The sequence below is a fragment of the Triticum urartu genome, chromosome 2A, assembly GCF_056163025.1.
Source record: "Triticum urartu cultivar PI428250 chromosome 2A, HENAU_Tu73, whole genome shotgun sequence".
NCBI classification, from domain to species: Eukaryota; Viridiplantae; Streptophyta; class Magnoliopsida; order Poales; family Poaceae; genus Triticum; species Triticum urartu.
Genome location: NC_141874.1, coordinates 303936466 through 304008554, shown reverse-complemented (window position 1 = coordinate 304008554; position 72089 = coordinate 303936466). Strand labels below are relative to the sequence as shown.

The following is a 72089-nucleotide window of genomic DNA, read 5'->3' as shown; positions in this document are numbered from 1 at the left end:
GACAGGTGGCTGGCTGGTGTCTATTTCTCCAACTTTAGTTGAATCGAGTTTGACTATGGCCGGTCCTTGTTGAAGGTTAAAACAACACACTTAACGAAAAATCATTGTGGTTTTGATGCGTAGGTAAGAACGGTTCTTGCTAGAAGCCTGTAGTAGCCACGTAAAACTTGCAACAACAAAGAAGAGGACATCTAACTTGTTTCTGCATGGCATGGTGTGATGTGATATGGTCAAGACGTGATGAGATATAAATTGTTGTATGAAATGATCATGTTTTGTTAAAATTATCGGCAACTGGCAGGAGCCTTATGGTTGTCTCTTTATTGCATAAGATGCAACCGCCATATAATTGCTCTACTTTATCGCTATGGGATAGCAATAGTTGCAAAATAAATAGTTGGCGAGACAACCATGTGACGACATGTTGATAGAGATCAAGATGATGGAGATCATGGTGTCATGCCGGTGACGATGGAGATCATGACGGTGCTTTGGAGATGGAGATCAAAGGCACAAGATGATGATGGCCATATCATGTCACATATTTTGATTGCATGTGATTTTTATCCTTTATGCATCTTATTTTGCTTAGTACGGCGGTAGCATTATAAGATGATCCCTCACTAAATTTCAAGGTATAAGTGTTCTCCCTAAGTATGCATTGTTGCTATAGTTCGTCGTGCCGAGACACCACGTGATGATCGGGTGTGATAAGCTCTACGTTCACATACAGCGGGTACAAGCCAGTTTTGCACGTGCAGAATACTCGGGTTAAACTTGACGAGCCTAGGATATGCAGATATAGCCTAGGAACACTAAGATCGAAAGGTCGAACGTGAATCATATAGTAGATATGATCAACATAGAGATGTTGACCATTGAAAACTACTCCATCTCACGTGATGATCAGACATGGTTTAGTTGATATGGATCACGTGATCATTTGAATGACTAGAGGGATGTCTATCTAAGTTGTAGTTTTTAAGTAATATGATTAACTGAACATTAATTTATCATGAACTTAGTCCTGATAGTTTTTGCATAGCTATGTTGTAGATCAATAGCTCGTGTTGTAGCTTCCCTATGTTTTTGATATGTTCCTAGAGAAAACTAAGTTGAGATGATAGTAGCAATGATGCGGATTAGGTCCGTGATCTGAGGATTATCATCATTGCTGCACAGAAGAATTATGTCCTTGATCACCTCTAGGTGACGGACCTATTGCAGAGCAAATGTAGTTGTTATGAACGTTTGACAAGCTCGGTATGATGACTACTTGACAGTTTAGTGCGCCATGCTTTATGTCTTAGAACCGGGACTTCAAAAACGTTTTGAACACCACGGAGCATATAAGATGTTCGAAGAGCTGAAATTGGTATGTCAGACTCATGCCCGAGTCGACAGGTATGAGACCTTTGACAAGTACTTTGCCTACAAGATGGAGGAGAATAGCTCAACCAGTGAGCATGTGGTCAGAATGTCTGAGTACTACAATCACTTGAATCAAGTGGGAGTTAATCTTCCAGATAAACTAGTGATTAACGGAGTTCTCTAGTCACTATCACCAAGTTACTGGAACTTCGTGATGAACTATAATATGCAAGGGATGACGAATATGATTCCCGAGCTCTTCGCGACGCTAAAATAGGCGAAGGTAGAAATCAAGAAAGAGCATCAAGTGTTGATGCTTAACAAGACCACTAGTTTCAAGAAAAGGGGCAAAGGAAAAGAAAGGGAACTTCATGAAAGAATGGCAAGAAAATTGCCACTCCCGTGAAGAAACCCAAAGCTAGACCTAAGCCTGAAACTGAGTGCTTCTACTACAAAGGGAATGGTCACTGGAAGTGGAACTAACCCAAATACTTGGCGGATAAGAAGGATGGCAAAGTGAACAAAAGTATATTTGGTATACATGTTATTAATGTGTACTTTACTAGTGTTCATAGTAACCCCAGGGTATTTGGTACCAATTCAGTTGCTAGGATTAGTAACTGGAAACATGAGTTGCAAAATGAACAGAGAATAGTTAAGGGCAAGGTGACGATGTGTGTTGGAAATGATTCCATGGTTGATATGATCACCATCACACACTCCTTTTACCTTCAGGATTAGTGTTGAACCTAAAATAAATGTTATTTGATGTGCATTGAGCATGAATATGATTGGATCATGTTTATTGCAGTACGATTATTCATTTAAGTCAAAGAATAATTGTTGTTCTATTTACATGAATAAAACCTTCTATGGTCATACACTTAATATAAATGGTTTATTGAATCTCGATCGTAGTGATACACGTATTCATAATATTGATGCCAAAAGATGCAAAGTTGATAATGATAGTGCAACATACTTGTGGCACTGCCGTTTAGGTCATATTGGTGTAAAGCGCATGAAGAAACTTCATGCAGATGGACTTTTGGAATCACTTGATTATGAATCACTTGATGCTTGCGAGCCGTGCCTCATGGGAAAGACGAGTAATAGTCCGTTCTCCGGAACAATGGAGCGAGCAACGGACTTATTGTAAATAATACATAGCGATGTATGCGGTCCGATGAGTGTTGAGGCTCGTGGCGGGTATCGTTATTTTCTAACCTTCACAGTTGATTTGAGCAGATATAGGTATATCTACTTAATGAAACACAAGTCTGAATCATTTTGAAAAGTTCAAAGAATTTCAGAGTGAAGTGGAGAATCATCGTAACAAGAAAATAAAGTTTCTATGAACTGAGCACAGAGGCGAATACATGAGTTACGAGTTTTGGCCTTCATTTAAAACAATGTGGAATAGTTTCAAAACTCACACCACCTGGAACACCACATCATAATGGTGTGTCCGAACGTCATAACCATACTTTATTAGATATGGTGTGATCTATGATGTCTCTTACCAATTTACCACTATCGTTTTGGGGTTATGGATTAGAGATAGTTGCATTTACATTTAAAAGGGCACCATCTAAATCCGTTGAGATGACACCGTATGAACTATGGTTTGGCAAGAAACCAAAGCTGTCGTTTCTTAAAGTTTGGGGTTACGATGCTTATGTGAAAAAGTTTCAGCCTGGTAAGCTCGAACCCAAATTGGAGAAATGCGTCTTCATAGGATACACAAAAGAAACTGTTGGGTACACCTTCTATCACAGCTCCGAAGGCAAGATATTTGTTGCTAAGAATGGATCCTTTCTAGAGAAGGAGTTTCTATCGAAAGATGTGAGTGGGAGGAAAGTAGAACTTGATGAGGTAATTGTACCTTCTCCCAAATTGAAAAGTAGTTCATCTCATAAATCAGTTCAAGTGATTCCTACACCAATTAGTGAGGAAGCTAATGATGATGATCATGAAACTTCAGATCAAGTTATTACCGAACCTCGTAGGTCAACCACAGTACGGTCCACGCCAGAGTGGTACGGTAATCCTGTTCTGGAAGTCATGTTACTAGACCATGACGAACCAACGGACTATGAGGAAGCGATGATGAGCCCAGATTCCGCGAAATGGCTTGAGGCCATGAAATCTGAGATGGGAGCCATATATGAGAACAAAGTTTGGACTTTGATTGACTTTCCCGATGATCGGCGAGCCATTGAGAATAAATGGATCTTCAAGAGGAATACGGACGCTGATAGTAGTGTTACTATCTACAAAGCTTGGATTGTAGCAAAAGGTTCTCGACAAGTTCAAGTTGTTGACTACGATGAGATTTTCTCACTTGTATCGATGCTTAAAAGTCCGTCTGAATCATGTTAGCAGTTGCCGCATTTTATGAAATCTGGCAAATGGATAAACAAAATTGCATTCCTTAATGGATTTATTAAAGAAGAGTTATATATGATACAACCAGAAGGTTTTGTCAATCCTAAAGGTGCTAACAAAATTAGCAAGCTCTAGAGATCCATCTATGGACTGGTGCAAGCATCTTGGAGTTGGAATATACGCTTTGATAAGTTTATCAAAGCATATAGTTTTATACAGACTTGCGGTGAAGCCTGTATTTACAAGAAAGTGAGTGGGAGCACTACAACATTTCTGATAAGTATATGTGAAAGACATATTGTTGATCGGAGATAATGTAGAATTATTCTGCAAAGCATAAAGGAATGTTTGAAAGGAGTTTTTCAAAGAAAGACCTCGGTGAAGCTGCTTACATATTGAGCATCAAGATCTATAGAGATAGATCAAGACGCTTGATAAGTTTTTCAATGAGTACATACCTTAACAAGATTTTGAAGTAGTTCGAAATGGAACAGTCAAAGAAGGAGTTCTTGCCTGTGTTACAAAGGTGTGAAGTTGAGTAAGACTCAAAACCCAACCACGGCAGAAGATAGAGAGAGAATGAAAGTCATTCCCTATGCCTCAGCCATAGGTTCTATAAAGTATGCCATGCTGTGTACCAGACCTATTATATACCCTGCCCTGAGTTTGGCAAGGGAGTACAATAGTGATCTAGGAGTAGATCATTGGACATTGGTCAAAATTATCCTTAGTGGAATAATGATATGTTTCTCGATTATGGAGGTGACAAAAGGTTCGTCGTAAAGGGTTACGTCGATGCAAGTTTTTACACTGATCCAGATGACTCTAAGTCTCAATCTGGATACATATTGAAAGTGGGAGCAATTAGCTAGAGTAGCTCCATGCAGAGCATTCTTGACATAGAAATTTGCAAAATACTTACGGATCTGAATGTGGCAGACCCGTTAACTAAACTTCTCTCACAAGCAAAACATGATCACACCTTAGTACTCTTTGGGTGCTAATCACATAGCGATGTGAACTAGATTATTGACTCTAGTAAACCCTTTGAGTGTGGATAACATAACGATGTGAACTATGGGTGTTAATCACATGATGATGTGAACTATTGGTGTTAAATCACATGGCAATGTGAACTAGATTATTGACTCTAGTGCAAGTGGGAGACTGAAGGAAATTTATTTCCTTATTTCCTTATTTCATGATAAATGTTTATTATTCATGCTAGAATTGTATTAACCGGAAACATAATACATGTGTGAATACATAAACAAACAGAGTGTCACTAATATGCCTCTACTTGACTAGCTCGTTAATCAAAGATGGTTATGTTTCCTAACCATAGACAAAAAGTTGTTATTTGATTAACGGGATCACATCATTAGGAGAATGATGTGATTGACTTGACCCATTCCGTTAGCTTAGCACTCGATCGTTTAGTATGTTGCTATTGCTTTCTTCATGACTTATACATGTTCCTATGACTATGAGATTATGCAACTCCCGTTTACCGGAGGAACACCTTGTGTGCTACCAAATGTCACAAGCTCGGGCAAGTAAAGAGACTTGCAAGTAAAGAAAAGTTAGTTGCGAGATGATGTATTACGGAACGAGTAAAGAGACTTGCCGGTAACGAGATTGAACTAGGTATTGAGATACCGACGATCGAATCTCGGGCAAGTAACATACCGATGACAAAGGGAACAACGTATTTTGTTATGCGGTCTGACCGATAAAGATCTTCGTAGAATATGTAGGAGCCAATATGAGCATCCAGGTTCCGCTATTGGTTATTGACCGGAGACGTGTCTCGGTCATGTATACATTGTTCTCGAACCCGTAGGGTCCGCACGCTTAAGGTTTCGATGATAGTTATATTATGAGTTTATGAGTTTTGATGTACCGAAGGAGTTCGGAGTCCCGAATGAGATCGGGGACATGACGAGGAGTCTCGAAATGGTCGAGATGTAAAGATCGATATATTGGACGACTATATTCGGACACCGGAAAGGTTCCGAGTGGTTCGGGTATTTTTCGGAGTACCGGGGAGTTACGGAAATACGGGGGAAGAAGTATATGGGCCTTATTGGGCTTTAGGGGAGAGGGAGAGGCAGGCCGCGCGCCCCCCATTGACTAGTCTGAATTGGACTAGGGGGAGGGGCGGCGCCCCCTCCCTCCTTCCTTCTCTTCCCTCTTCCCCTTCCTTGTCTCCTACTCCTACTACATGGAAGGACTCCTAGTTGGACTAGGAAAGGGGGAATCCTACTCCCGGTGGGAGTAGGACTCCCCTAGGGCGCGCCATAGAGAGGGCCGGCCCTCCCCTCCTCCACTCCTTTATATACGGGGGCAGGGGGCACCCCATAGACACAGAAGTTGATCTTCGTGATCGTTCTCTTAGCTGTGTGCGGTGTCCCCCTCCACCATACTCCTCGATAATATTGTAGCGGTGCTTAGGCGAAGCCCTGCGACGGTAGAACATCAAGATCGTCACCACGCCGTCGTGCTGACGGAACTCTTCCCCGACACTTTGCTGGATCGGAGTCCGGGGATCGTCATCGAGCTGAACATGTGCTAGAACCCGGAGGTGCCGCAGTTTCGGTGCTTGATCCGTCGGGCCATGAAGACGTACGACTACATCAACCGCGTTGTCATAACGCTTCCGCTGTCGATCTACAAGGGTACGTAGACTACACTCTCCCCTCTCATTGATATGCATCACCATGATCTTGCGTGTGCGTAGGAAATTTTTTGAAATTACTACGTTCCCCAACAGTTCTTCCTTAACTCCGGCGAGCCCCCCCCCCACCCCCTAAAAATCGACTGACCCAAAAGTAGATTCAGTCGACTGAAATGTAGCTAAATTGGAGTAGAGCAGCAACACGAGCAAAGGGGAGAGCAGCAGCACGAGCGAGCAAGTGAGAGACGAAGCAGCAACAGATCCGGCTGGTATGGACGCCGCCAATGAAGGGCCTCACACTGGGGGAGAGCCGCCGTGGAGATGTCGCCCGCAGCGCTGGCTTCAACGTAGCCGCGCCATGGGGTGTGGGATGGAGCACCGTCGGCGCCGGGAGGTCGAGTTAAGGAGAAGGTGCAATGCGGTGAGTGTACAACCTCTTTCGTGGCGCTGAGTTGGTCTCGGCTTCGTCCGAGGAGTCAGTGAGGATGTTGCGGTTCTGGTGGAGCAGGTTAAGGCGGCGCCGTGGGGAAGGAGGAGCCGCGATAGACGAGGTGATCGTCATAGCAGCTCCTTGGAGGTGGAGGACGGGGCGACTGAACCGACGGGACGACGAGATGGACGACGGATCCTCATCAGGGGAGGTGGATGAGGGATGTCGAGCTATTGCGGTGGCCAATGTCGTCGGTGAAGACGCTCCAGCTGGGCAGTGGTGAGGTGGCGGACGGAGCAGGGTGGGGTTTCGTGGCTGGAGCAGAGAGGTTATGGCGTCCTGGGATTTCGAATGGCGAAAAGGAAGGGATGGGAGGGGGAACCATGACTTTGGGACGCGCTTGTCAAAAATGTTGGGTGTGTTACAAAAGTACCCCCACCGATTTGAACTAGCGGCCCTTTCGGTTCAGGGTTAGAAGGCGGATTTCGTGTGTCGGGATTTGGCAGCTAGAGGGAGTTTCCGCGCGTTGTAATTTTGGGATAGCAAGGCATGGGTTGTGAAGGCGCGAGTTTTGGGAGCACAATATCTGAATTTTCGGGATATAACAAGGCACAGGTTGAATTTTAGGGACAAGCCTAACGTGTAATGTTGTACTTGTATGTACCAAATCAATTAGCACTTCCCTCAATGAAAAAAAACGAAAAAAATAAAAATATTCACACCACACAAAGAGAGAGTCTTGTCCCGTTTTACTATACAAATGCTATTCAAAGCTATGAATCCATGTTATGTCCAATTAATTTTGTTCACCAGCTGTATAATGCATGTAACCTACTCATACCAACATTTTAGTGCATTCCAAATGTCTATAATACCACTGCAATTCGAACTAAATTTGAATTCGTTTCTCTATTTGAATAAGAATCTACAATCATGATAATTTCCAACTTAAACCATCATTCGTGTATTACCTAATAACACACCACATGATTACTATAGAGATAGGTATGAACTATGTGTACTATATGAACTCGAATTCAATCTTTTTGAATACACTTAATGTTGATTCCAAATAATAGTACATTTGATGTACTAACTAGATATTCACAATTTAAACCATGTTCCATACGTACACCGTGTTTATCACACGAAGTATAGTGCCGGCCACCTACATTATGACAAGTATTTCTCCCTGAGCTGCAAATGCCACACATTATCCCAAATTATAATCAATGTTCTACATTGTGATATCTTCTTCAAATATCTGAATCCACTTTTTATAATGAATTACGATCTCTGTTTGACTTTTACACCTTCACGATCCTCTTCTCTTTGTAGCTAGCCAGAGCTAACTTTCTATCGTGCATGCACACGCCCGCCCCCCTCTCACCCTCCCGCATCGTCCCCTCCATCGCGCACATTCATTATTTCTCTTTAGATCGTTCACCCATAGTGTGTGTAGGCCCCCCGGCTCCTTCTTTCCGGCACACACCGGTCGATATACCTCTCTAGCCAAGTGTGCCTACCACAAACATACACTTCCCCTCTTCTCTTCTCACCGTCCGTGCCCCACTATGTCCAATACGGTTCCACGCAGGTGCACACTCCCGCCCCTCTTTTCATTGATCTCATACTCGCACACTCCTCCCCCTCGACATAGTAGGCCTCTTGCGCCACCACCTAGCCGCACCCCTCTCCCCCTTGTCCATCTCCCCGGACCTTATTTGCTTCTAACACATGCATGCATGTATATGTATCGATCTCCCTACATATAGCTAGGTCGACTAAAATTATTTTTCCCCATGCACCGATCGACTTACCTCGCTAGTTATGTCTCTCCCTTTCTCGCACACACGACGATTGATCTTCCTGTGTAGTTATGTCTGCTTACCACAACCATATCACACCAATCATCATCCTTGCATACCTCCCAACCCGTCTCTCACACGCAGGTGCATAGACAGGCAGACATCCCCTCTCTTATTGATATTGCACTCCTACCCTCCGTTTTTCTAGTAGGCCTCTCCCACCATTTGTGAGAAGAAGCTCCACCACCAACCCTCCAACACTCTACCTTTGTATTTCTCCCAACCTTATTCCTCTGCTACACATATGCATGGATGTTGACCGATCTCCCTCAATACATAGCTAGGTCTCTCTCCTTCTCCACACATATACTAGTCGATCTACCTCTCTATAGTCAGGTCTCTGCCCCCTCCCCCCCCACACACCGATTGTCGAACGTTGTAGGTAGGTATCCCATGCCACAGAGAAAAATTGCACCTCTGCCCTCTCATATTCCAGTGGGCCAGCCGCCTAGTATCTTTGATGTGGGCAAACACAAATTCGGTGGCACTCTTTATCAATCGCTCACCCACATACTTCATCCCTGTTTTTGATTCTATTGATATCTCATGCTGATTATCCCTCCACTCCCGTCTCGTGGATTGCTCCCTCTATATATGATATATCCATGACTCTGTTTGACACACATTGCATATGTTACATTTTTTGTCTGAGATATCATCGACACATTGCCTTTGTTTCACACAAACCATCTCTCTCACACCCACCCACGTACATACCTACACCTAAAGAAGAGGTGCACACACGACACATGTACTCACATCTCGTTCTCGGCCACACTTGTGCGGGTACACGGTGGAGTTCATTTCTGTACGAAAAGGCAGCCCATGTGATAATTTGACACGTGTACTCGAAAGAGGGCCATGTACCATGCGTAGATGGAACAAAGTTCGACTGGACGCGTTAGTATTAAATAAAGTTATATTCCTCAGAGCAAGTACAATAGTGGGCTATAAGCCTGCTTACATGGCACTTTTTCCTATGTGGAGGAGAGAGACAAGAAAAAAGTGAAGCAGTGAGCTCTCATGCAAGAGCCTGCCTCTACGCGTGCTCCTAGGTAAAAGCATTTAATGGGAGGAAAGAGATAGAGAGAAACTTGGAAAAAGTTATGAACTTATAGCCAGCTCTATTGTGTGAGTAGTTAATAATGCTAACTTCAGATGACATGGCATGTGCATATAGCCAGCAACTGGCCATACTATTAACCATGCTATCAATGGCGCGTACAATGGAGCCTGCCTGTCGGGGTTTGTCTCTAGTCACACTATCTCACACAAGGCGGCGGTGGCCTCTCTCTCTCTCACCGTTGGTCACTGAACCGGCCGCATCTTGTCCACCAGCGGAAAGGGAGGATGTGCATCGTTTCTCCGTTCGACGGTGTTGACGCAGCACGTCCCGATCTATGGTATCTGTCGTTCTCTCTGACCAAGCTCCGGTGCGGTAGGGCCTTCCCCACATGCTCGCTGCCATAGTATGGGCAGATCCCGTCCGCTGGTGCCCTCCTAGTTACATCTCGACGACCCTCAGGTACAACATCCTCTGGCCTTGCTCCATTGCCCATCTTCCCACGTTGCTGCATGTGGAAAATCCTACATGTGGATCTTCTTTAGTTGTTTTCTTAAAATGCATCTCAACCGGCGTACTTTCCATCTTGCAATCTTGTCCTCAAACCATTTTTGATAAACCACCATGCTGCTATCTTTCCCTTATTACATGGAATATTCTTCTTTTTTGTCGGCGTATCTGTCTTCAACTCGTGTTATTTGGAAGTAATTGTTTCCTTTCTACCTCCTTTTGCAAATAGGGCTATCCATTTCACCTCTTTGCTATTGCGACCTTTTGGTGAACTGCACAAATCACTTTTTTCTTAAGAGTGTTTTGTGCAGTTCCTCCAAAATGCCACATGCGAAATGTTTTTACATTTCCGTGGGACTACAGAAAGGGAGATTGGTTTTGCTATCCTCCTCATCCTACTCCGTGCCTAATCTTCTCCAATAGGTAGTTTGTACTAAAGAGAGATCGCAGAGGTGACCGGCTTCTATTTGTGTGTGTTATGTTACATCATTTAGTTCCACTATTATTGTAATCACACTGACTAAATATCTTTGCAAACAGGGATGATCAACTCGATTTTAGTGGAGCTGCACAAAATGATCGGAGTGATGTCCTCCATACACTTCTTTTTTGGCTACAAACTTGGGTGAAACTAGCTGCCAACCAATGAACATTGTGCCTAGGAAATGGAGCCATGCCCACAAACATTATCGATCAATTATATATTTTTCTTTATTTGTACACCTTCTCACAACTTTTTCTTCAGTGGTGAAGTGAATATTCGCTTTGATCTGTGAACCATTGAGATGGATTAGCAGCCATGGTAGTTTCATTTGTATTTGATGGAATGTTGTAACGAGACAATCTTGAGGCAAGAGGACACATGAATCCTAAGTTGAAACCTTTTCTTTCCTGCTGGAACCAAAGTTGAAACCTTCATAGCATGACATTACAATTTCATTATGCTGGAAAATTATGTGTACATATAAACAAATCCTTAAGGATTGATGGCAATGCCAGAAAAATTCAACTTCGTTTCACCGACATGTGGGACATCCTTCATCCGACTCCACCCGCCATGCAGTAATATTGAGTGCACAACTGCAGGGAAAGATTCACCCTGGTCGTTGCGCCGTAGTAATAATGACTAGTGAGCAGTCAAATCACATAGCCCCATCTTCGCCACAGTAAGTTGCTCGGACGAAGAAGCCATCATTTCTCTCTACGATGAATCCGCTAGTACTTCCATATGCCCAGAGTAATAAGTTGCTCGGAGGAAGCAACCATCACTTCACCTTTCCCACAGTAAGTACTACCTCCTCTTTTTATTCTAGAAACAACCACACGGGAATATTGGACGGTAGCAGCACAACAACTGAATAAAAAATTGAAACCAACCAATGAACTACTACTAATGGTGAGCATTTGCTAGTATCATGTACTCCGCCTGTCCATGTATATAGGGCTCAATGCGTTTTTCGAGACTAGCTTTGGCCCTGTTTGGATCCATGGGTTAGAGTTAGTTTGAGATAGTTGGGACTCACCAAGAAAACTATCCCACCCAAGAGGTGCTAATTGGAGATAGTTCTCATTGGGCCCACTAAAAAACCACTGTTCTCTTTCTATCCCGCCATCCAAGTGGTGCTAATTAGAGCTAGTTCTCGTGGGGCCCACTGAAAAATCACTTTTATCTCTCCATTAAGTGCATTTATTGTCAATCTAACTATGTCATCCAAACACCTCTTTGGCTAGAGTTAGTTCAGGGTTAGTCATGAGTTAGTCTAACCTCTAGCAAAGTTAAAGTATCCAAACGGGAGTAGTATAGGACATACAAGTTGCTCAAAGCATACCGTCAAATTCGTACGTGAAAGGATCTTTTTTTGAAATGGAACGTGAAAGGACCTTCGAATGATATAATTTTCAAATTATACAAAATCTTATCAATAGTTAAAGGCAACCTTGAAGAATACATTAGGCCCTATATAAAATCTTATCAATAGTCAAAACAAAGTGTTACTACTACACCAAACAAGTTCAAAACGATAAACTGGACCCACTCACGGCATGACCCGCATGTCTCGTTTGGTCCATCGGTCAAAGCGCTTTGTCTTCTTGGCATAACAATAGAGTACAGTAAAAAAATTAGAATACTCTTGGCATGTCGCTAACATGTGGTGAGTTAACTGGCCTCAATAGACGGCAAAATCTCTAGCCCGCCGCACTTTGAGAGAGACGAGGAGCAAGAAGCGATACAGGCTGGTGGATTACTAGAGCTAGGTGTCGCACGGAGGCCAAGGAATATGGTGATAGTGTGGGTTGGCCATGTATGATGCAATTACACTGGGCCGTCGTGTTTCGGACTCTTCCGGTCTACTATGGAGAAGATTTGGTAGATTTATATCAACGAATAAAAATATTAAAAAGTCCAGACGCTCCACCGCGAGGTTTCTTGCTCCCTCATGGTCGTCGGAAAGCATACTTCTAAATTTTGCCGACACGTGGGACATCCAACATCTAGGTCCACGTGTCATGCAAGAAATGGAGTTAAGTATAGTAGGAGAGACCACCAACGGTCACGAACGTAGGTGGAGTACGTGCATGAATCACCCGAAAAAATGGAATACGAGCACGAAGAGAAGAGGTGGAGGCACTGGCGCAGGTACTCTGTGCCTCTTTCCCTAATCCTCATGTGCAGGTACAGGGTGAGCTCATTTCTGTACGAAGAGGCAGCTCACCAGATAATTTGGCGAGTGTAGTATTTGTTCATGGGAACCACGCAAGGAAGAATCAAAGTTCGATCATGACACGGTGGCACATTTTTTATAAATTAAGTTATTCTATTTGATGGCACGTATGCAACATTATTTTCTCAATGGAACATGAATCATGCACACACTGAATGACGGAGCACGGGATGGTAGCCATGGACAGGGTCATCCCTTTTTGGAGACTAATACACTACTTTTGATCTTTCCCGTCAACTCGCAAACAAGGAGAAGCTTTTCTTGCTACTAGTACGACCTCTCCCTCGCTCACGCGTGCGCGTGGTGGCTCGCAATAGGAGGAAAAGCTTTTGCTTTATGACAGTGCGCTTAATATAGTCGATCGACATGTAGTAGTTCATTCCGTGTCAGATTTCCAGAAGTATCTATACTGTAGTACCATGATCATTGTTTGACTTCTGGAAGCGGCAAAGTGCCAAGCGCACATTCACCTACTCACAGTATAACCGACCGTGTTTGCACGAATTTTTTAACGCACTAGCAAGATTCCCATGCATTGCATGTAACATCAAGATGCAATTGTATGAGTAGTTTATCTTGTGACAGAAAAGATTGAAGGAGGGAAGGCCTTATTTGCAAATGTGGAGAGGGGCGTGGCTATCTTTTTGCAAAATTTCCATAGTTTCCTTCCTATCCGTCAGATATAAATCGGACGGCCTATATTGCAGGATGGCAGGCACACCATCATCACCAACTCTGTGTTTTATAAGAGTAGTAGAAGTACTAAGTGGATTGCTCCAGTGGTCATCACACGTGAGCCAATCGATTCGCACCCTTCCACGCTCCATTTTGTCTTCCTCCGTCCAGCATGCTGACAAGTGGGCCCCATGCTCATGTATGCCAACGTGGTAGACAATTATTTTGCCAGAGTCACCTATCACACCCTTTCGATGCCAAGTCAATGTACCCTCTAAAAACAAGTTAGACTTGTTCGGTTCAACCGCCTCCCTAGGTGTTTGCAGAGGAATTAGCCGTGGCGAGGCGGTTCTATAGGTGGGCAGGCAGCAAAAAACAGGGGAAAACGCGCGAACCAGCTAGACGAGGGAGGAAGCTGCTACATTCGCGAGGGACGTGGCTTTGGCCATTGGGAGGCAACGGGCGGTCATCCTGGTACACCATAAATGATACGAAGAGGCATCCTATATCAGTAAGGACCAGCTTCCCTACCGATAGCTCATCTAACAAAACTCCTAAGTTAGTTGTGCTGAGGCTGGAGTAGTCATGAGATGGGTGACCAGATGGGAAGTGTACTCGATATTAACTAGACTGATGGGTCACTGCAAAGGTCTATTATAAACCTTTGTAGTGACCCATCTATCTAGTTAATATCGAGGTCTTTGTTTTGTAATTTTTGACATTTTTTGTTTTTTGAACACATGTTAATCGAAGATCTATCGCGTTACTTTTTAATAATTTTTGTTTTTTGAACACATGTGGATTCACTTGAAAGAAGGTCTATCAAGTTACTTTATGACATGTTTCCAAAAAAGGTGATATGACCTCTGTCAACTTATAAGTCATGTCTGTCAGATTAACCTTGAGGTAATTGTTCTCAAATTAATTTCTGGGCTTTGCCGGAGTGCTGCAATGTGTCTGTGTCAATTGCAAGATGAGCCAGCAAGCTAGCAGTGCAGTTTCCAACATGCCCAAAGTGCACGCACCATTGCGTAGAAAGAAGTATGCCTAGGAAATTAATGCGTGCTTAGGGAGGCCCTTTCCTCAAAGAGCAAGTACTCTTTCCGTTATCTACTCCACTCTTACAAAAAAACAGAGTTGGTGATGATGGTGTGCCTGCCATCTTACAATATAGGCCGTCCGAATTATATCTGACGGATAGGAAGGAAACTATGGCAATTTTGCAAAAAGGTACCCACACTCCTCTCAACATTTGCAAATAAGGACTTCCCTCGTTCATCCTTTTCTCTCACAAGATAAAAAACTCATACAAATGCATCTTGATGTTACGTGCAACATACGGGCATCTTGCTAGTACTATAAGACTAGCGAAAGTCGGAGTAACTTCATCAATAACATCGAGTCCAACTCAACAAATTTGCTTATGTGGCAATGAGTTAATTAGGAGGGAGGTAGTTTGAGAAACTTAACTAGTTATTGTAACATCACATGTCCCAATGCAATATGAGTATAACCTAATAAATAAAGATTTGCATGTTACTACCACTATGCGAAGAGGCTTCCTATATCGGCAAGGACCAGCTTCCCTACCGATTTCTCATCCAATAGAACTCCCAAGTTAACTGTGCTGAGGCTGGAGCAGTCATCAGATGGGTGACCGAATGGGAAGTGGACTCGATGTTAAACTAATGGGATGGTTTACTATAAATGTTTAACTGGCTTAAATGTATATAGTGCTCCATCCTATTAGTTGAACCTCGAGGTCTTTGTTTTGTAATTTTTGACATTTTTTGTTTTTTAAACACATGTTAATCGAAGGTCTATCGCGTTACTTTTTCATAATTTTTGTTTTTAGAACACACACTACACAAATCAGGCAGACGGCAAAGTATTTGTATAGCCCCTGTTTTTTTGATTTTTCTTAAATTTATTCAATTTGACAGAATTTCGCAGATATATATTATGCACATTTGAAAATAATTTCAACAAGCATACCAGCAATAAGTTTCCAACAACATATCCAACATACATGTTTCCAACAACATATCGAACATACAATGGTTTCCAGCAAGAAGTTTCCAACAACATATCCATACATACATATCCAAAACAAGTTTCCAACAAGTTTCCATAAACAAAAAGGAAGCACAAGGAGAAGAGTACACTTCACCAATGCAAGCTTACTCATCTAAAGCAAATATGCAAATTGGAAAGATGAAAGTTAGAATAATAATAAGAAGAAGACTAGCTAGAAGAAAAAGAAGAAGAAGAATTTATCATCTCTTTCTTTTTCTCTTCTCCTCTTCTTTATCTTCTTCTTCTTCTAACTAAGGTAGGTAAAATGCCATTTTTAGCTAAGCTAGGTAAAAATGCTAAGTGTGTAGGACGTTTTAGAGCTAAGCTATGTAAGTAGGTCATTTTGGAGCTAACCTAGGTAAAATGGACTATATTGGAGCTAACCTAGGTAAACTTGGTCATTTTGGAGCTAACCTAGGTTAAATGGATCATATTGGAGCTAACCTAGGTAAAATTGGTCATTTTGGACCTAACCTAGCTAATTATGCCATTTTTGAGTTAACTAAGCATATTATGCCATTTTTGACATAAGTAAGCTAAGTATAGGTCTTTATTGAGTTAACCCAGGTAACTAAGCATATTAGAGCTAATTTAGCATTTTAGAGCTAACTTAGATCTAACTTAGGAAATAATGCTAATTCTAGGTCTTTATGCATTTCCTAAGCAAAACACTAGAGAAAACTTACTGTCATCACAGAGGTGAAGGACCGGTCGGGTTTGCGCCAGTGCCAGACGGAGAAGGACCGATCGGGGTCGGGGTTGTGCCAGTGTGAGACGGAGAAGGATCAGTCGATGCTTGTCGGGAGGCATGCTGGACCAAAGATCATTTGCAATGTCTCATTAGCAAGACGCAACTGAAATGTGAATACTAGAACTAATGACCATTCAAATGAAACTCACCATGTCCTCTATACCAATCTGGGGCATTGGCGAAGGGGTCTGACCATTTTTCTCGCACATGGACTGCACATTTTGTTTTCATGAGTCAGTCATATTAGTTAGTAATGAAACGAATATTACGTGCATGATTTGGCTAATGTGACGCCCGGATAGTTAGCTACAGTAGTCCCACGTTAACAATGCTGAGTCACCATGATTACTGTTGTTAATCTCGCGTTAGTTTGAAACTGATTCAAATTCAAAATTCAAAATCAGACAAACAACAAAAGTTTTCAAACTTTAAAACTAAAATGTTCAGAGTGAGCCAAATAATGCATATGTAATTATGGTGGAGAAACCACACTTTTATAAAATGTTTAAATACTCTAAAATGAATAAAACAGTAGCAAATACAATTATTTAAATGCTTTAAAAATAATAAACATTTTCAAAACTAAATTGTTATAAGTATTAAACTATTGTGGTAGTGGCATAATTTGTAAAATCTATTTAGGTGCCACTTTGGTAATTTACTAAAACTAAAATAAAAGGAATTAAAATAAACAAAAGGAAAGGAAAATACAAAAGTAAAAACAAAACAAAACAAAAAAAAGGAAAGAAAGGAAACCCCGCTGCTGGGCCGTGGCCCAGCTAGCCACCGGGCCAACCAGGCTGGCCCAGCCACGCCCCCCTACTATCCATATCCTCTCCCCCACTCCCTCGAATCCTATCCACTACCGCACACCACCCACTCCCCCCCGATCCCCTCCTGGATCGGGATCAAGACCAACCTCCCCACTCCCCTCGCTCCTCGCCTCCTCTGCTCGATCCAGATCAGGGCAACGGCGCCCCGACCCCACCCCCGACGACCCCGTCGCCGCTCGGATCGCCGCTCCGCTGCTCGTCCTCATCTCCTCCCTCGCCGGACTGCATCCTCTCCGTCCTCGTCGTCTCCGTCCTCCTCCTCGCCCCCCGTTGCCCCGTACCCTACGCCCCACGGTGAGGCCCTCGGCCTCCTCTTCCCCTCGCCCGCACGCCCGACGACGTGCTCCTTGCTCCGCGTCCCGCAGACGCCACTCCCTGACTGCGCCTGATGCGTGCATGCCTCGTTCCCCCGCGCCCGTGGCTCGCTCGCTCCGCCGCTGCGCTCGGCGTCGTGCTGCCCCGATGGCCGTGCCCGTCGCCCGAACTCCTCTACCGCGCACGCGCGCTTACCGCGGCTGACGGCTGACGCGCGCGCCGTCCCGCACCCCTAGCGCCCGCTGCCGAACCCCGCTGCTAGCTGCACCCGCGCCCACCTCTTGCGCCCCGGCCCCGCGCTCACCGTGGTTGGGCTGCCCTAGTCGTGCGCTGCTCGCTCGCCGTGCGCCGCGCCCGGCCTCTTCTCCTCTCTCGCCCGCTGCCACTCGAGCTCGCTAGAGCTCGTAACCCGCCACGGCACTGCACGCACTCCGCCGCGCCACCGCGCGCTGCCCCCCTGCCCGACGTGCCTGCGTCGTCCTCTGCTCCCGCCGCCGATGGCCGCTCGCCTCCGCCGGCCTTTGTCGTGCGAGCGCTCGTGCCCCCTACGCCTCGTCCACTCGCCGCCGGCCCCGCAATCATCGCCTCGCGCCCGCGCTCGCATCGCCCGCTTGCCTTCCGCGCCCTCGCACGCTGCCGTTGCTGCTTCCCTGCCGCTGGCCCGGCCCCGCACTGGCCGCGCCACCCCACTCGCTTCACCCCTCACCACCGGCCCCAGGCCACCGGCCTTCACCTGCTCCGGTGCCTTGCCGGGTTCGGACGCCCGCAGTGTCACACCGCCCCGCAACCGCCCCGGTTGACCTATGGGCCAATGACACGAGGGCCCCACCCTAGAACAAAAAAAAGATAATTGAAAATAAATAAATCACATTTAAATAATAATAATAATTAATAATTAATTAATTAATTAAGCTTAATTAATTAACCTAATCACTTAATTAAATTAACTAATCCTGTTTACTTAACCTAAGTCAATGACAACTGGGACCCACGCGTCAGTTTGACCAAGTCAACTGACTGTTGACTGCTGACATCACCCTGATGTCATGCTGACATCATAATGGCATTTTCTAATTAAATTAATTCTGATAATTCTAAAAATGAATTAAATCTTTTAAAATTAATATAAAATAATCCACAGCTCAGATGAAAATACTTTGTACATGAAAGTTGCTCAAAACAACGAGACGAATCCGGTTACGCAGCCTGTTTGTCCGCCACACATCCCTAACCTATCGAACTCGCAACTTTCCCCCTCCGGTTCATCTGTCCGAAAACGCGAAACACCGGGGATATTTTCCCGGATGTTTCCCCCCTTCACCGGTATCACCTCGTACCGCGTCAGGTCACCCCCTAGCACAAAATGCCGCATCTTGCTTTTTTTGTTACATTGATTGCTCTGTTATTTATTGTGTTCCCCCTCCGTTACTTCTTTCCGGTAGACACCGAGACCGACGCCGCTGCTACCCAGTACGACTACGGAGTTGACGACCCCTCTCTCTTGCCAGAGCAACTAGGCAAGCCCCCCCCCCCTTCATCACCAGATATCGCCTACTCTTCTCTATACTGCTTGCATTAGAGTAGTGTAGCATGTTACTGCTTTCCGTTAATCCTATCCTGATGCATAGCCTGTCCTTGCTACTACTGTTGTTACCTTACCTGCAATCCTAATGCTTAGTATAGGATGCTAGTTTTATCATCAGTGGCCCTACACTCTTGTCCGTCTTCCATGCTATACTACTGGGCTGTGATCATTTCGGGAGGTGATCACGGGCATATACTATATACTTTACACTGTTACATTACCTGTGGTACTGTTCGGAGATGGGGGCTGAAGGGGCAGGTGGCTCCATCCAGGTAGTGGTGGGCCTGAGTTCCCGACGGCCCCCGACTGTTACTTTGTGGCGGAGGGACAGGGCAGGTTGATACCACCTAGGAGAGAGGTGGGCCTAGCCCTGGTCGGCGTTCGCGAATACTTAACACGCTTAACGAGATCTTGGTATTTGATCTGAGTCTGGCTACTGGCTTATACGCACTAACCATCTACGCGGGGACAGTTATGGGCACTTGACGTCGTGGTATCAGCCGAAGCCTTCATGACGTCAGCGACTGAGCAGCACGCGCCGGATTGGAACGTAAGCCTGCTCTTGTATTAAGGGGGGCTAGTTCTGCTTCTGGCCGCCCTCGCAACGTGCAGGTGTGCAATGGGCGATGGGCCCAGACCCCTGCACCATAGGATTTAGACCGACGTGCTGACCTCTCTGTTGTGCCTAGGTAGGGCTGCGACGTGTTGATCTTCCGAGGCCGGGCATGACCCAGGAAAGTGTGTCCGGCCAAATGGGATCGAGCGTGTTGGGTTATGTGGTGCACCCCTGCAGGTAAGTTAATCTATTCGAATAGCCGTGATCTTCGGTAACAGGACGACTTGGAGTTGTACCTTGACCTTATGACAACTAGAACCGGATACTTAATAAAACACACCCTTCCAAGTACCAGATACAACCGGTGGTCGCTCTCTCACAGGGGGACAAGGGGAGGATCATTGGTTAGGATTATGCTATGCGATGCTACTTGGTGAACTTACCATCTACTCTCTTCTCCTGCTGCAAGATGGAGGTTACCAGAAGCGTAGTCTTCGATAGGACTAGCTATCACCCTCTTATTCCGGCATTCTGCAGTTCAGTCCACATATGATAGCCTTTTCCATTTGATACCAACGCATACATATGTAGTGTAGCTCCTTGCTTGCGAGTACTTTGGATGAGTACTCACGGTTGCTTTGCTCCCCCTTTTCCCCCTTTCTATACTCGATTGTTGCGACCAGACGTTGGAGCCCAGGAGCCAGACGCCACCGTCGATGACGACTACTACTACTCGGGAGGTGCCTACTACTACGTGCAGCCCGCTGACGACGACCGGGAGTAGTTTAGGAGGATCCCAGGCAGGAGGCATGCGCCTCTTTCGATCTGTATCCCAGTTTATGCTAGCCTTCTTAAGGCAAACTTGTTTAACTTATGTCTGTACTCAGATATTGTTGCTTCCGCTGACTCGTCTATGATCGAGCTCTTGTATTCGAGCCCTCGAGGCCCCTGGCTTGTAATATGATGCTTGTATGACTTAATTTTTTTTGTAGAGTTGTGTTGTGATATCTTCCCGTGAGTCCCTGATCTTGATCGTACATGTTTGCGTGTATGATTAGTGTACGATTGAATCGGTGGCGTCACAAGTTGGTATCAGAGTCGACTGCCTATAGGAATCCCCCTTCCACACTCCTTGGCCGAAATCGAGTCTAGACATTACAAAACTTTTTACTAACATGGATGTGTGTCTTACGGACCCACGTCGCCATTTGGGTTGTATTAGGATCTTTTACTCCTCGATCCTTACTCTGGGACTCTGAACTCTCTTCTACTCAGGTTAAAATGGTTTTACTAACTCTAACATTAGGATCTCGTGATCACCTCCACCTGGAGAGCCCCTTATTACAGATGATCGCCTGCTACACCAGAAGGTTCTGAGATACTCCACGATGTTCTCTTGCAACTTTGTGCCATCGCTTTTGCAATTCCCTTCCATCGATAGACCCCTATGGATAGCGATGTACACTTGCCAGCCATTCATACAACCATCCCCTGTTGATCTTGTTATTACAAGATACCCTGAAATCCTCTCTACTGTTCTGAGAATATTTTGTGCCACTGCCCTTGTAGTCCTTTGCAACCTGAAGACCCCTACGAATACTTTCTCGCACTTATCAAGTATCCGCCCATTCCCAGTTGATTATGTGTTTCACTAAGGTCTTCAAAATACTATTCAATCTTCCGAAAATCCGTAGCAACTTATTGCTCTTGAAATTCTTGCTGGCTTGCATTATGGTTAAACCCATAAGTATAGTAATCTTATTGGCAACATTTCTCACTATCATTTTGAGTCCATTGATTCAATATGTTGCGAATGCTTGTAATCCTCAGGATTTATCCTTCTGGCTCAGACATCATTTTAAACATGAGCTGGTTCTCGACCAATCGGATTGCCATCGATTGTACCCTTAAGTCTACGCAACTTATCCATCCTTAATCAGAGCGTTTGCTTTTGATCCCTTGATTGGAAATCATAGTTCTTTTGCATTTGAGCTTTGAGTTAGTCAGTTGTTTCTATAATCTGATCCCCTTGCATCCTTCTTCCTCTAGTGGAGTACCGATGCTCACGCCAGATCCCGTGTGGACCACCAGATCCTTTGTTGGATTTTATCTGACATCGTCCTTCTTATTCAATAAGCCTGAGAGCCTATCCTCGGATACATAATGCCTTTGGTAATTTGTATCCTCTGCTTGGTCAACCATGCTCTACTTTCGAGCTTGTGTTATTTACTCTTGAAGTTTGTGGTATATGTTTCCATGATAACCTGACAGGTTGAACCTATGCCTTCCTTAATATGTGTGAACTTGAAAGTTTTCGCGCGTCATATTCTTCTGGTATTTTGCCAGATAAAATTTCAACACTACAACTTCTTCGAAAGTGAGAGCTGAATGGATGGTTATACATTGAAGAAGTGGGAGTCGACCTTGAACTTTGTGTTCATGCCCATGGACACGATGTATATCTATCATGGAAGCTTCTTGAAATAATAACTATTCCCTTGATATATTATCATCTGGTATCTGTGAATTGATCCTTTGCAATCGTGGTTCCGACCATATTTTCTCCTTGATTCCATTTCTCGTGCAAGTTTGAGCACTTGTCTTCTTCAGAGCATTACTCTAGTCCAACCTCTACATTGATCTGTCGTCGAGTACTACCCCCTGGTATCTCGAGATTATCACGAAATTGTATAACTTCTTATGAGATCTCCATCAAGTATTACATTCTCAGTGATTCCAATTTTTCACGGGCTCCGAGTTATTAGTCACTCGAGAACACCGTTAAGTGAATCGATTCCGCACTTCGATTCAATAACTCCTAAATAATTTTCACTGCCTACGAGTTTAATAATCCTTCAAGTCATCCCTAGCCTAATCGGCTATATCATTATTGTGCTGATTTTATCGGTGCTACCTGGTTCTTAATCTCGGAGCACAACTTTCGGCGATGAGCTAAGCTTACGTCGATCTTCATCATCATATCATTTTGCTTTGGACAGCAAGCTTGGTTTGGAGTTTGTGTCGTACCCTTGGATCCATTAACCTTTTGCTTCCTCATTCCTTTGACTTGATGTCATCGCCGACCGATTACATCTTCGTGGAGCCTATCGACAAAATTGTCGTGATCATCATCAACATTTTGACTCCTTCCAAAATATCAATCGAATTCATGATGACAAGTACCATCCTTGCCCCTCGATGAATTGTGTTATCACCGACAACATTATTGCTTCCCCTCCAACACAAACTTGTTCATGTTTTGTGTTATACCTGGAGATCCGTGCTATCCAGCAATTATTCTTCTCTACCTTGGAGTATTACCATCTTTTATGTCAAGAATGTCGTGAGAATTTCACCACCTCTTGAGAATTCTTGATACAAGTAATACTTATAACCATCACCATTCCTTCTTGGTCCCCGTGTTGATTCTAGCCGGGATACCAACAGGTGAATGGTGCTGCTTGGATTCTACACTTCTAGCAACCCTATTGCCTTGAAGTTAATGGTCGGCCGTTCATTCTTAGGCTATTGATTATTGAATCACCATTCTGACATCGGTCGTGCAACCTAGCCCATATTCGGTTGCACCTTTCAACCAATGTTTAATTGTGTATGTTTTCCTCGAGCATACATCATTATACCATTTGATCTGACAAATGTTATCTCCTTGTTCACATAATTGTGGAAATCCCTCTTTTGTTAATCTTGATGAATTGCCGCTGATTCCATCAGCCACCTCCTCATCCTCTCGTTGGTTTAATGATGAACTCTTGTTTTGGAACTCGTTTTCATAGTTCATTTCCCGAGAATCTTACATTGTCATCTCGTCAATTTGTGTTGCACCTCTTCTTCTTAGGGATCCTGAGTCTGAGGTATCCTGACACCAGTCATATCTGAATCTCGGTTAGATATGATGGCTGGGACATATTTCCAAGAGTTATAACATTAGTATTTGACCCGATAAGGTGATGTCATGCCTACCTCACCTGGCCGGAGGACCTATTTTTATAGTTCTTCCTTTTCAGCAATGCTATCCATTCTTCCATAAGGAAACTATAAGACTTATTCTATAAGTTGTTTCCGATGGATCCTTTGTATCCAAAGTCTGACCTTTGCTTGAAAACCATGTCAATGCTATCTCGAAGCATGTCTATGATACTCTGATTTTCAACAAGAACATTTGAAGCCCAATGCTAAATGTTTCCTGCTCAATTATCCAAACACCGCTGTATGGGTAATGTCATGAAATTTCTCTCCCCTTACCTAAAGAGTTTTCTACATTATATCTTGTCACGGATATCATGCTCTGCTTGTCCTTGGGAAAGATATACCCGTGGAATATGTGTTTAAACACATTTTCCTTTCCATTGTTCTGTTTAAACCTGATAATGACTTTCCCTTTCCATTGGTTTGTTTAAACCTTCTTGTGATCTATATTGTATAAGCAGTAATATATGTAAACACCTCGTTGTACCACTCTGTTAGAAATACCCTGTTACTTTTGTTGATCGCATTCCGGTAACCATCGACGGACGAGAATCTTGACTACTGGTCCGCCTCGTTCAACGAGCAGGAAGATGGTTCTCTTCGTCCCTCGCCCTTGGTATTGATGTGTTGCCGACATGACCGACAAACTATCCTCTGACATGCCTTGCTTACATGATCATGCAAGATGTCACCGAACTTCCTACTTTTAACCACATGGTGGGCCCACAACCCACAGTTCCACAGGATCGAAACCTGACTCTCCTGTACACCTTGTTGACAAAGTTATTCCTAGCTCTTGGTTTCGTAGGTAATTCGCGAGCCACCCTCCTAGTGCTCCATTCTGGTATCGGATGCAATACTTACTCTCGCTGCTCTGAACCCCTTTCTCACTTTGATTCAGACTTTGCGCGGCTATCTATCCGCTTGGACCCTCTCATTGTACCTTCGTACCTTACCCTCGATGTATTTTATATGTTCAACTCGAGAGATAATCTTATGCTCACTCATGGGTTAACCCCAGATTGTTTCCCTCATAAGCATTCTGTCGTAGCCGAGCTGCCCCTTACCTATTCGTAAGTACGTTGGAGTTCCCGAAGAAAAGGACGACTTCACCATGATGACCTGGAGTAGAGAAATGAAGACATCACCAAAAGGGATCAACTACTTCGGGAAGACCAACCAAGACCGAGAAGACTCGATAGATTTTCGTAACAAGAACTCCCCCCTTACTTCACCTCTTAAATCTCGGGACGAGATTTCTTGTAGTGGAGGAGAATTGTGACGCCCGGATAGTTACGCTATAGTAGTCCCACGTTAATGATGCTGAGTCACCATGATTACTGTTGTTAATCTCGCGTTAGTTCGAAACTGATTCAAATTCAAAATTCAAAATTAGGCAAACAACAAAAGTTTTCAAACTTTAAAACTAAAATGTTCAGAGTGAGCCAAATAACGCATAGGTAATTATGATGGAGAAACCACACTTTTATAAAATGTTTAAATACTCTAAAATGAATAAAACAGTAGCAACTACAATTATTTAAATGCTTTAAAAATAATAAACATTTTCAAAACTAAATTGTTATAAGTATTAAACTATTGTGGTAGTGGCATAATTTGTAAAATCTATTTAGGTGCCACTTGGTAATTTACTAAAACTAAAATAAAAGGAATTAAAATAAACAAAAGAAAAGGAAAATACAAAAGTAAAAACAAAACAAAACAAAACAAAAAAAGGAAAGAAAGGAAACCCCGCTGCTGGGCCGTGGCCCAGCTAGCCACGGGGCCAACCAGGCCGGCCCAGTCGCGCCCTCCCTACTATCCATATCCTCTACCCCACTCCCCCGAACCCTATCCACTACCGCACACCACCCACTCCCCTCGATCCCCTCCTGGATCGGGATCAAGACCAACCTCCCCACTCCCCTCGCTCCTCGCCTCCTCTGCTCGATCCAGATCAGTGCAATGGCGCCCCGACCCCGCCCCCGCCCTCGACGACCCCGTCGCCGCTCGGATCGCTGCCCCGCTGCTCGTCCTCATCTCCTCCCTCGCCGGACTGCATCCTCTCCGTCCTCGTCGTCTCCGTCCTCCTCCTCGCCCCCCGTTGCCCCATACCCTACGCCCCACGGTGAGGCCCTCGGCCTCCTCTTTCCCTCGCCCGCACGCCCGACGACGTGCTCCTTGCTCCGCGTCCCACGGACGCCACTCCCCGACTGCGCCCGATGCGTGCACGCCTTGTTCCCCCGCGCCCGTGGCTCGCTCGCTCTGCCGCTGCGCTCGGCGTTGTGCTGCCCCGATGGCCGTGCCCGTCGCCCCGAACTCCTCTACCGCGTACACGCGCTCACCTCACCTGACGGCTAACGCGCGCGCCGTCGCGCACCCCTAGCGCCCCCTGCCCGACGTGCCTGCGTCGTCCTCTGCTCCCGCCGCCGATGGCCGCTCGCCTCCGCCGGCCTTTGTCGTGCGCGAGCGCTCGCGCCCCCTGCGCCTCGTCCACTCGCCGCCGGCCCCGCAATCGTCGCCTCGCGCCCGCGCTCGCATCGCCCGCTTGCCTTCCGCGCCCCCGCGCGCTGCCATTGCTGCTTCCCTGCCGCTGGCCCGGCCCCGCACTGGCCGCGCCACCCCACTCGCTTCACCCCTCACCACCGGCCCCAGGCCACCGGCCTTCACCTGCTCTGGCACCTTGTCGGGTTCGGACGCCCGCAGCGTCACACCGCGCCGCAACCGCCCCGGTTGACCTATGGGCCAATGACACGAGGGCCCCACCCTAGAACAAAAAAAGATAATTGAAAATAAATAACTCACATTTAAATAATAATAATAATTAATAATTAAGTAAGCTTAATTAATTAACCTAATCACTTAATTAAATTAACTAATCCTGTTTACTTAACCTAAGTCAATGACAACTGGGACCCACGCGTCAGTTTGACCAAGTCAACTGACTGTTGACTGCTGACATCACCCTGATGTCATGCTGACATCATAATGGCATTTTCTAATTAAATTAATTCTAATAATTCTAAAAAATTAAATCTTTTAAAATTAATATAAAATAATCCGTAGCTTGGATGAAAATACTTTGTACATGAAAGTTGCTCAGAACGACGAGACGAATCCGGTTACGCAGCCCGTTCGTCCGCCACACATCACTAACCTATTGAACTCGCAACTTTCCCCCTCCGGTTCATCTGTCCGAAAACGCGAAACACCAGGGATATTTTCCCGGATGTTTCCCCCCTTCACCGGTATCACCTCGTACCGCGTCAGGTCACCCCCTAGCACAAAATGCCGCATCTTGCTTTTTTTGTTACATTGATTGCTCTGTTATTTATTGTGTTCCCCCTCCGTTACTTCTTTCCGGTAGACACCGAGACCGACGCCGCTGCTACCTAGTACGACTACGGAGTTGACGACCCCTCTCTCTTGCTAGAGCAACCAGGCAAGCCCCCCCTTGATCACTAGATATCGCCTACTCTTCTCTATACTGCTTGCATTAGAGTAGTGTAGCATATTACTGCTTTCCGTTAATCCTATCCTGATGCATACCCTGTCCTTGCTACTACTGTTGTTACCTTTACCTGCAATCCTAATGCTTAGTATAGGATGCTAGTTTTATTATCAGTGGCCCTACACTCTTGTCCGTCTTCCATGCTATACTATTGGGTTGTGATCACTTCGGGAGGTGATCACGGGCATATATTATATACTTTACACTGTTACATTACCTGTGGTACTGTTCGGAGATGGGGGTTGAAGGGGCACGTGGCTCCATCCAGGTAGTGGTGGGCTTGAGTTCCCGACGGCCACCGACTATTACTTTGTGGCGGATCGACAGGACAGGTTGAGACCACCTAGGAGAGAGGTGGGCCTGGCCCTGGTCGGCGTTCGCGAATACTTAACATGCTTAACGAGATCTTGGTATTTGATCTGAGTCTGGCTATTGGCCTATACACACTAACCATCTACGCGGGGACAGTTATGGGCACTCAACGTCGTCGTATCAGCCGAAGCCTTCGTGACGTCAGCGACTAAGCGGCGCGCGCCGGATTGGAACGTAAGCCTGCTCTTGTATTAAGGGGGCTAGTTCTGCTTCCGACCGCCCTTGCAACGTGCAGGTGTGCAATGGGCGATGGGCCCAGACCCCTGCACCATAGGATTTAGACCGGCGTGCTGACCTCTCTGTTGTGCCTAGGTAGGGCTGCGACGTGTTGATCTTCCGAGGCCGGGCATGACCCAGGAAAGTGTGTCCGGCGAAATGGGATCGAGCGTGTTGGGTTATGTGGTGCACCCCTGCAGGAAAGTTAATCTATTCGAATAGCCACGATCTTTGGTTACAGGACGACTTGGAGTTGTACCTTGACCTTATGACAACTAGAACCGTATACTTAATAAAACACACCCTTCCAAGTACCAGATACAACCGGTGCTCGCTCTCTCACAGGGCGATGAGGGGAGGATCATCGGTTAGGATTATGCTATGCGATGCTACTTGGTGAACTTTCCATCTACTCTCTTCTCTTGCTGCAAGATGGAGGTTACTAGAAGCGTAGTCTTCGATAGGACTAGCTATCCCCCTCTTATTCCGGCATTTTCAGTTCAGTCAATATATGATAGCGTTTTCCATTTGATACCAACGCATACATATGTAGTGTAGCTCCTTGCTTGCGAGTACTTTGGATGAGTACTCACGGTTGCTTTGCTCCCCCTTTTCCCCTTTCTATACTCGATTGTTGCGACCAGACGTTGGAGCCCAGAGCCAGACGCCACCGTCGATGACGACTACTAATACTCGGGAGGTGCCTACTACTACGTGCAGCCCGCTGACGACGACCGGGAGTGGTTTAGGAGGATCCCAGGCAGGAGGCATGCGCCTCTTTCGATCTGTATCCCAGTTTATGCTAGCCTTCTTAAGGCAAACTTGTTTAACTTATGTCTGTACTCAGATATTGTTGCTTCCGCTGACTCGTCTATGATCGAGCTCTTGTATTCGAGCCCTCGAGGCCCCTGGCTTGTAATATGATGCTTGTATGACTTATTTTATTTGTAGAGTTGTGTTGTGATATCTTTCCGTGAGTCCCTGATCTTGATCGTACACGTATTGCGTGTATGATTAGTGTACGATTGAATTGGGGGCATCACAGCTAATATGCAAAAGAAACTTACCACGACGAGCTCGTATAGGGCCCGGTGAGACGCGTCATTCTGGTTCCTCTCCGCCTCCAACAGACTACCATCCTCTCCTCCAACCCCATCTCCCTCTGCTTAGCCTGCTTGTTTGCCTCCGCCAAAAGCTCCTGGGCCATAGCCTCGATGGCGAGCTCCATTGGCCGTGGGTGAGGCGGTATATCAGGATCGGAGCTTGTCTCGTGCTTCTTGATCTCTCGGAGAGTTCTAGGATAACGTATGAGTCCATCCCCAATGGCTACCGAGCCATGGTACCTCCCGTCACCAGATAGCATCACGATCTCTTGATCAAAAGGAATCAGGCTCGGGTTGAAGTCCTCCCCTTTCCTCGTCTTCTCAACGTCTCTATACCTCACGAGCTTGTTGTGGGAGGAGATATTGGTGAAGCTCTATGGATGATCGAGGTCATCCTCAGAGAATGCCTTGGCCTTCTTGTACGGGGCAGTATGGGCCATGGCATAGCTGTCATATAGCGGTGGCACGTCGTTCTTGTTGTGTTTCGCCTAAAAGGGAGGAACAACATATTAGTGAAAGGCTCAAGCTAGCATGAAGAATGAAATTGCATGAATCATTAAGGGCTCAAACCACATACCTAGTGATCCCCGTACTCAAACATGATGGAGCTCCCTCGATGGTGTGGCACACCTTGCATTTGGGCACGCTTATCCCTGGCCTTATTGTGGACGGCTGGCCATTGGCGAGAGCACCACTCATCCACCAACGCGTCCCAACGGTCCATCCTATCTGCACACGAACTCGGGGGCGCCTAAGTTAGGCAAAAAGAAATTTCAGCACTACGCCTACGAAAGAAATCAAGGAAAATAAGTACAAGGCCTTAAGAATAGGTAATTACCTTCATGTACTTCTCCTTACTCAGATACTTGGTGCGTCGCTTCTTCTTGGTCCTCCCAATGTTAGTCGAGGCATAGTAGTCTCGAACAGCCTGCACCCTAGCCACGTGCCATAAGTTCTGAAGTAGGTGCTTCCACTCGACTTCGAGAACCATAGCCGCGTCCACGTCATGTTCCTCAAAAGGTCTGCAATCGAACGAGACAACACTGATTAGTACAATCACTAGGTACTGTTGATTTTTAATTCTATAAAGGAGAAATTACCCAAAAGCACCACCTCACAATGTCGGCCCCTAATCGATTGTAGGTACAGTGGGGTTTTAACGCCCCATTCTATGAGTGTCGTGTTCTCCACAGGGACTAGGCGACGGCAACGATGCTCGGCTAAAGCTAGGTGACAGAATTCAGATGATGATTGCGAGGAAATATAGACCTAAACTAACCAAAGTCGACGACAAAGAAAATGAAAATAAGCAAAAGGGAGATTCAGATTTTACTCAATATCTTTTTGGTATTTTCATTATACTTGAGAATCTAAAACACTAACACAAAGGGAAATAATATGATAAGGACACATATATGTATATAAAACTAGCAAGTATAGGACACACGGAAGGAACAAGATTAGGGATAGAATACAATTATTTCACATCACAGATACATGTCACATATGTCACTGGTACATAGCTAGCACATTGAACTTGAGATTAAAAACAATCACACCTCTGACTTCACAAAGAGCAGCCTCAGTACAAAATAAAATCACATGTAGTAATCTGAATTTATACAACCCACGAACTGACAGTCACATATAAATCTAGCACAAAACAGTTTGCAATTGAACAAGTCTCAACACAAATTGTTCACAGAACACAACAATATGTTTTTTATGAATTACACACACACACACACAAGGGGCAGCAGAAGGAGGAGGTTCAGAGCAGAGCTTCAGCGAATGAGGAGCAGCAAGGGAGCGCTGGAGAGGAGCAGCAGTAGGTTCGGAGAAGAAGCAGCATCAAGGTTTGGGAAGAAGAGGCAGTAGGGGAAAGGAGTAGTAGCAGCAGTCTGGAGGCGCAGGGGATAAGAGAGAGCAGCAGTTTGAGGCGAGGGAAGAAGAGAAGGCGCAACAGCAGGTGAGGGAGAGTCAGAGAAGCAGCAAGGCAATGGAGAGAGGGAGTAGTAGCAGCAGGAGGTCGAGGGGAAGAAGAGAAGCGGCAGGATGAAGCAAGAGGGAGGATCAGCAATTTGGGGATTTGGAGAAGGAAGAGCAGCAGCGAGGCTAGGGAAGAAGGAGCAGGGGCAGATGGGCGCAAGAAGAAGAAGCAGCAAGCAGCGGAAGGAGGGAGAAGGAGCAGAGAGGGAGATGAGGTGCTGGTCGCGCGGGGGGTCAGACGCCGGCGACCCCAATGGCTGGTCCAGGGCGTGATTAGCAAGGGGGAGCAGCAGGGAGAGGTGGATGGGTGGTGTGGTGCTCGTGGATGGAGGTGATGGTGGTACAGGGTACTGGTGGTGTAGTGGATGGAGGCTGCTGGCGCGCAACCACGCCGGCCTGCCCGTGGCGGCGGCCGGAGGTGGAGAAGGAGATGAGGGAAGGAGAGGTGTTGCCAGGCCCAATCGGATCCCTCCAGCGCCTAGGGATTTTGTTCCCCTCCTCTCATCTGCACTTTGTGATTTTGCCTTCTTACTTCTCTTCTTTCTTCACAAGAAGGTCTTCCCACTTCTTTAACTAGCCCCCTGGTTACTTCTTTTCATCGCACACAAGTATCTTCTTCCTTCTCTTCCCTTCTTCACTCTTCTCGATAGCCTCATAGATGGAATCTTGACGATTATTGATGCCTTTGCGCACATTTCTGCAAGATAGACCAAAGACTAGTAAATGATCCTTTATATGATTTTCATTCACAAATTTAGTAATTCATAGCACGAAATGAGTGAATATATCTCAATGAACGGTATATTTGAGGGCCAAGAGATGTATATGAAATGTGTTGATCAAGTTCCCCCACACTTAAATCTTTGCTTGTCCTCAAGCAAAGGCAGATGACAAAGGCTGGATAATGAACAGTGAACTGACTAGAGAATGTCAAGTGAAGTAGGTCTCTAAACAGTGCATGCCTTGGACTTAGCTAGTGAAAATTAATGGTTAGGAGTGCTACATATCAATAGGACACTAGTAAACTCGACCATTTTAAACTTTTGCAATGATAAACGAAGATTAGCAAGTTCAAATGCTGACTGTGCCAAAAAGGTTCCTAAAGAGAGCATGATCCTGAGAGCAAAAGGAACTTGAATTAAATCACTTATTTGCAGAAATATAACATTGTGGTTGAACCAATTATTAAATTTGAAGGAAGTAATGATAATATTTTATCAGTCGCACCGAATGAACATACCACCGATCCCGAGAACATGGTATACACCTGCTCGACTAATTATAAGTTTTTTTAGTTTGTCTCCCCAAAGGAACATACCACTGATCCCGAGAACATGGTATACACCTAGTTCGACAATTATAGCATTTTTTAATATAATTAACTCCTATCTGATCCAACCAGATTTCACAAGCCACCGATCCAGGGAACATGACATGCTACTGTTAGGTAAGATCAGATAATTATTTATTCATTATTACTAATTTAACAAATGAATACAAAAAGGAAACAAGAATCATCACTCATCCAGGTCTGGTTCACATACTACCGATCCAGGGAACATAGCATGCTAGTCCATAGTGGTGAGTGATTGCTCTCAATGGGAACACACTTGGCACAAATACATCATCTGAACATAGTGATCTAGGTGTATCAAGGTAAATGCAGAAAATGATTAAGTTTACTACTGCACTAGGTATTTGAGCACTCAAAACTAATAGCTTTCACTACTTTCAGCAAAGCAAACATGGTGTAGATCACTAGCTTACAAGGCATTCAACAATCAGTTCGCATATTCTCATCAAGCACCATATGTCAAAGTTGAAATTCAGTGGGACAACATTTAAGAAATGGCACAAGCAACCCAAATATCACTTTAATTCAGCAAGCATCAACGGATGTTGATTTCAAAATGGGTCATGAAACAGCTCACCGAGCTTTGATGATGTAGCACTCGCTTGATCACTCTCTAAGCTGCAGCTCTTCTCCTTTGCTTCCTCGTGCATGCTCCATCTTCACTCTTCTTCATGTGTGCTCCTTGCTTCTCCTCGTGACCATGCTCTGAATCCACCGGGGTCCCAAGGGATGTCACCTCGAACCTGGTCAGCATGTAGTAAATGGTGCAGTAGCAAAAACCTGAAAGAACACTCCACAAAAGAGACACTGCAAGCGGTAGAGATAATACCCTCCAAGTCATCAATCGAGTATCCAATTACATAAGAATCGCTATAAAGCACATGTTTAGGATAGTCGAAATCAGTAAGCTCAATGCTAGTATTAGAATCACATGTTTCATTAAACATGGGTATAGCATCAGGAACATAAGTATCATGAACAAAGATATGAGCAGTGCCACTAACAAGGTGTGTATGATCATGTCCAAGCAAATAGTTTTTCAAATCTACCTTATGTGATGGAATCATGCAATGCATGGTAGTAGCAAACAAATCATATGGAGACATGCCATTAAGAGGATTAGATAAATGTAACGCCCTCGATGCGGCTATATCTCCTACGTGTCGAGGCACGACTTAGAGGCATAACCGCATTGAAAGCTATGTCGCAAGTTAGGCAATCTTCACAACATCCCATGTAATACATAATAAGGGGAAAAGTAACATAGTTGGCTTACACTCGCCACGTCAATCAAAGTACATAAATAGCATTACATCATCCAATCACTCATGGCCCGACTAAGGTGCCAAAATAAAAGACCAACCCAACATGCGACACGGTCCCGATCGCCCCAACTGGGCACCACTACTGATCATCAGGGAAAGATACATAGTAACGGCGTGAGTCCTCGTCGAACTCCCACTTGAGCTCTAATGCGTCATCTGGAACGGAGTCGTCTGGCCCTGCATCTGGTTTGGAAGTAAACTGTGAGCCACAGAGACTCAGCAATCTCGCACCCTCGCGATCAAGACTATTTAAGCTTATAGGAAAGGCAAGGTAAATATGTGGAGCTGCAGCAAGCGACTAGCATGTATGGTGGCTAACCTGTTCGCAAAAGAGAGCGAGAAGAGAAGGCGAAGTGCGAACGAATAACTAGAGAACAACCTACGGCAAGCATTACTCCAACACCGTGTTCACTTCCCGGACTCCGCCGAGAAGAGACCATCACGGTAACTCACACAGTTGATTCATTTTAATTAAGTTAAGGTTGAAGTTATCTACAACCGGACATTAACAAATTCCCATCTGCCCATAACCGCGGGCACGGCTTTCGAAAGTTCAATCCCTGCAGGGGAGTCCCATCTTAGCCCATGACAAGCTCTCACGGTCAACGAAGGATATACCTTCTCCCGAGACATTCCGATCAGACTCGGTATCCCGGTTCTACAAGACACTTCGACAAGTTAAAACCAATCCAGCAACACCGCCCGAATGCGCTGACAAATCCCGATAGGAGCTGCACATATCTCGTTCTCAGGGCACACTCAGATGATCTCTCCATACAACTAAAACCAAACCTCGAGTTTCCCCGAGGGGGCGCTGCACAGGACTCTAGTTTGGACCAACACTCAGAGGAGCACTGGCCCAGGGGGGTTTAAATAAGATGAACCTTGGGCTCCGGAAACCCAAGGGAAAAAGGGGCTAGGAGGCAAATGGTAAAACCAAGGTTGGGCATTGCCGGAAGAGTTTTATTCAAGCCGAACTATCAAGGGGTTCCCATTATTACTCAACCGCGTAAGGAACGCAAAATCCGGGAACATAACACCGATATGACGGAAACTAGGGCGGCAAGAGTGGAACAAAACACTAGGCGAGAGGCCGAGCCTTCCACCCTTTACCAAGTATATAGATGCATTAAGATAACAAGATAATATAGTGATATCCCAATAAGTAAATAATGTTCCAACAAGGAACGATCTCCAATCTTCACCTACAACTAGCAACACTATAAGAGGGGCTGAGCAAAGCGGTAACATAGCCAATCAACGGTTTGCTAGGACATGGTGGGTTAGAGGTTTGACATGGCAATTTGGGAGGCATGATAATAAAATGGTAGGCATCGTAGCATAGGCATAGCAAAAGAGCGAGCATCTAGCAAAGCAAAGATAGAAGTGATTTCGAGGGTATGATCATCTTGCCTGCAAAGTTGTCAGAGTTGACTGGATCCTTGAAAGGAAACTCAACGGGCTCCTCGTTAGCGAACTCGTCTCCCGGCTCTACCCAAACAAGACAAACAAGCAAAAGGAACACAATCAACCACGTGCACAACTCAAACAACATGATGCAAACATGGTATGCTATGCGGGATGCGATATGGGATGCATATGCAAGATTTGACAAGGAATGAATGAACCTGGCCTCAACTTGGAAATCCAAGTGTGCCACTGGAAAGGTGAGATAATTTCACTTGAAAACGATATAAAGAACGCCGGAATCGGAGACACGGTTTGGAAATGGCAAGCAAAACAAATATGGCACCGGTCTGCGATATATACAGCAAGTGACCACCTAAATGCAACAAGATGAACATGCTACAGCACTCACACATGGCAACAAAATACATGGAAGGGATCCATTCATGATGCTTAACAAAAGAGGAACACTGAGCTACGGCCAATTCATCCATTAACAGGTTCAAACAAGCATGGCAAAAATGCATTTGGTAAACAGATCTCAGACTTAGTGAAATTAACACTTGTCTGGAATTTCAGATCAGGTAGCATACTTTGGAGCATGAAAACTATATGCTACAAGAACTTAACATGGAAAAGTAAAGCATGGCATGGAGCTACTCAAAGAGCTTAACAAAGGTCCCTTAGTGACCTTGAGCCAAAAGGGATCAGAATATACAATTGCAAGCATGTGAACATGGCAAAAACATAATCAGATATGTTTATGAGCTCGATGCACTCACTACAAAGCATGTCATGACAATCTAAGTATGCACCCATCAAGAACACACATAATACAAGCTAGAAATGGCAAGAATAATAACATAGCATGCACGGATCAACTACAACATCATCGGCAAAATCGCTAACAAGTAGACAATCTACCCAGATTCACGAAATGACAAAAGTAGAGCTCGATTGACTCAAGTTAGGGTGCTCCATAAATGCAAACAAAGACATGGATGGATAGAGCACTACAAGACTAACAAATCATCCTTACTGATCATCCTCAAAAGAGGCACGGATCACTAGGAAACAACATGAATATATGGCATATTGATAAAAACAGATTAAGGACTTGGTGGAAATGCTAAGTCCCTGAAATCAGCATTAACAAATGCACCATTTTGCAAGCTTGTGCTAGTCACCACACACATCACAAAAATACATGTATAGCATCTATGGAAAGATGACAAAGCATATAACAAAACAAATGTAGAGCTCAGGGGCATATCATGCACACAATAATCATGGCAAAAATGACAAAAGCTATTTGGAGCAGCAGATCTAGCAATTATCTCAAATAGAACTCTTCCAACAGCATTTCGGGCATGAAGATGAACTCAAATGAAAATGATGCAATGAGATGAAATGATGTGCTCTCTGGGACGAACAATTTGATATGCTATATGCCCAGAACGGATCTACGGATGCAAAGTTACGGCACAACGAACATGGCAAAATAATTAGGGTTTCGGGAGAAAGTCAACCGAGTTTTGGATCTGGATCTGGATCCGGTTACTGTTCACGCGCGCTTCCTGAGGTTCGCTGGAGAACTCGAGGTCACCGGAGAGAACTTGCCGCTGGGAGGAGGGAGACGAGGCCGGCCGGGTCGGCGCCGGAGTTGGTGATGGCGGAGGCGGGCGCGGGCACCGGAGTGGCCGCCGGCGGCGCCGGCGATGGCCGCGGCGGTGAGGAGCGGCGAGGTCGGCGGGCGGCGGAGATCCGGCGGCAGCTCGCGGCTGCGCCGGCGACCGGACTCGAGGGAGGAGGCGGCGCGGTGCGGAAGAAGACGCGGGCGTGGGGAGGCGGCGGCCGGGCCCGGGAGGGCCTCCCGCGGGCCGGGCGGGCCGCGGCGGTTGAGGCGCTGGTGGCGCCACGTGGCGCTCTGCCAGTGGCCGCTGGCGGCGGCGCGGCGTGTCCGGCGGCGGACGGACACGTCTGGCGCGGAGAGAGAGGATTTTAGGTTTTCGGGGGAGAAGGACCCATGGATTTCGGAGGGGACCTATTTATAGGCATAGAGGGAGCTAGGAGTGTCCAAATGAGGTGCGGTTTTCGGCCACGCGATCATGATCGAATGCTCTAGATGATGGAGAGGGTTTTGGTGGTTTTGGGCCAAATTGGAAGGGTGTTGGGCTGCAACACACACGAGGCCTTCTCAGTCCCTCGGTTAACCGTTGGAGCATCAAACGAAGTCCAATTGGTACGAAACTTGACAGGCGGTCTACCGGTAGTAAACCAAGGCCGCTTGGCAAGTTTTGGTCCAATCCGGAAATGTTTAACCCCCACACACGAAAGAAAGGTAGAAATGACCATTGGAGGAGAACGGAACGCCGGAATGCAAAACGGACAACGGGGAAAATGCTCGGATGCATGAGATGAACACGTATGTCAATGCAATGCACATGATGACATGATATGAGATGCATGACAACAACAACACACGGAGACAAAAACCCAAACCCGAGGAAAATAAAATAACTTAACGCCGGAAATGGCAAGAGTTGGATTACATATTGGGTAAATCATATCCGGGGTGTTACAACACTCCACCACTACGAAAGGATCTCGTCCCGAGATCTAGGACTGGAAGAACGCCAGGTACTCAGAACGGAGATGATCCTCGCGTTCCCAGGTGGCTTCACGGTCGGAATGGTGTGACCACTTGACTTTGAGGAATTTGATTTACTTATTGCGAGTCTTGCATTCAGTCTCTTCAAGAATAGCAACGGGGTGCTCACGATAAGAGAGATCTTCTTGGAGATCAATGTCTTCAAAGTTGACGGTGCGGTCAGGAGTCTTGAAGCACTTGCGGAGCTGAGAGACATGGAACACGTCATGCACATTTGCAAAGTTTGAAGGAAGCTCGAGTTGATAGGCGAGATCGCCTCTCTTGCTTGCGATCTTGAAAGGTCCCACGTATCTAGGGGCAAGCTTCCCTTTGATACCGAAGCGACGAGTACCTTTCATTGGAGAGACACGGAGGTAAACATGATCTCCGATCTCGAAAGACAAGTCACGGTGCTTACTATCATAGTAGCTCTTCTAGCGCGATTGCGCTGCTTTGAGGTTATCACGAATGACTTTGCACATCTCTTCTGCCTCTGTGATTAAGTCATTTCCCAAAAGCTGACGTTCACCGGTTTCAGACCAGTTGAGAGGGGTACGGCACTTCCTGCCATACAGAATTTCGAATGGGGCCTTGCCCGAACTTGCTTGAAAACTGTTGTTGTAGGAGAATTCAGCATATGGAAGACAATCTTGCCACTTCATGCCGAAGGAGATCACACAAGCCCTGAGCATATCTTCAAGAATCTGATTGAAACGCTCGACTTGCCCGCTAGTTTGGGGATGGAAAGCTGTGCTGAAGCGGATGTTGGTGCCCATGGCCTTCTGAAAAGAATCCCAAAACTTTGAGGTAAAGATGCTGCCACAGTCTGAAGAGATCACCTGTGGAATACCGTGCAGCGAGACAATTCGAGAGGTATACAGCCCCACCAATTGAGCTACAGTGATAGACTCTTTGATAGGCAGAAAGTGAGCCACTTTAGTGAGTTTGTCGATAACAACGAATATAGCATCATTGCCACGCTTGGACTTTGGAAACCCAGTCACGAAGTCCATCTCAATGTGGTCAAACTTCCATTCTGGAATGGCAAGAGGTTGGAGGAGACCAGCTGGCCTTTGGTGTTCTGCCTTCACTCTTCTGCAGACATCACACTCATTCACGAACTGAGCAATCTCGCGCTTCATTCGAGTCCACCAATAAGCCTGTTTGAGGTCCTGATACATCTTCGTGCTCCCAGGGTGGATGGAGAGGAGAGAATTGTGAGCCTTGTTCATGATCACTTTACGAAGGTCGCCTTTGGGCACGACAATCCGATCCTCGAAGAAGAGAGTATCCTTGTCATCAAGGCGGTAGCACTTGTACTTGGTTGACTCTTGGCAATCCCAATCTTCACCTTCTTCACCATAGCATCAAGAAGTTGAGCTTGGCGAATCTGATCTTCCAAGGTAGGAGAGACTTGAAGGTTGGCAATGAAACCTTGAGGAACAACTTGCAGATTGAGTTTGCGGAAAGCTTCACAAAGCTCGGGTTGGTAAGGCTTGAGAATCAGACTGTTGCAGTAAGCCTTCCTGCTCAATGCGTCAGCAATCACATTGGCCTTGCTTGGAGTATACTCGATACTCGGATTATACTCTTGAATCATTTCGACCCATCGAGTCTGTCTGAGGTTGAGATTAGGCTGAGTGAAGATGTACTTGAGACTCTTGTGGTCAGTGAAAATGTCCACTTTTCTTCCCAATAAGAGATGTCTCCAAGTCAAAAGAGCATGCACAACTGCCGCCAACTCGAGGTCATGAGTGGGGTAGTTCTTCTCATTGGGCTTCAACTGGCGAGAGGTATAAGCCACAACTTTCTTCTCTTGCATCAAAACTGCACCAAGACCTTGAAGAGAGGCATCGCAGAAGACCTCGAACGGTTTGGATTCATCAGGGGGAGTTAGAACTGGAGCAGTGACCAATTTCTCTTTCAAAGTGTTGAAAGCAATGTCACACTCCGGAGACCAAACGTACTTGACGTGCTTCTGGAGAAGATTTGAAAGGGGCTTCACAATCTTAGAAAAGTTCTCCACGAACCTTCGACAATAGCTTGCGAGACTGAGGATGCTACGGAGTTGCTTCACGTTCTGAGGTGGTTCCCAATTCACAATTGCAGACACCTTCTCAGGATTCACCGTAATGCCCTTGGAAGAGATGATATGCCCAAGGTAAAGAACCTCATCGAGCCAAAACTCGCACTTGGAGAACTTGGCGTAGAACTGATGTTCCCTGAGCTTATCGAGCACCAAACACAAGTGCTTGGCATGATCTTCCTTGTTCTTCGAAAAGACCAGGATGTCGTCGAGATAGACCAAAACGAAGTCATTGGTGTAGGCGTTGAAGATGAAGTTCATCATGCGAGAGAAAGTTGGAGGAGTGTTGATGAGGCCAAAAGACATGACAGTGTATTCATATGACCCATAGCTTGTCTTGAAAGCCGTCTTGGGAATATCTTGTTCACGGATTCGAATCTGGTGATAACCCATACGGAGATCAAGCTTGGAGAATACTTGGGCACCTTTGAGTTGTTCGAACAGCTCATTGATGTTGGGAAGTGGGTACTTGTTCTTGATAGTCTTCTTGTTCAATGGACGGTAATCAACACAAAGTCGGTCCGTTCCATCCTTCTTCTTCACAAAAAGAACACCACAACCCCACAGAGAAGAACTAGGTCGGATGAGACCCATTCTCTCTTGAATATCGAGTTGCTTCTTCAGCTCCTTCAACTCTTCAGGTCCGAGCTTGTAAGGACGTTTGCACACCGGTTCCGTGCCAGGATCAAGATCGATGACGAATTCAACTGGCCGGTGCGGAGGCATTCCTGGAAGCTCTTCTAGAAAGACATCTTGATATTCGCAAACAACTGGAATTTGAGAGATGGCATCCAGTTCGCCCTTCTCATCGAGAGAAAACAGACGGATGGTATCATCACGAGCGGCAAAGACAATTACATCCTCAGACGAATGAGTCAATTGAATCTGCCTGGCAGCACAATCAAGATGCGCCTTGTGCTTAGAAAGCCAATCCATCCCGAGAATAAGATCAATATCCGAGTCACCCAGAACAATAGGAGAAGCTTGAAATTTGTAGTCGCCCAACGTGATAGTAATATCTAGGACGCAGAAATTAGCTGTCATTTGCTTGCCCGGTGACATGATTTGCAAAGAATTTTGCAGATACTGATAATCGCACTCATACTTCGATGCAAAAGGTTTGGAAATGAAACAATGCAATGCACCAGTGTCAAAAAGAACTTTTGCCGGAATATCATTAACAGGAAGGTTACCCATGATGACATCTGATGAGTCCTCTGCCTGAGCTGCATTCATCAAGTTGTCCTTGGCGTGCTTGGGGTTATGCTTGACCACAGCTGTAGTTGCCGATCTCACAGGAGGAGGAGGAGGGAGACGCCTCTGATTGAAGCACTTGTTGGCATAGTGACCCTTCTGTTGGCACTTGTTGCACGTGACCTCTGAAAGCGGACGGTGGTATGGAGCACTCGATCTTGGAGCTTGAGACGAAGTCTTGTTCTGAAAGCCAGGGTTGGGTGGGTGGGAAGATCCACTGCCACCTTTGCTCTTCTGATACGGCTGACGGAACGGAGGAGGAGGAAGCCAATACTTTTGCTGCTGGCCACTTGAGTAGAGGAAGAAGGAGTAGCATCTCTGACTCGCTTCTTGGAAGCATCACACCTCAGTTGAGCAGCCTCTTGCTTCAATGCCATGTTGTAGAACTCATCGTACCTCAAGGGCTCAAAGAGAACAAGAGCTAGCTGGATTTCTTCTGTGAGACCACCCCTGAACTGGTATATCATGCTCTTCTCGTCAGGGACGTCCTGCTTAGCAAAGCGGGCGAGCTTTTGAAACAACTTGTTGTAGTCATAGACAGACAAAGAGCCTTGCTTCAGGTTGCAGAATTCCTCACGCTTGCTTTCAACCACGCTCTGAGGAATTTGATGAGCTTTGAAGTCTTGACGGAATTCATCCCAGGTAATCACACGGCCTCCTCTGGAATCCTTGTACTGCTGGAACCATTCTGCAGCTTGGTCTTTGAGTTGGAAGAAAGCGAACTTGACAAAGTCCTCAGGCCTGACGTTACTGCACTCGAAATGCTTGCACAAGTCCATGAGCCAATCGTCAGCATCAGTTGCCTCAACACAATTGATGAAAGTCTTTGGCCCGTTAGCAAGGAACTGGTTGAGTGTAGCAAAGTGATTCTGATTGTTTCCTTGGTTGCCTTGGTTCGCTTGATTGCGCTCTTGAAGAATTTGCATGATCAACTGCGTGTTTGCATTGGTTGCGGCCATCACACCTTGCTATGCCTCCGGAGGAGGGGGAGGTGGTGGCGGATCAGGATTCAGAGTCGCGCGCGTTGGGGGAGCCATCCTGAAGAGGTTGACATCCATTAGCACATTGATAGACAAATACTGAAGCTGAATCCAACGGAATGAAATTGCAATAAATCGTCTTCACATCCGAACAAAAATGAACGAATGCATTCCACTTGAAATGGTCACATATCCATAAATTGAGAAGCCACTTAGAATTTAGATAGAGGAATAAATCAACAAGGTACGGAACAAGAACGAATACTCGGTAAGAAATCCCAATCTCAAACCAAATATCCGTGGAAGAAGAGCTAGAGCTACAAGAATTCCCACCTATGAAACTCCCGAACCTTTCCGGTTATGCAATCAGGTGTTGGGGATACAGGGGAAGCGTAATATCTCACCCAAATCTAGCAAATCCTACATCCAGCTATATCCATCCTTCAACACATAACCGAGAAAAACTTCGGAAACCATCTATCTCAACCTTCGAAAAGCATCCGTTAAACAAGTTATGGCAATACTCCCGAACTCCCGCCCCAGTACTGGGTCGCGTCGAGGTTATCTCACCAACAAACTGCATAAAAGAGATTTTCGATGTCGGCGAACTAAACTCAGGTATTCCAGAACTGCAACGATAAAATTGTGATGACAACACCTCGGAGCTCAACTCCCCGGGACACTGCCACAACCCCTAAATGACAGGAGGCACCAAGAACAATGTTCTCGTCACAAAACCATCAGAACGATTCCAAGATACCCGCATGATCCTAAATTTTTTTAGTGAAATTTGGGAAGAGTAGAGTCAAAACTCTACGTCAGGATGCCTCACCAGAGCGATGAAGGGACTAGGGAGTAAAAATAATTCCTAAACTCTCCGATATATAATTCCTAAATGACTCAAAACATTTTTCTAGACTCAACTCGGCTGCTAGTAACAATCAAGCAATGGGGCTCCTAAGGTCGGGAAGGCTCTGATTACCAACTTGTAACGCCCTCGATGCGGCTATATCTCCTACGTGTCGAGGCACGACTTAGAGGCATAACCGCATTGAAAGCAATGTCGCAAGTTAGGAAATCTTCACAACATCCCATGTAATACATAATAAGGGGAAAAGTAACATAGTTGGCTTACACTCGCCACGTCAATCAAAGTACATAAATAGCATTACATCATCCAATCACTCATGGCCCGACTACGGTGCCAAAATAAAAGACCAACCCAACATGCGACATGGTCCCGATCGCCCCAACTGGGCACCACTACTGATCATCAGGGAAAGATACATAGTAACGGCGTGAGTCCTCGTTGAACTCCCACTTGAGCTCTAACGCGTCATCTAGAACGGAGTCGTCTGGCCCTGCATCTGGTTTGGAAGTAAACTGTGAGCCACAGGGACTCAGCAATCTCGCACCCTCGCGATCAAGACTATTTAAGCTTATAGGAAAGGCAAGGTAAATATGTGGAGCTGCAGCAAGCGACTAGCATGTATGGTGGCTAACCTGTTCGCAAAAGAGAGCGAGAAGAGAAGGCGAAGCACGAACGAATAACTAGAGAACAACCTGCGGCAAGCATTACTCCAACACCGTGTTCACTTCCCGGACTCCGCCGAGAAGAGACCATCACGGTAACTCACACAGTTGATTCATTTTAATTAAGTTAAGGTTCAAGTTATCTACAATCGGACATTAACAAATTCCCATTTGCCCATAACCGCGGGCACGGCTTTCGAAAGTTCAATCCCTGCAGGGGAGTCCCAACTTAGCCCATGACAAGCTCTCACGGTCAACGAAGGATATACCTTCTCCCGAGACATTCTGATCAGACTCGGTATCCCGGTTCTACAAGACACTTCGACAAGTTAAAACCAATCCAGCAACACCGCCCGAATGCGCCGACAAATCCCGATAGGAGCTGCACATATCTCGTTCTCAGGGCACACTCAGATGAGCTCTCCATACAACTAAAACCAAACCTCAAGTTTCCCCGAGGGGGCGCTGCACAGGACTCTAGTTTGGACCAACACTCAGAGGAGCACTGGCCCAGGGGGGTTTAAATAAGATGACCCTTGGGCTCCGGAAACCCAAGGGAAAAAGGGGCTAGGAGGAAAATGGTAAAACCAAGGTTGGGCATTCCTGGAAGAGTTTTATTCAAGCCGAACTATCAAGGGGTTCCCATTATTACCCAACCGTGTAAGGAATGCAAAATCCGGGAACATAACACCGATATGACGGAAACTAGGGTGGCAAGAGTGGAACAAAACACTAGGCGAGAGGCCGAGCCTTCCACCCTTTACCAAGTATATAGATGCATTAAGATAACAAGATAATATAGTGATATCCCAACAAGTAAATAATGTTCCAACAAGGAACGATCTCCAATCTTCACCTGCAACTAGCAACGCTATAAGAGGGGCTGAGCAAAGCGGTAACATAGCCAATCAACGGTTTGCTAGGACATGGTGGATTAGAGGTTTGACATGGCAATTTGGGAGGCATGATAAGCAAATGGTAGGCATCGTAGCATAGGCATAGCAAAAGAGCGAGCATCTAGCAAAGCAAAGATAGAACTGATTTCGAGTGTATGATCATCTTGCCTGCAAAGTTGTCAGAGTTGACTGGATCCTCGAAAGCAAACTCAACGGGCTCCTCGTTAGAGCACTCTTCTCCTGGATCTACCCAAACAAGACAAACAAGCAAAAGGAACGCAATCAACTACGTGCACAACTCAAACAACATGATGCAAACATGGTATGCTATGCGGGATGCGATATGGGATGCATATGCAAGATTTGACAAGGAATGAATGAACCTGGCCTCAACATGGAAATCCAAGTGTGCCACTGGAAAGGTGAGATGATTTCGCTTGAAAACGATATAAAGAACGCCGGAATCGGAGACACGGTTTGGAAATGGCAAGCAAAACAAATATGGCACCGGTCTGCGATATACAGCAAGTGACCACCTAAATGCAACAAGATGAACATGCTACAACACTCAAACATGGCAACAAAATACATTGCAGGGATCCATTCATGATGCTTAACAAAAGAGGAACACTGAGCTACGGCCAATTCATCCATTAACAGGTTCAAACAAGCATGGCAAAAGAGCAATTGGTAAACATGTTTCAGACTTAGTGAAATTAACACTAGTCTGGAATTTCAGATCAGGTAGCACACTTTGGAGCATGAAAACTGTATGCTATAGGAACTTAACATGGCAAAGTAAAGCATGGCATGGAGCTACTCACAGAGCTTAACAAAAGTCCCTTAGTGACCTTGAGCCAAAAGTGATCAGAAAATACAATTGCAAGCATGTGAACATGGCAAAAACATAATTAGATCACAGACTTTGTGAAAAACTGGAGCATGCAAATCAGATATCAAGTAGGCATGTTTACGAGCTCGATGCACTCACTACAGAGCATGTCATGAAAATCTAAGCATGCACCCATCAAGAATACACATAATAGAAGCTATACATGGAAAGAACAATAACATAGCATGCACGGATTAACTACAACATCATCGGCAAAATCGCTAACAAGTAGACTATCTGCCCAGATTCACGAAATGACAAAAGTAGAGCTCGATTGAATCAAGCTAGGGTGCTCCATAAATGCAAACAAATACATGGATGGATAGAGCACTACAATACTAACAAATCATTCTTACTGATCATCCTCAAAAGAGGCACGGATCACTAGGAAACAACATGAACATATGGCATATTGATAAAAACAGATCAAGGACTTGGTGGAAATGCTAAGTCCCTGAAATCATCATTAACAAATGCACCACTTTGCAAGCTTATGCTAGTCACCACACACATCACAAAAATACATGGATAGCACCTCTAGAAAGATGACAAAGCATATAACAAAACATATGTAGAGCTCAGGGGCATATCATGCACACAATAATCATGGCAAAAATGACAAAAAGCTATTTGGAGCAGCAGATCTGGCAATTATCTCAAATAGCACTCTTCCAACAGCATTTCTGGCATCAAGATGAACTCAAATTAAAATGATGCAATGGGATGAAATGATGTGCTCTCTGGGGCGAACAATTTGATATGCTATATGCCCAAAACGGATCTACGGATGCAAAGTTACGGCGCAACGAACATGGCAAAATAATTAGGGTTTCGGGAGAAAGTCAACCGAGTTTTGGATCTGGATCTGGTTACTAGTCACGCGCGCTTCCCGAGGTTCACCGGAGAACTCAAGGTCGCCGGAGAGGACTTGCCGCAGGGAGGAGGGAGACGAGGCCGGCCGGGTCGGTGCCGGAGTTGGTGATGGCGGAGGTGGGCGTGGGCACCGGAGTGGCCGCGGGCGGCGCCGGCGATGGCCGCGCGGCGAGGAGCGGTGAGGTCGACGGGCGGCGGAGATCCGGCGGCAGCTCGCGGCTGCGCCGGCGACCGGACTCGAGGGAGGAGGCGGCGCGGTGCGGAAGAAGACGCGAGCGCGGGGAGGCGGCGGCCGGGCCCGGGAGGGCCTCTCGCGGGCCGGGCGGGCCGCGGCGGTTGAGGCACTGGCGGCACCACGTGGCGCTCTGCCAGTGGCCGCGGGCGGCGGTGCAGCGTGTCCGGCGGCAGACGGACACGTCCGGCGCGGAGAGAGAGGATTTTAGGGTTTCGGGGGAGAAGGACCCATGGATTTCGGAGGGGACCTATTTATAGGCATAGAGGGAGCTAGGAGTGTCCAAATGAGGTGCGGTTTTCGGCCATGCGATCGTGATCGAACGCTCTAGATGATGGAGAGGGTTTTGGTGGGTTTTGGGCCAAATTGTAAGGGTGTTGGGCTGCAACACACACGAGGCCTTCTCGGTCCCTCGGTTAAGCGTTGGAGCATCAAACGAAGTCCAATTGGTACGAAACTTGACAGGCAGTCTACCAGTAGTAAACCAAGGCCGCTTGGCAAGTCTTGGTCCAATCTGGAAATGTTTAACCCCCACACATGAAAGAAAGGTAGAAATGACCACCGGAGGAGAACGGAACGCCGGAATGCAAAACGGACAACGGGGAAAATGCTCGGATGCATGAGATGAACACGTATGCCAATGCAATGCACATGATGACATGATATGAGATGCATGACAACAACAACAACACACGGAGACAAAAACCAGAACCCGAGGAAAATAAAATAACTTAACGCCGGAAACAGCAAGAGTTGGATTACATATTGGGTAAATCATATCCGGGGTGTTACAATAAACCTGACTCATCACGCTCTTGTATGACAATAGGCAAATGAATTTCTGGTTCTTCAAGTTCATCTACAGCAGCTTCTTTTACTTCTTCAAGAGTAGTAGATCTTTTGTCTTCATCTTGATCACTTGGGAATTGCAGTTCTGGATCATCTTGTTCCTTGTCTTCAAGTATTTCTTCTTGGATTTGAAGTGTCTCTTCCTCTGGACTCTCGCTATCTTGCTCAGCTGAATGTGACGGTGTTGAAACCTTACACACCTCAAGGGATATCCCAGCAACACTCAGCTCAAGGAGGGATGAGATAGTGCACCCGACATTGATTTTCTTCTCAATTTTCCTAACTTCTTCCACTAGCTCTTTTCCACTCTTGATCTTCTTCATTTCCTCTCGTATCACCGGCCTAATTGGATCATCTTCAACACTCCAAGTGAACTCGAGACTAAGCCATGTGAGCTTGTCTATATCATCAAAGTCATCTTGTCTGGGCACTTGTGCATGAGATTGCTCAACAGGTGCTGGAGTTGTTGGTTGACCAAGTGGAGGACCATTTAACTCCATTGGACACATCTCCTAGTGTTGAGGTATATGAGTAGGAGGTGAATAAAATTGTTGTGGTGCATAGTTGTTGCTCTCCTCTTCATACCTAAATCCCTGCATATGATTACTAGAAGCAAATGGTGAGATCTCAAGGTTGTTGCTCCTATATGACATATTCTGGTTTTCAGGCCACCCATATGAGTAATTGTTTTGGTATGAGCTAGGTTGTGGGGCGAAGCTCATGCCATAACAATCGGGAGGGTGAGAGTAACCACGCTGACATTCTGCGGGTGAATGGCCCTGAAATCCACAAATATGGCAGGTAGGACCAACATAAGGATGGCCTCTAGAATAAGGATCATAAGAGCTAGGCCTATCCTCAAAAACTACTTCTCGCTGCCGAGCTAAGTCATCTAATCGATGGGAAATCTTACTTATCAGTTCTTGAGTAGTTTCCGTGCTGTTTGTAGTGTTCCTCGCATCTCCGAGACAATCTGAATAATATGCCATAACCAAGTAGACAGCTCTAACCTGCAAAAGGAAAAGAAAACAAAGAGATACTAGCTAGAACAGGGGTTAGTGGTTAGAGATATATCACAAATATATGGCACAAACTAGAAAACGAAGAAAAACCTTGTCTATAGCCTAACACAATCGCTCGATGCTAGTCCCCGGCAACGGCGCCAAAATGATCGATTGTAGGTACAGTGGGGTTTTAACGCCCCATTCTGTGAGTGTCGTGTTCTCCACAGGGACTAGGCGACGGCACTGATGCTCGGCTAAAGCTAGGTGACAGAATTCAGATGATGATTGCGAGGAAATATATGTAACGCCCTCGATGCGGCTATATCTCCCATGTGTCGAAGCACGACTTAGAGGCATAACCGCATTGAAAGCAATGTCGCAAGTGAGGTAATCTTCACACAACCCATGTAATACATAAGGGACAGAGATACATAGTTGGCTTACAATCGCCACTTCACACAATACATGAATAAAGCATTACATCATCCAAATACAACCAAGGTCTGACTACCTCAAATGCTACACAGATCCCCGATCGACCCCAACTGGGCTCCGCTACTGATCAACTAGAACAAAACAACACCAAGGACAAGATCTTCATTGAGCTCCTCCTTGAGCTTGGTTGCGTCACCTGCTCGGTAACATCGGCACCTGCAAACTGGTTTTGGAAGTATCTGTGAGTCACGGGGACTCAGCAATCTCACACCCTCGCGATCAAGACAATTTAAGCTTATAGGTAGGGTAAAAGTATGAGGTGGAGCTGCAGCAAGCGACTAGCATATATGGTGGCTAACATACGCAAATGAGAGCGAGAAGAGAAGGCAAAAGCACGGTCGAGAATCTATGATCAAGAAGTGATCCTAGAACAACCTACGTCAAGCATAACTCCAACACCGTGTTCACTTCCCGGACTCCGCCGAGAAGAGACCATCATGGTTACACACGCGGTTGATGTGTTTTAATTAAGGTCAACTTCAGGTTTTCTACAACCGTACATTAACAAATTCCCATCTTCCCATAACCGCGGGCACGGCTTTCAAAAGTTCAAAACCCTGCAGGGGTGTCCCAACTTAGCCCATCACAAGCTCTCACGGTCAACGAAGGATATTCCTTCTAGCAGGAAGACCCGATCAGGCTCGGAATCCCGTTTACAAGACATTTCGACAATGGTAAAACAAGACCAGCAAAGCAACCCGAATGTGCCGACAAATCCCGATAGGAGCTGCACATATCTCTTTCTCAGGGCACACCGGATTGTCCAAACTTCCGGCAGGCCAGCCCAGAGTTGCCCCTGGTGGCCACTGGCGGCTAACAAGGTGCACCAACACTCAGAGGAGCACTGGCCCGGGGGTTTAAATAAAGATGACCCTTGAGCCGGCCGACTCAAGGGAAAGAAAAGGCTAGGTGGCGAATGGTAAAACCAATGTTGGGCCTTGCTGGAGGAGTTTTATTCAAGGCGAACTCTCAAGGGGTTCCCATTAGAACCCAACCCCGTAAGGAACGCAAAATCCGAGAACATAACACCGATATGACGGAAACTAGGGCGGCAAGAGTGGAACAAAACACCAGGCATAAGGCCGAGCCTTCCACCCTTTACCAAGTATATAGATGCATTAATTAAATAAGAGATATTGTGATAACCCAACAAAATATCCATGTCCCAAACATGGAACAAGCTCCAATCTTCACCTTCAACTAACAACGCTATAAGAGGGGTTGAGCAAAGCGGTAACATAGCCAAACAACGGTTTGCTAGGACAAGGTGGGTTAGAGGCTTGGTTCAACAATATGGGAGGCATGATAAGCAAGTGGTAAGTATCGCATCATAGGCATAACAAAAGAGCGAGCAACTAGCAAGCAAAGATAGAAGTGATTTCGAGGGTATGGTCATCTTGCCTGAAATCCCGCAAGGAAGAAGAATGAGTCCATGAAGAAGACAAATGGACGTAGTCAAACGGGTCCTCACAAAAACGACGTTACCGGAACCAACCCGAAGAAGCAACACCGGAAAGAAGCACACAACATAGTAAACAACCAGCACATGAATATGGTATGATATGCGGGGATGCGGTATGTGATGCATATGCATGATTTGCAAAGTAATGATTGAACCTGGCCTCAACTTGTAAATCCAATAGTTCCACTAGAAAGGTGAGGTGATTTCGGTTGAAATCGATATAAAGATCACCGGAATCGGATGCACGGTTTGGAAATGGCATGCAAAACAAATATGACACCGGTCTGTTATAAATGCATCAAGATAAATATGCTACAACACTCAAACATGGCAACAAAATACATGGCAGTAATCCACTCAAGATGCTTGACAAAAGATGAACACTGAGCTACGGCTAATTCATCCATTAACAGGTTCAAAGAAGCATGGCAAAAGAGAAAATGATAACAGGTTTCAGACTTAGTGAAATTAACACAAGTCTGGAATTTATCATCAGGAAGCACACTTTAGAGCATGAAAACTATATGCTACAGGAACTTAACATGGAAAAGTAAGGCATGGCATGAAGCTACTCAAAGTACTTAACAAAAGTCCCTTGGTGACCTTGAGCCAAAAGGGGACAGAAAATACAATTGCTAGCATGTGAACATGGCAAAAACATAAACAGATCTCAGACTTAGTGAAAAACTGGAGCGTGCAATTCAGTTAACGAGTAGGCATGTTTATGAGCTCGATGCACTCACTACCGAGCATGGCATGACAAACTAAGCATGCACCGATCAAGAAGACATAGCATAGAAGCTATACATGGCAAGAACAACAACATAGCATGCACGGATCAATAGCAACATCCTCGGCAAAATCGCTAAACATGTCAACGATCTGCCAGGATTCACTTTATAGCAAAAGTAGAGCTCGATTGACTCAAGCTAGTGTGCTCCATAAATGCAAACAAAGACATGGATGGATAGAGCACCACAATATTAACAAAACATCCTTACTGATCATCCTCAAAAGAGGCACGGATCACTAGGAAAACAACATGAACATATGGCATAAAAATACGGACAGGGCAAGGACTTTGTGAAATTCTGAGTCCCTGAAATGAGCATTACCGATTACGCTACTTTGCAAGCTTGTGCTAGTCACCACAAATATCACAAAAATACATGGCAAGCACCTCTGCAAAGATGGCATGGCATATAACAAAACACATGTAGAGCTCAGGGTCATAGCATGCACACATTAATCATGGCAAAAATGACAAAATGCCATTTGCTGAAACAGATCGGTCAAATTAATCACATAGCCTTCTTCCAACAGCATTTCGGGCATCAAGATGAGCTCAAATGAAAATGATGCAGTGAGATGAAATGATGTACTCGTTGAGACGAACATTTTGATATGCTACACGCACGAATCGGAGCTACAGATGCAGAGTTATGACATGATGAATATGGCAAAAATAATTAGGGTTAGGGGTAGAAAGTTAACCCGAGATCCAGATCTGGATCGGTTCACTATAGACGCACGCGAACCAAGGTCGAACTCGACCTCGCCGGAAATGGAGGGGGGTCTCCGGAGCTGTCGAGGGAGGCGTGGATGGAGGCAGCGGTGGCCCGCTGCGGCGTGGGGCACGGCTCCGGCAGGTGCCGCGGTGGCCGGCGAGCACCCGGCGGCGGCGGCGGGGCCGGAGCATATGGCGGCGGCGGCGGGGCCGGAGCAGCGGCGAAGCGGCGCGGTGGCCAGTGCGCTGGCGACGAGACGGCGGGTGGCGAAGCGAGGCTGGAGCGGGTCGGCTCCCTCGCGCGGATGGCGCAGCCTCGCCGGGCGGAGGCGCGGGCGATTCGGGCCCCGCGGGCCGGATCTGGGCCGCGCGGGCCTGCGGCGGCGGAGGAGAGAGGAGGGTGCGGCGCTGACAGGTGGCGATGCGGGAGAGGTCGAGCGGGGCGGCGGAGCTGACTTGGCGCGCTGTGATTCGTCGGAGTGACGCGTCCGGCGGACATGTCCGGCGCGGGATGGACGTGTCCGGCGGCGCGAGGAGGGAGATGACTAGGGTTTCGGGGAAAAGATCCGAAAACGAAAATGAAGGGGTCTATTTATAGAGGTAGAGGGAGCTAGGAAGCTCCAAATGAGGTGCGGTTTGCGGCCACGCGATCGTGATCGAACGACCGAGATGATGGAGGGGTTTTAGGTGGGTTTTGGTCCACTTTGGAAGGGTGTTGGGCTGCAACACTCACGAGGCCTTTTCGGTCCCTCGGTTAACCGTTGGAGTATCAAATGAAGTCCAAATGGCACGAAACTTGATAGGCGGTCTACCGGTAGTAAACCAAGGCCGCATGGCAAGTCTCGGTCCAATCCGAAAACGTTTAACACCCGCACACGAAAAGAGGTAGAAAGGGACACCTGGTGACATAGGAGCGCCGGAATGCAAAACGGACAATGGGGAAAGGGATCGGATGCATGAGACGAACATGTATGCAAATGAAATGCACATGATGACATGATATGCAATGCATGACACGCAAGCAATGACAACGCAACAACAGTGAATAACTGGAGGACACCTGGCACATCGGTCTCGGGGCGTTACAACACTCCACCACTACGAGAGGATCTCGTCCCGAGATCTAGAATGGCACCAGAGGGAAAATGGAAGAGAAAGAGATGAGGTAAAATTAAGTTGCTTCTTGGACAAACGAGTGAAACCACACACCTTGAGAGGTTGAACAAATTGAAAAAAGAATGCAACGAGAATGAGCGAAGTTGAAAGCACTCCGTTGGGAAAAAGAACAAGGAAGAACAAATTCGGGCAGCACTCCGGTTGAAAAGAGGTGCAAGGCTTGAGAATGCGAAAATAACTTGAGCAAAAAGGTCACAACACTCCGGTTAAATAGGATAAGCATGAAAAGAACATGATCTTTGATGAAACGAGATGATGGGTTGAAAAGAGCAACATCACAATGCCTCCGGATGAAAGAATCAAAGGTAGATCATCGAAACAAAAGAATGGAGAAGAAAATGACAACTTCTGCCACAAAAGAGCTTGAAAAGGCATCTTAGGAGAAGGGTCAAACGGAGTTGTTGGAAAACCAACAACGAAAAGAACAATGTTGTAGTGGACTTATAGAAAACATCTCAAAGCTATGAGGTGAAATTCTGCCACTAACAAAAAAATAATAGATTGGATTGATATCAACAAGGAGACGAGAAACTTATTTCACCGGGAGGATAAACGAAGAACTTGGGTCATTTATAAGCACCATAATAGCAACAATCCTTAGGGAAAGCTTTAGGTGAAATATAACCCAATATAACTCCAAAGAAGAGATTGATTGGTTGAGAAGAAGTCTTGAGCGAAGAGAAAAAATGATGGATTTAGATATATCACTCTTGAAAACTTGTGAATCATGAAACACGAAGGAAAAATTATCAATAATGACATAACACCACCTGAAAAGATAAGGTAGAAGGAATTGCACTCCGGATTGCACGAAGAAGAATACTTGAGCTCCTTAGAAAAGAATCTCGATTAAAACTTCGAGAAGAAATAACATCCTTTATGAACCATCATGTAGAACCTTCATGACAACTCCGGTAATAAAGGAAATGATTAATCAAAAATGAAAGAGAAGTTGAAAACACAAGGTGAAGACTTGCAATGATTAGATGGATCTTCAGGACGAGAAAATTGAGAGAGCTTGGAACTTTGGGAAAAGAAAAGATAAGCATTTCGAACCAAGAATGTGATATGAATAACCTCCATAATAAGGAATAGAGTTTACTCGAAGAAACAAGAATAAGAATTACATTATGCTTATCCTTCACCAATTCAAATTGATGACAAGCAATGGAATTGGCATACTACTTATTCTCGTAGAAATTTTTAATATAGATATAGCGCAAACTTGAGAAAGTCTTCAACGATCCACCGGTAGAATTTGAAAAGCACGAATGCATAGATATGATACACGAAGGAAGAAAACTCTTGAACGAACCACCGCAAGAATTAAAAATGAACGAAGAGAAGATAAAGAAAACACCGGGAAGAATTAGCAAATGAATGAAGATGCTTGAGAGAATTTATATATGAGAGAATGAAGAGATCATGCACTGATTAGAGGATATTTGATCGACGCAGCGGTACAATTAGGAGGATGAGAGCTGAAAGCTAGAATGAATAATCCCGAAATGATGGCCTTCGGAGAATCAAACTGAAAATACTCTGAATTACTCCAGATGGGTGAAAAGAAATTCTCACAACCGAAACAATTATGAGAGGATGTCCTTGAACTAGAACCACGAATCTTGAAGAGAATGGAGCAAGATTGAGAGAAAATTCTTCTTCGGTCTTCAAAATCTGAGAATTACGACGAGAAACACCACCATGAATTGTTGAGACACTCCGGAATGAAGAATGGAAAGGTTGAGCCAATGGCGAAAATAATTTGAAAGATCTTGCAGAAAGGCACTTGACTGATGAAAATTCATTCTTACATCAAAACTTCGAAAAGAATTTGAGGATAGCTCCAGACAAATAAGAAGAGTCAGGTAAGATCCTAGGAAAAGACCTGTGGGTTAGGGCCCACTCAAAAGAAACACCGTTGAATGATTTAGAAGATAGATTGCGCCGGTTGAAATAAATGGCTTGAATGAGATAACATCCTCGAAAGATCTTGAATGAAAGCAGAGTGGAAAACATGAATCTCCGAGATGTCTTGAGCACTCTGGAACAATTGAATAGCAAGCGGGGAATGATTATGAGGTGCACCGGCATAAGAAAAGCATTGGGCAAAAGAAAAGACTATGCTCAATACCAAAGCTTGAATTGAATCCACTGGAGAAGAAAAGGAATGAGTAATGACGAACTTGAAGCTCCGTTAGAATCTTCATGAGAAACACCGGGTAAGAACATTGAAAGGAAAGAAAGAAGAGACTTCACATGAATAAAATGGATACTTGATTAAGGAATCTGAATCCTTGAAGAAAAAGGGGTGGTAGGGTGGGAAAACAAACACCACTTGGAACGGATGAAGAAAACATCGTTGAGAAGAACTGATAATTGATCTTGCGAATGTTAAAGTGATCGGATCCACTAGAAGAGAAACACGCCGGTTGAAAAAGATTGCCAAGACAATCTCGACTATGATGAAGGATTAGTACTCACATAGGAACATGAGAACACTGTTTAGAAAAGTATGGAATCAACTCTTGACTTCGAAGCAACTCGAATACCACAACTCAAAAACCAAACAAAGGATTGGCTTGCAGAATAAGCCAGAACAAACATATGATAGAGATTTCATCCGAAGTTTTCGTGGTGGGGCCTACACGGGCTCGATCGTACATCACCATCATGTACAAGGCAGTGCCCATGACATACGAAGCGTCCCCGAGTCGGCATAGCCAAGGACTCTTTAAGACACAACGAGACCACTCTAAAACCAACCGTGGATAGGCGGACCACTAGACGTCGAACCCCAATTTCATATCATACATCTGTCGGAAATATATCCTAAGAGCTACTTGAATTCCCACTTATAAACTCCCGAAACTTTCCGGTTATGCAATCAGGTGTTGGGGATACAGGGGAAGCATAACATCTCACCCAAAACTAACAAATCCTACATCCAGCTGTATCCATCCTTCAACACATAACCAAGAAACCTTCGGAAATCATTTACCTCAACCTTCGAAAAGCATCCATTATACGAGTTATGGCAATACACCCGAACTCCCGCCCCAGCACTGGGTGGCGTCGAGGTTATCTCACCAACAACTACATAAAAGAGATTTTTGACGTCGGCGAAACTAATCTCAGGTATTCCAGAACTGCAACGATAAAATTGTGATGACAACACCTCGGAGCTCAACTCCCCGGGACACTGCCACAACCCCTAAATGTTAGGAGGCACCAAGAACAATGTTCTCGTCACAAAACCATCGGAACGATTCCAAGATACCCGCGTGATCCTAAATTTTTTTAGTGAAATTTGAGAATAGAAGAGTCAAAACTCTACGACAGGATGCTTCACAAGAGCGACAAAGGGACTGAGGAGTAAAAAGAAATCCTAACTCTCTGATATGTATAATTCCTAAATGACTCAAAACATTTCTAGACTCAATAACGCCAGCGATTCGATCAAGCAGGGGCTCCTAAGGTCGGGGAAGCCTCTGATACCAACTTGTAACGCCCTCGATGCGGCTATATCTCCCATGTGTCGAAGAACGACTTAGAGGCATAACTGCATTGAAAGCAATGTCGCAAGTGAGGTAATCTTCACACAACCCATGTAATACATAAGGGACAGTGATACATAGTTGGCTTACAATCGCCACTTCACACAATACATGAATAAAGCATTACATCATCCAAATACAACCAAGGTCCGACTACGGAACCAAAATAAAGAAGACTACCCCAAATGCTACATAGATCCCCGATCGACCCCAACTGGGCTCTGCTACTGATCAACTAGAACGAAACAACACCAAGGACAAGATCTTCATCGAGCTCCTCCTTGAGCTTGGTTGCGTCACATGCTCGGTAACACCGGCACCTGCAAACTGGTTTTGGAAGTATCTGTGAGTCACGGGGACTCAACAATCTCACACCCTCGCGATCAGGACTATTTAAGCTTATAGGTAGGGTAAAAGTATGAGGTGGAGCTGCAGCAAGAGACTAGCATATATGGTGGCTAACATACGCAAATGAGAGCGAGAAGAGAAGGCAAAAGCACGGTCGAGAATCTATGATCAAGAAGTGATCCTAGAACAACCTACGTTAAGCATAACTCCAACACCGTGTTCACTTCCCGGACTCCGCCGAGAAGAGACCATCACGGTTACACACGCGGTTGATGTGTTTTAATTAAGGTCAACTTCAGGTTTTCTATAACCAGGCATTAACAAATTCCCATCTGCCCATAACTGCGGGCACGGCTTTCGAAAGTTCAAAACCCTGCAGGGGTGTCCCAACTTAGCCCATCACAAGCTCTCACGGTCAACGAAGGATATTCCTTCTAGCGGGAAGACCCGATCAGGCTCGGAATCCCGGTTACAAGACATTTCGACAATGGTAAAACAAGACCAGCAAAGCCACCCGAATGTGCCGACAAATCCCGATAGGAGCTGCACATATCTCTTTCTCAGGGCACACCGGATTGTCCAAACTTCTGGTAGGCCAGCCCAGAGTTGCCCCTGGTGGCCACCGGCGGCTGACAAGGTGGACCAACACTCAGAGGAGCACTGGCCTGGGGGTTTATATAAAGATGACCCTTGAGCCGGCCGACTCAAGGGAAAGAAAAGGCTAGGTGGGGAATGGTAACACCAATGTTGGGCCTTGCTGGAGGAGTTTTATTCAAGGTGAACTGTCAAGGGGTTCCCATTATAACCCAACCGCGTAAGGAACGCAAAATCCGGGAACGTAACACCGATATGACGGAAACTAGGGCGGAAAGAGTGTAACAGAACACCAGGCATAAGGCCAAGCCTTCCACCCTTTACCAAGTATATAGATGCATTAATTAAATAAGAGATATTGTGATAACCCAACAAAATATCCATCTCCCAAACATGGAACAAGCTCCAATCTTCACCTGCAACTAACAACGCTATAAGAGGGGCTGAGCAAAGCGGTAACATAGCCAAACAACGGTTTGCTAGGACAAGGTGGTTTAGAGGCTTGGTTCAACAATATGGGAGGCATGATAAGCAAGTGGTAGGTATCGCAGCATAGGCATAGCAAAAGAGCGAGCAACTAGCAAGCAAAGATAGAAGTGATTTCGAGGGTATGGTCATCTTGCCTGAAATCCCGCAAGGAAGAAGAACGAGTCCATGAAGAAGACAAACGGACGTAGTAGAACAGGTCCTCACAAACACGACGTTACCGGAACCGACCCGAAGAAGCAACACCGGAAAGAAGCACACAACATAGTAAACAACCAGCACATGAACATGGTATGATATGCGGGGATGCGGTATGTGATGCATATGCATGATTTGCAAAGGAATGATTGAACCAGGCCTCAACTTGGAAATCCAAGAGTTCCACTGGAATGGTGAGGTTATTTCGGTTGAAATCGATATAAAGATCACCGGAATCGGATGCACGGTTTGGAAATGGCAAGCAAAACAAATATGACACTGGTCTGCGATAAACAGCAAGTAGCCTCATAAATGCATCAAGATAAATATGCTGCAGCACTCAAACATGGCAACAAAATACATGGCAGGAATCCACTCAAGATGCTTGACAAAAATGAACACTGAGCTACGGCTAATTCATCCATTAACAGGTTCAAACAAGCATGACCAAAGAGCAAATGATAACAGGTTTCAGACTTAGTGAAATTAACACAAGTCTAGAATTTATCATCAGGAAGCACACTTTAGAGCATGAGAACTATATGCTACAGGAACTTAACATGGCAATGCAACACATGGAATGAAGCTACTCAAAGCACTTAACAAAAGTCCCTTAGTGACCTTGAGCCAAAAGGGGTCAGAAAATACAATTGCAGGCATGTGAACATGGCAAAAACATAAACAGATCTCAGACTTAGTGAGAAACTGGAGCGTGCAATTCAGTTAACGAGTAGGCATGTTTACGAGCTCGATGCACTCACTACAGAGCATGGCATGACAAACTAAGCATGCACCCATCAAGATGAAATAGCATAGAAGCTACACATGGCAAGAACAACAACATAGCATGCACGGATCAATAGCAACATCCTCGGCAAAATCGCTAAACATGTCAACGATCTGCCAGGATTCACTTTATAGCAAAAGTAGAGCTCGATTGACTCAAGCTAGGGTGCTCCATAAATACAAACAAAGACATGGATGCATAGAGCACCATAATATTAACAAAACATCCTTACTGATAATCCTCAAAACAGGCATGAATCACTAGGAAAACAACATGAACATATGGCATAAAAATACGGACAGGGCAAGGACTTTGTGAAATTCTAAGTCCCTGAAATCAGCATTACCGATTACGCTACTTTGCAAGCTTGTGCTAGTCACCACAAATATCACAAAAATACATGGCAAGCACCTCTGCAAAGATGGCATGTCATATAACAAAACACATGTAGAGCTCAGGGTCATAGCATGCACACATTAATCATGGCAAAAATGACAAAATGCCATTTGCTGAAACAGATCGGTCAAATTCATCACATAGCCTTCTTCCAACAGCATTTCGGGCATCAAGATGAGCTCAAATGAAAATGATGCAATGAGATGAAATGATGTACTCATTGAGACGAACATTTTGATATGCTACACGCACAAATCGGAGCTACGGATGCAGAGTTATGACATGATGAATATGGCAAAAATAATTAGGGTTAGGGGTAGAAAGTCAACCCGAGATCCAGATCTGGATCGGTTCACTGTAGACGCACGCGAACCAAGGTCGAACTCGACCTCGCCGGAAATGGAGGGGGGGTCGCCGGAGCTATCGAGGGAGGCACGGATGGAGGCGGCGGTGGACGGCTGCGGCGCGGGGCACGGCTCCAGCAGGTGCCACGGTGGCCGGCGAGCACTCGGCGGCAGCGGCGGGGCCGGAGCATATGGCGGCGGCGGCGGGGCCGGAGCAGCGGCGAAGCGGCGCGGTGGCTAGTGCGCCGGCGACGAGACGGCGGGCGGCGAAGCAAGGCTGGAGCGGGTCGGCTCCCTCGCGCGGATGGCGCGGCCTCGCCGGGCGGAGGCACGGGCGATTCGGGCCCTACGGCCGGATCTGGGCCGCGCGGGCCCGCGGCGGCGGAGGAGAGAGGAGGGCGCGGCGCTGACAGGTGGCGATGCGGGAGAGGTCGAGTGGGGCGGCGGAGCTGACTTGGCGCACTGTGATTCGTCGGAGTGACGCGTCCGGCGGACATGTCCGACGCGGGATGGACGTGTCCGGCGGCGCGAGGAGGGAGATGACTAGGGTTTCGGGGAAAAGATCCTTTAACGAAAATGAAGGGGTCTATTTATAGAGGTAGAGGGAGCCAGGAAGCTCCAAATGAGGTGCGGTTTGCGGCCACGCGATCGTGATCGAACGACCGAGATGATGGAGGGGTTTTAGGTGGGTTTTGGGCCACTTTGGAAGGGTGTTGGGCTGCAACACTCACGAGGCCTTTTCGGTCCCTCGGTTAACCATTGGAGTACGAAACGAACTCCAAATGGCACGAAACTTGACAGGCGGTCTACTGGTAGTAAACCAAGGCCACATGGCAAGTCTCAGTCCAATCCGAAAACGTTTAACACCCGCACACGAAAAGAGGTAGAAAGGGACACCGGGTGACATAGGAGCACCGGATTGCAAAACGGACAACGGGGAAAAGGCTCGGATGCATGAGACGAACATGTATGCAAATGAAATGCACATGATGACATAATATGCAATGCATGACACGCAAGCAATGATAACGCAACAACATCGAATAACTGGAGGACACCTGGCACATCGGTCTCGGGGCGTTACAATATAGACCTAAACTAACCAAAGTCGACAACAAAGAAAATGAAAATAAGAAAAAGGGAGATTCAGATTTTACTCAATATCTTTTGGGTATTTTCATTATACTTGAGAATCTAAAACACTAGCACAAAGGGAAATAATATGATAAGGACAAATCGGTGGGACCGATTCGCTCATCTCGGTTAGACCGGAACGTTACAAAGGGGAAATAGAGAGTTTGCATTGCAATCTTGGTGGGACCGATCGCTCATCTCGGTTGGACCGAAACGTTACAAAGGGAAACAGAGAGTTTGCAATCCCATCTCGGTGAGACTGTGACGCCCCCGATTCAATCGTACACTAATCATACACGCAAACGTGTACGATCAAGATCAGGGACTCACGGGAAGATATCACAACACAACTCTAAAAATAAAATAAGTCATACAAGCATCATATTACAAGCCAGGGGCCTCGAGGGCTCGAATACAAGAGCTCGATCATAGACGAGTCAGCGGAAGCAACAATATCTGAGTACAGACATAAGTTAAACAAGTTTGCCTTAAGAAGGCTAGCACAAACTGGGATACAGATCGAAAGAGGCGCAGACCTCCTGCCTGGGATCCTCCTAACTACTCCTGGTCGTCGTCAGCGGGCATCACGTAGTAGTAGGCACCTCCGGTGTAGTAGGGGTCGTCGTCGACGGTGGCGTCTGGCTCCTGGGCTCCAACATCTGGTTGCGACAACCAGGTAGAAGGGATAGAGGGAAAGAAGGAGGAAGCAACCGTGAGTACTCATCCAAAGTACTCGCAAGCAAGGAGCTACACTACATATGTATGCATTGGTATCAAATGGAATAAGGCTATCATATGTGGACTGAACTGCAGAAAGCCGGAATAAGAGGGGGATAGCTAGTCCTTTCGAAGACTACGCTTCTGGCAGCCTCCGTCTTGCAACATGTAGAAGAGAGTAGACTGAAGTCCTCCAAGTAGCATCGCATAGCATAATCCTAACTGATGATCCTCCCCTCGTCGCCCTGTGAGAGAGCGATCACCGGTTGTATCTGGCACTTGGAAGGGTGTGTTTTATTAAGTATCCGGTTCTAGTTGTCATAAGGTCAAGGTACAACTCCAAGTCGTCCTGTTACCGAAGATCACGGCTATTCGAATAGATTAACTTCCCTGCAGGGGTGCACCACATACCCCAACACGCTCGATCCCATTTGGCCGGACACACTTTCCTGGGTCATGCCCGGCCTCGGAAGATCAACACGTCGCAGCCCCACCTAGGCACAACAGAGAGGTCAGCACGCCGGTCTAAACCTAAGCGCACAGGGGTCTGGGCCCATCGCCCTTAGCACACCTGCACGTTGCGTACGCGGTCGGAAGCAGAACTAGCCCCCTTAATACAAGAGCAGGCTTACGTTCCAATCCGGCGCGCGCCACTTAGTCGCTGACGTCACGAAGGCTTCGGCTGATACCACGACGCCGGGATACCCATAACTACTCCCGCGTAGATGGTTAGTGCGTATAGACCAAAAGGCCAAACTTAGATCAAATACCCAGATCTCGTTAAGCATGTTAAGTATCCGCGAACGTCGACCAGGGCCAGGCCCACCTCTCTCCTAGGTGGTTGGAACCTGCCCTGTCGCTCCGCCTCAAAGATCCACTCGCGGGTGCTCCTCAAGCCGACCCGTCTTTAGTCACCACATGTATCATGTATAAAGTATATAGTATATACCCGTGATCAACTCCTGAGTGATCACGGCCCGATAGTATAGCATGGCAGACGGACAAGGATGTAGGGCCACTGATGAAAAACTAGCATCCTATACTAAGCATTAGGATTGCAGGTAAGGTAACAACAGTAGTAGCAAGGACAGGCTATGCATCAGTATAGGATTAACGGGAAGCAGTAACATGCTACACTACTCTAATGCAAGCAGTATAGAGAAGAGTAGGCGATATCTGGTGATCAAAGGGGGGGCTTGCCTGGTTGCTCTGGCAAGAGAGAGGGATCGTCAACTCCGTAGTCGTACTGGGTAGCAGCGGCGTCGGTCCCGGTGTCTAGCGAGAGAAGAGGGGGGAGAAACAATAAATATTTAAGCAAACAGATGCATAGCGATGCATGACATGACAAGTATCGGTGCTAGGGGTGCCCTATCACGGTATGAGGTGATACCGGTGAAGGGGGGAAAACATCCGGGAAAGTATCCCCGGTGTTTCACGTTTTCGGACAGATGAAACAGAGGGGGAAAGTTGCGTGTTCGCTATGCTAGGGATGCGTGGCGGATAAACGGGCTGCGTATTCAAATTCGTCTCGTCGTTCTGAGCAACTTTCATGTACAAAGTATTTTCATCCGAGTTACGGATTATTTTATATTAATTTCTAAAGTTTTAATTCATTTTCTAAATTATTTTAATTCAATTTAAGTAGTAAAAATCTATGTGTACACAACAGAAGCCAGCCACAGCCTATGACCTGTGGGGCCAGGAGACCCAGTTGACCAAGTCAATGGTTGACTGGTCAATGGTGTGAATAGTGCATGTGAGACCCACATGTCATTGTCACAATTTAATTAAAATAGGCTTAAACACCTAAGCTAGTTAATTAGGTCAAATTAAGCAAGGTTAATTAATTAAAGTAATTATATTACTAATTAATTAATTCACTTTACTATTTCCTTTTATTTTCCATTTTCATTTTTCTCTACTCTTATCCTTTTATCTGATTTACAGGGGGAGGGCCCCACCTGTAAGTGGCTCAGGCCACCTCCCTCCTGTGCACGAACGCGCACAGGGAAGGGCAGGGGCGCGGTGGCCGAACCCGGCTCCGGCGAGGCCATGGTCGAGGCCGGCAGGACGGAGACGTGGGGCGGCGGGTGCGCGCCTGCAGTGGAGCGTTGCCGAGGGTGCTCGGTCAGGAGCAGCAGAGGGTGCGGCCGGGGACGCAACAGCTGCGGTCGCCGGTGACAGCGGCACAGGAGTAGAAGCAGGGCGACCGCGGGCGTCGCCGGGTGTGGCGTGGACGTGTTCGGACAAGGCGCGGGCGAGCACGGCCATAGCGCGGGGCTGCGGACACGCGCGGGCGGCGTGTGCAGGGCTCAGCCAGGCACGGCCGGAGCGCAGCAGGGGCGCGGTGAGGTCACGGTGAATCGGTACGGCGCGGGCGCGTTCGATCTATAGGGAAGAGGAGAGGAATGGAGGACGGCGGCTCACAGGGGAGCAGGAGGGGCATGGCAGCGGGCTCGTGGTGGTCGTGGCCGGCGGCCTGCCGGCGTTGGAGGGCGTCGGAGCGGGGCGACTCGCTGGGAGCGGCTGCGGCCGGGTTCGGTGGGCGCCGGCGGGACCCTGCCGGCATGGTCCGGCGATGAGGTGGACTCGGCGAGGGGCGCCAGCCTGGTGGCGGGGACGGGAGGCGCCCGCCAAGGTGGGTAGCGGGGCGCTGCCCCGATCCAGTCGAGGGAGGTGAGAGGAGGGGCGCGGAGGAGTCCGGGAGGGGCGGCGGCCTTAGCGGAGCGGCGGCGAGGGGGCGATCCAGGCGGCGTGGGGCGGCGTGGCGGCGGACGAGGGCGAGGTGGAGGCGACGGGTGGCGGCGTCGGGCGGGAGGTTCGTTCCCCCGATCCCGATCTGGATCGGGGAAGGGAAGAGGGACGTGGGGTCGTGGGGAGGGGGAGAGAGGAGTGGGGGGTTAGGGTTTCTGGGGTGTGGGGCTGTGGCCTATAGGCCAGGGGGTGAGGGGGCGGCCGGTTGGGCCTGGCCTGGCTAATAGCTGGGCCGGCTGGCCCAGTGGGGGGGGTCTGCTTCTCCTTTTTTTTGTTAGTTTTGTTTTCTGTTTTGTATTTTCTTTTCTTTTATTTATTATCCTTTTCTGTTTTAATTCGTTCCTCATTGTATTTAGATTTGTAAAGTACAAAATGATCCCTAAATTGGTAATAGGAATTATACCACTGCCACAATTAACTTGGCAACTAAATATATTAGTTTGTAATAGTTTATCATTTTAGAAGCATTTAAATAATTGTTTTTGCTACTGTTTAAATCGTTTTAGAGTATTTGAACATTTTATAAAAGTGTAGTTCCAATGCCATAATTACTTATGTATTATTTGGCTCACTCTGAACATTATAGTTTTAATTTTTGAAAACTTTATTATTTGCCTATATTTTAAATTTTAAATTTGAATCATTTCTTTGAACTAGCTCAAGTTTATCAACAGTAACCGAGGTGACGTGGCACCATTAGCAGAGGTTTACTGTAGCTTGATTATCCGGGCGTCACAGAGACCGAAGTGACTAGGGTTTCTAGCAGTAGCTATGTCAAGTGAACTCGGTGGCACCGGATAGAAGATTTCGGTGGGGCTGAGTTTGACTTTTGGTTTGGGACATATGAGGATATGGGAAAGTAGTTGAGGGTTTTTGGAGCATATCACTAAGCATTTTGAGCAAGCAACTCATTAAGCAACACCTCACCCCTTTTAATAATATTGGCTTTTCCTATGGACTCAATGTGATCTTGGATCACCAAAAGTAAAATGTAGAGTCTTTTGCTTTGAGCTTGAGACAATCTTTTGTCCTTAGCATTTTGAGGGGTTCACTTTCTAATCCATGCCATGCCAATCATTGAGATTTTCCTAAAATATTTATCTTCAAGTAGCATTAGCTCTTTGAGCTATATGTTGTTAGGAATTACCAAAACCACCCAGGGATAGTTGCACTTTCAATCTCCCCCTCTTTGGTAATTGATGACAACATATAGATCAAAGCTTTGATAAATGATTATTAGATTGAAAAACATCGTCGCTTTGGGAAGTATGTGATAAGCAAGAGCTCCCCGTAAATTTGTGCATTATTTAAGATTTTCTTTTGAATGCAAATGCATAATCGATTAGGATCATGGTTACTCTTCCATGTCTCATACATCTTGGTGGAGCGCTCAAAATGATAGAAATTAGAAGCATGCACTCATCACAAAGCAAGTGAATGATCATATATGGAATATAAAGGATAGCATCATTCAACCAAACATTAATGTAGCATATGATCAACCACATGATCACATAAGTATCTCACAAGGACATAAGGATATAAAGTATCTCACACAAGCACACAAAAAAGTTCAACCAAAAGCAAGAGAGATAAAAAGCAAGACACTCTCTCTCGAAGCGTATGATCTATACATATTTCTCCCCCTTTGGCAAAAAGTTACCAAAAAGTTTGAAAATGCATAGTGATATACGTCTCTCAAGCTTGGTCTTCAGGAGGTGGTGTAGATAGAACTCCAAGGACGAAGGCTTCCGACGATGTAGTTGGAGTTGATGGAGTGGGTGCTGGAGGTGGCACTGGAGCTGTAGCTCCTGGTGCTGACATTGAAGCTCTGGCATCTGAGACTGGCACTGCAGCAGACCTGGGACCTCATGGCACACGCTGAAAAACATCAGTGGTTTCTTTTCCTTTCCTCTCCTCTGCTTCCTCCTGAAGCTTCTCAACTAAGGTCTGAATCTCAGTCACCTTCAGATCAAGATCATAGAATTTTGTCTCCACAATCCTCTACATGCTCTCCTGATTCTGAGTCAGGGTGGCCAAGCCCTTATCAATCCTTAGTGTAGCTTGAATCAGATAGCCTAACTGATCTTGCTTGCTCTTCAGGAAGACTCGAGATGCCTCTTCAACACTTGGCATCTGGGCAGCTTTCTCAGTCTTTGCCTTGGCTCTCTTCTCCTGGACATGAGTTGATGATGGTTCCTCCTCATTCATCACAACAGTGTTGTCTTCAAACTCAGGATATAAGGGTAGATGCTCCTTGTCCAGCAAATAAGTTCTTGTGCCCATCTTAGAGTTGATGAGCTCCTGAATATGTGGAGCATACCCACAACTCCTCTTGATCGTTTCTACAATCAAACTCATAACTTTGAACTTCTGGGGAACATCAAAAATTTGCAGCATGTTGATGGAGTGTCCTCTGATCATCTTGTGATCTCCTAACTTTGGTAGCAATGTGTGCCTTAAGATCTAGTTAATGGTAGGCAGACCAAACAACAGATAGTGTATAGATCCAAGCTTATGTGTTTCCAAAGCTTTGTCAGGGATCTCCTTGTACATGTTTGCCATTGAGTTGTGGTCTTTCTTCTTGGTTTCATACACATCCAAGTCATCTTCATGTTCTTTGGGGGCATTGATTAGCTTTGCCCATTCATCAACTATGGACTAGTACCTGGTACCCTCAGACATCCAAACTATCCTTCCATCTGGATAGAAGTGGGCAGTGGAGTAAAACTGCATGATCAACTCATCATTCCACTTGGTGAGCTTTTGTCCAACAAATTCATAAACTCCACATGCCTTAAAGTTGTCATACACTCCAGGGAAGTGATCTTCATTTTCCTGGATGTATTCCCAATCCATCCATTTCATGCCACATACAATGGGCTTCTTGTCGAGTAGAATGGTTTCATAGAAATCTTGTTGTTCCTTTGTATGGAACCTGTAGTCAGCTGCAGTCCTCCTCCTAACAGCATAGGGATCAGACTGTCTCCATAACCTCAATCCCGCATCTTTCCTGATGTGCATGTCCTCAGCAACTGAGTGAGCATCATTGTGGTTAGGAATTTTGGGCTTCAACTTCCTCAAAACATGAGAATCCTCTTCTTCTTCTTCTTCTTCTTCAGCTTCAGGCACCGGGGCCTTGTTCTTCTCCTCAGCAGGTATACTCCCGGTGTTCTTCTTGGGTTTTGGGGGTTTCTGAGAAGCAGCCTTGGGAGCATATTTGGGCTTAGATGGAGCAACCCCTGACTTGATTGCATCTCCCATAAGCTTCTGAGCCTTAGGAGCTGGTGCAGCATCCTCTTCTTCCTCCTCTTCTTCTGAATCTCTCATAATGCAGGATCTACCAAGTACTCTGGCAGTGGTCTTCTTGACCCTTTCTTTTCTCTTCTTTCCTTATCCAGCAGCCTCTCTAGCTGGCTTGGAGGTTTCAGCAGTTGAGGCTCTAACTTTTAAGGTTGGCACCCTCTTGGTAAGGGCCTTCTTGTGCAAGCCAGGCTTAGTTGATGCAACGGTGCCATACTCCTTCTTCAGCACCTTCTTCTTGGAGCCGACTTCCTCCTCAACAGCCACATAATCCTCATCTTCAGAATCTGAGGTCTTCTTCTTCCTTGTTCTGGTGGCTGCCTTGGGCAAGTTTCTTGGTGTGCTCCTGCTGCCCTCATCAGAAGTGCTAGAGGGACTAGTGCCCTCACTCAATTGTACATGTTCCTTTGACTTGTTCTGGTTGTCGCTCTGGTCAGACATTTCTGCAAACTTATTGACAGCAAACCCTGTGAATAGATTTGGATGGGGTAGAGTGTATGAGGATCACAAAGTGCAGAGTTTTTGCAAAAAGAATGACATAAAAACTTAGTTTTAGTTCTTCACAGAAAGCATTTCGGAGCTACCAATTTGTAAACTCGGTGATACCTAAGCAGCTTTTGGAACCTAAACTAGTGAACTCGGTCAGACCGAGTCATAGTTCGGTGGCACCGAGACTGCTAGGGTTTCACAAAGAACCGAACCCGGTCACACTGATTTGTAGTTTTTGGTCAGACCGAAAGTGCAACTGCAATGGCCTAAGCCAAATCGGTGAGACCGATTTCTACAATTCGGTTGGTCCGAGATGAGTCATCGGAGACCTAACCATAAATTTTCAAATCAAACCTAACCTAAGGGATGTTTTTAGTGGATAGATTGATTTCATACGTTGTCATGATCATGGCAAAGTAATGTGCTACGAGTCGGAGTTAAAGGAATAGCACAAAAGATCCAACTCATACCCTAATTCGGCGGAGTTCGCTACGGCGGCAACGGAGGGGCAGAAATCCATCGACGGTGACGGAAACCAGCGGCGGGAGGTCGCTGGTGGCGAGAGGATGATCCGGAGACCCGAGGCGACAGAGCAGGACATGCGCAGGCTTAGAGGTTTTGAAGGAATTTCCAAAATCTCACCCGTGGGTATGTATATCCCGACCCTGTCGGTGTGACTGAGTGGAACAACTCAGTGTGACCGAAAAGTTCTAATCGGTTGCACCGAGATTGAAAACCTAGATCAACTTAGTGATCTCGGTGTGACCGAAATGGATGACTCAGTCATACCGAAATGCACAAAGAGGTTTTGGAAGTTTAAGTCTACAATGAATCGGGGACTCCAAGTGCTCCTCACACAAAGTGGTTCGAATCTGACTTGATCAAACTTTGTGATGTAGCATGAATAGAATTTGAGACGAGAAAAGCATAGATAGCTAGAGGAAGTTCTTAGGAATTCTTGTCCATCCATTTGGCAAAAGAGAAAAGGCCAAGCAATCAAAGCAACAAATGGATGTCCTCGAATGAGTAAAATATGCATCCAACATGCTCACACAATAAAATGACAAATGAAATATGTGACAAAGCATGCACAATCACTCTGGCATCTATCAAGCAATTTGGCGATGACTAGGTCATCTATATATGAGTATATTGACTTAGGAGTCAAATGAGAACATTTGATCATAGGTCATACTCATCGTTTAAGCACAAGTGGGGTTGCCACTTTTACATAAAGCATTGTTGTGCTCACATCATTAGAGTTGCTTTTAGCTCAACTGATTAGAGTAGACCTCCCCCTAGATGTGATATCCCCCCTAAGAGGGATGAACTAACCTTGGGTTTTGTCAATGATGACTTCAAGTATGTGTTGAAGATGTAGATGCTCAATGTTGATGTAGATCCTTTGAAGCAATCATTTGGAGTGAGTTGCACTTTCAATACCTACACGGGTTAGTCCCACAAGGAACAAACAAGGATATCCATAGACATAGAGTGATGTTTACATAGGATGTTGTCCATGAAAGCATTCGGTTACCTTGTCCCTTGTCTTACCAACAAGAGGGTTTGTGACTCCTTGAACTAGTGCAAGATATGGAAGTTGTTTGCACTGTCCTCGCCAAAATGATATGAGTGAAGTATGTTGGCGGAGTCACCCTCAAGAACTCTCTAGTTTTTCTTCTTCGGGATCCACACCATCTTGATGGGAATCCTTGGAGTTGTAGTCGTACTTGATGAAGTAGAACTTGATGTAGTCTTGGGAACCCACTTGACCAAGGCTTTGGGAGATTCCTCAAATGCATCAGTCTCTTCTTGAAGCTTGTCCTTGCCTTTTTGCTTGTGGTCTTGTGGTGGAAGATCATCTTGAGCTTGTGTTCCTTGGAAAGAAGTAGGACCATACTTCTCTTGTTGAGGAACAAATTTCCTCTTGGGGTATTGATATTCTTCCCACTCAACTTCGTTGCCATCGAACTTTCGTTCAAAACCAACACCTTGATTCTTCTGGTGTCTTCCTTGCTTGCGTACAATTTCCTCAAATTGCTTACTTCCGGCAAGTCTCTTGTAAACACCTTTCTCTATAATTCCCTTCAATAAGCTATTTTCTTGCTCAAGTGTAACTTGGCTAAGAGAATCATTAGTGGAATCAAGAGAACTACTAGAAGCAACATCATTGGGTTTAGCATGATTATTCTTACTACTAGAAGAAGAATCTTTCTTACTCTTGTTACTAAATTTAACTTGTGGCATGTAAGTAGACAAGAGTAAATGCTTGGCAATGTAAGAGAAACTTTTCTTGTGAAGATCATCATTGAAGCTTTTAAGAACCCATGCCCTTGCTCAAGGTTGAGCTCTTCGAAGCGTAACTTCTCATGAGTCTTTAAAAGTTCTCGATGATTTTCCAAGGTAGTTCCATGAGCTAACTTAAGAGTGTTTAGCTCTTTAGTTAGATGCTCAATCTCCTTCTTATCATCGTCATTCGTTTTGTCTTGATTATCATGATTAATAGCAAGTTCATAATAGTTTTCATCACTAGAATTGTCAACAAGTAAATCATCATCACCTAGCAAGTCATCTTCATCACTATTGAAATAAACATACTCGGGGTGTGATATCTTTGGGTTTTATCCATGAAGCATCTTCCAATTGCTTCATTTAGGTGACTCAAATATGTCGTAGGAGTTGGTTGAAACAAGTGCTAGACCGGCAACACCTTCATCTTGAGTATATTTGGAGTAGGAGTGATAACTTCTCTCGGAGTGATCATCGGTATCGGAGCCGGATACCAATTCACCAACGTGAGCTTGGTGTCTTCGTTTTGTGTAGCCCCTTTATGATTTATCCTTCCTTTCCGAATCCTTGCTTCTCTGTGATGTTCTTCGTTCATAACGGTCATCTCTACTCCTTCTCTCTCTTGGTGGTGATTCTTCTTTCCTACTCCTTATTTTGGGAGAATCTTCTCTTCTTTTGTAGGGAGCCGTACACTCACTGGAGTAGCGTCCGGGTCTTCCACAATTATAGCAATTGCGTTCATGACTTGAAGATCTCTTGTCATTGTAGGACCTTGACTTGGAACTTCTTTACTTGCTTCTACTCTTGTAGAACTTGTTGAAGTTCTTCACAATTAGGCTCAATTCTTCATTGAAGTTTTGTTTCTCACTTGATGATGTGGGAGCATCACATGAGGCTTTGTAAGCACCACTTGACTTGTTGTGAAACTCTTCCTTATCCTTGAGTGACATCTCATGAGCAACAATCCTTCCAATGACTTCCGTTGGCTTGAGATCTTTGTAATTGGGCATCATTTGGATCAATGTGCACACGGTATCATATTTTCCATCGAAGGCTCTTAGGATCTACTTGATGATGAATCTATCGGTCATCTCTACACTTCCTAAGCCGGCAATCTCATTTGTGATGAGAGCAAGCCTAGAGTACATTTTAGTGACACCTTCACCATCCTTCATTTTGAACTTGTCAAGTTGAATTTGAAGCACATCCAATTTGGATTCCATGACGGAGTCGGTACCTTCGTGCATATCAATCAAAGTATCCCAAATTTCCTTTGCATTCTCAAGACGGCTGATTTTGTTGAATTCTTTAGGGCACAATCCGTTGAAGAGAATAACACAAGCTAGAGCATTGTATTGCAGCATCTTCAACTCTTCCGCGCTAGCCTCACGGTTCGGTTCTCTCTATTCAAAGAATTCACCTTGCAAGCCAATACACACAATAGCCCCAACGGAGGGGTTATGTCCAAGAATATGCATTTTCATCTTATGCTTTCAACTAGCAAAATTAGTACCATCAAAGTAAGGACCTCTACGGTGGTAATTTCCCTCACTAGACGCCATACTCTCCTAGGCTGTGAAACCAAGGCTATGATCAGCAAAGCTATGGAAATCAAGGCAAATGGAGACCAAAGCTCTGATACCACTTGTAGGATCGAAAGTATGTCTAGAGGGGGTGATTAGACTACTTGAACAAATAAAAATCTAGCATTTTCCCAAT

At 45.8% G+C, this 72089-nt stretch overlaps 1 protein-coding gene and 1 long non-coding RNA gene across 3 annotated transcripts; both read right to left on the bottom strand.

Annotated features, from left to right (window-relative positions):
* Positions 1-28956: 28956 nt before the first annotated feature.
* LOC125537003 (uncharacterized) lies at positions 28957-31554 on the bottom strand. Of its 2 annotated transcripts, none has more exons than XR_007295447.2 (3): positions 29849-31554; positions 29588-29761; positions 28957-29498 (listed from the first exon to the last, which is right to left on the bottom strand). It is a non-coding gene; the product is annotated as an uncharacterized LOC125537003 (long non-coding RNA). The 2 variants fall into 2 exon arrangements; XR_007295446.2 differs by having other exon boundaries at positions 29588-29739; positions 29849-31553.
* A 1458-nt stretch (positions 31555-33012) lies between these two features.
* LOC147984902 (uncharacterized) lies at positions 33013-47854 on the bottom strand. Its single transcript, XM_087541313.1, has 2 exons — positions 47293-47854; positions 33013-33509 (listed from the first exon to the last, which is right to left on the bottom strand). Exons 1-2 carry the CDS (start codon positions 47837-47839, stop codon positions 33013-33015), a joined length of 1044 nt encoding a protein of 347 aa, XP_087397439.1. The 5' UTR covers positions 47840-47854.
* Positions 47855-72089: the final 24235 nt, after the last annotated feature.

Bases quoted from the DNA above. Each gene is read 5' to 3' on its own strand.
- LOC147984902 (XM_087541313.1), bottom strand. From the start codon at position 47,839: ATGTGTCCAATGGAGTTAAATGGTCCTCCACTTGGTCAACCAACAACT. The intron at 33,510-47,292 runs GTGATGAGTCAG...CTCGACACGTAG, and splicing joins GCCTATTGTCATACAAGAGC to GAGATATAGCCGCATCGAGG.